The 72,089-nt window shown below is 32.4% G+C and overlaps 1 protein-coding gene and 2 long non-coding RNA genes across 3 annotated transcripts in view; 2 read left to right on the top strand and 1 right to left on the bottom strand.

Moving 5' to 3' along the window:
* LOC127708598 (uncharacterized) overlaps positions 1 to 3,695 on the top strand; it is a 14,502-nt gene extending 10,807 nt beyond the window's left edge. The window contains exons 3-4 of the mRNA XM_052213588.1: positions 87 to 340; positions 2,425 to 3,695. Coding sequence (XP_052069548.1) covers positions 87 to 340; positions 2,425 to 2,591 — 421 coding nt within the window. The 3' untranslated portion in view covers positions 2,592 to 3,695. The remainder of the gene's footprint in view (positions 1 to 86; positions 341 to 2,424) is intronic.
* Positions 3,696 to 12,339: 8,644 nt separating this feature from the next.
* LOC127707941 (uncharacterized) lies at positions 12,340 to 22,125 on the top strand. Its single transcript, XR_007985103.1, has 4 exons — positions 12,340 to 12,467; positions 16,469 to 16,610; positions 17,544 to 17,707; positions 18,274 to 22,125. It is a non-coding gene; the product is annotated as an uncharacterized LOC127707941 (long non-coding RNA).
* A 12,927-nt stretch (positions 22,126 to 35,052) lies between these two features.
* On the bottom strand, positions 35,053 to 56,868 carry LOC127708064 (uncharacterized). Its single transcript, XR_007985142.1, has 4 exons — positions 56,746 to 56,868; positions 50,074 to 50,227; positions 39,321 to 39,484; positions 35,053 to 38,199 (listed from the first exon to the last, which is right to left on the bottom strand). It is a non-coding gene; the product is annotated as an uncharacterized LOC127708064 (long non-coding RNA).
* Positions 56,869 to 72,089: the final 15,221 nt, after the last annotated feature.

Below are 72,089 nucleotides of genomic sequence, written 5' to 3'. Positions count from 1 at the left end.
ACAGGGATCCGTGGAATACTTTACACATTTTTTTTATATTTGATACTATCTGTATTTCTTGTGTTTTCTTCTTATTCTCGGCTTAGGTCAACTGGGGGAATTATTGGAGTAGCAGTGACTGGTGGTATAGTATTAATTGTCGCGATTACAATTTGCGTTTGGCGTAGATATAAGCATAAGAAAGCCGCAGCACCACAAATGATGACAAATGCTCAGCAAATGGTTCCGAACATGCAGTCATGTGCTGTTGGACCTGCTACGAATATGCAACCTATGCAAGGTAATGGGATGCACTATGTACCGAATCCACAGCCAACAGTGTCCTACGTTACACCAGCGGGTTAGTTATTAACATATCCCATTGATTAGAATGTATTTTGTATTTGTACAAAAAAATGAGTTGTGGTCTGTTTTGAATGATATATTTAATAAGAAAGTTTAGTACCCATGATATCATATTTTATGCCGTCGATAGAATTGTCTAGTCATTGAAACAAACTAAATATACGTTTTGCGTTACTGAGATGAAATATTGAGGCCAATAAGGCAGCAATACGGCTTAATCCATAGCCTTTTATAAGGGTTATAAGGTAACACGAAGTCTGAATCTATTGCATATTATTTAAGAGTTATGGTTTAGCAAGATCTCTGCATCTGTTGAATATCATAATGGTTGCGAGGCAGCAAGTCGTCTACATGATTGGAATATGATAAGGTTTTAAGGCAGCACGATCTCTTTAATAAAAGTGACAAATTTGTAAAAGCAACTTTGCTTGTATCTGAATATTAGATATTTATTTCAAATGTATTTTATCATTATGTGATGATTTATCTGAATACATATTGTTTAAATTTAAATTAATTTCTCTGCATCTATTGAACATTATAAAGGTTATAAGGCAGCAAGATTTTATCATCTATTGAATACTAAAAGTAGAGTTGTAAGGCAGCAAAATGTTTTCATCTTTTGAATGCCATAAGGGTTAAAAATCAGCAAAATGTCTCCATTTTTTGAATGTAATAAGGGTTAAAAGTCAGTAAAATGTCTCCATTTTTTTTTTAATATAATAGGGTAATAATGTAGTACGATGTCTACATTCATTACGCAGAACAAAATATTTGAAATGTCATAAAAATATATTGAAATGTATAATAGTGCAAATACTATCAATTATCACCATATATTACGAACAAAACTAGACAACGTAATGTACAGCAAATGTATTGCCTGCATAGAAACATTTTTGCCCTCATCCTATCATTTTCCTAGTGATCGGCTTGGCCTTGAAATAAAAAGCGAAGGCATCTTAAATCAAATATATTTGTACGATTAGTCTGCCATTTTTAAAAGAAAGGTAATGTTGGTATCTTATAGAACTGTTTAGAAACGGAGTAGTTTGTACGAGCATCTGGATTTTTTATCCCCTAGTCTAAGAACTCTACACCATTGAAGATTTATAGAGAAACGATTAACCAATTTAATCTTATCTGTATCACGAAACATATTTCAAAGGAGTAGGTCCGGTAAGGGCCGATTATGGCCTCAAAATTTAGGTTCATCTGATGAAAGTTTTTGGACACTTTTTAAACACTTAAGTGTTTACTTCAGTCGATTCAATTAGTTTATGTGAACGATTTGAACTTATTTAGTTATTAACGACGCTCAAATTCAAGCTTGAATATGAAAAATCTATCAAATATGCCATAATATGTCACTTTTTAGATGATTTTTGTCAAAAATGAAAGTGGCCGCATCCGTGTTCATTCTCAACCTTTACATATGTTATGTATTATCATCAAATACAACTTACATATAAATATTAAGAATGAACACAAATGCGGCAACTTCCATTTCAGACGGAAACCTCTAAAAATTAACCAAAATGCTAAAATTTCGAAGATTTCAGTAATTTAGTTAGCATGACTTAATGATGCTAGTACCCGATACATGTGCATTGTATTGTCAAAACCAGCCCATATTTATGTAACGGAAGTATTCTTCTTTACAATAAATAGCTAAAAATTTACATTTTAACAATTTTGTAAAACTGCTATATTTTGGGGGCCAAAAAGGGGTCTTACTGGGCCTACTCCTTTCTTATTTTGATCGATCTCAGTATCTAGTTGAACAATAAACACTCTTTTCTAGCACTATATATGATATCCTTGTCCAAAAAGTGCGTCATTAGTGGAGCAGAAACTGTTGTTCCTTCTGGAGCACATGATGTCACCACGGTTTTTGGTCGGGTTCGTGTTTTTCAATTTTTATTTTTTTCTATGAAGTATTTGCGTTGTTGATCAATTTCACTTTAATTTGACATGTTGTAGTCTGTGTTACTCAACTGATGATTTTTGATTGCCTCCGTAGTCTCTTCTCCCTCTTACTGTATTTGTCATAATTATGTTATATTCGTAACATTTCAGGATTTCAAGGAAACCCACCACCTTATGGAGGACTACAAGGAAACCCACCACCTTGTGGGCCTGTTGTGTACTATCCAGGCCCTGCACCAATAGTCACGGCACCAGCGGCTCAAAAGAAAAAGAAAAATACAACAAAGAATGCTCTTAGATTACTTTCTTTGATGTAACATTTTATTAGCTAAAAACAGACACGTTGAATGCGTGTTTAAATCAAACATACATATATATGTGAAAAATAATATGCCAAATTTGGTAAAATTCGATAAATTCAAGGGTTACATGATTTTTCCAACTTCAGGTACCAAACATCAAGTATCTTTTTTGTATTAGTTTTGTATTTAAAATTTTGGAAAGTAACGATGTATTCAACATTAACTTGATTACAATTGCTTCACTCTTTCTATCGAAGATAATAAAAAGCTAAACATCTATTTGTATTATCGATAAATATATTTAGTTGAAATTTATCCAAACATAAATCCACGATTACCCCAGTGTAAAGTAAACCAAAAAGAAAAATTGAAGTTCCTATTCAAAATAAAATTTGCGGAGTATATATTTCTTTAAACACAATAATTACGTTTAATTAAAAGTCCAGTTTCAGAAAGAAAAAAAAAATGAAGTTTGTTTGAAATGCCATGAAATGTCAAGGTTAAATTTAAATGGTCACAGCAAAATAGAATAGCAACAGAAAAAAAGTAAACAATGGCGTTACAGGTAGTCATATGTTATACATATTGAAATTTAAAAACCATGTGATCATAGATTATAACTGACAAATAATCTCAATTAAAAAACTACTTAGTAGTATCTTAATAAATATATAGTATAAATCATAACAAAATAAAAATTCTATGAGTTACAAATGAAATGTAAATTTTATACCCTCCAAACCGAATGTCCACCAAACAAACAAATCTCAGAAACTGCAAATTGTAACTTTTATAATATTTCTATAATAACTTAAAGAGTAAGTCTACATCATCTTCTATAATCCAAGTCGAGGACGCGCACCTCGATTCCCCATCACAATGACAGGTGTACTAACCATTGTACTAACAAGGATGTATGATAGAGTCAACAGTGTAAACCTTCTACAATAATAATAATATTATTAATAAGGGTAATGCAATGGGCTGATATAAGAAGAGTAGAATAGTCAAGACAATGTAAGGAAAAAAACCCCACTTACTATAAACATGTAAATATATATAACTAAAATAAATACATATTTGTCATTTTCATTAATAAATCATTTATAAATATACAAATATGTTTATATTTTTTTTGGGGGAATTATTTTCTTAAACACCCTTGCCTAAACTTTTACCTCGAGTTTGACTCAATCAGTTATCTCAATAGAACAATCACTGATAAATGGGACGAATTCAGTTTTGAAATTATAAATTTTCCTCATCTTAGCAGCAATATAATAGCTCCAGCAGCGTATTCGGTATACATTTCCAAATGTATGCAATATTCAATAGCAAACTACTGCTACGCAGATTTTGCAAATCGTAATCGGTGTATGAACAAAAAGTTTATGAACCAGGGTCAAAGAACGTCTTATTATTTTCTCTCAAAGTTCATCGGAAGGTACCATGACCTAATATTTAGTAAATAAATATACAGTGTTAACCTCACAAGTAATACACGATGTTTTCTTGGGTGATACATTTTATTTTGCAGTTTCCTTTTATTTATATTTAAAGGTTGTGTACTGTCGTACAAAAATGTTTCTTTTGTTCTTTATCGAGCGAGTGCGTGTATGTAGATAATATATTACTATAAGTCTTTATTATAATTTAATATCAATTACAAAAAACGTGTTCGTTGGTGTCATTTTCACATTGATATGCAGTCTTCTTCTTCCTCCTAAATACTGCCATTATTTGACATGTTGAATATTCTGGGACATGTTTACTATATACAGACTTCACTAAGAATGGTGTGCTCCTGACGCAAAAACTGCTCCAACAGAGTGATGAAGAAGAACGACTGAAGTCGACACTACATACGTTTAAGATCAACGTTACGAATTGGTAAACCGATAGGATTCGTAGGTGTCTCAACTCACTAGCGATATGTTTCCGCGGTCTTAAATCTTAATGATCTGTTATTCTACAGATTGTGTCCTATATTCGATTTTGACATTTTAACTGAGTGTGAAATGACATGGCGTGTGATGCGTGTATAGCAGGAGACACTTGCCCTGTCGGCGTACACTGTCCTTTTGGATTTCTTATGATGCCCTCAGTTTCTGTTTGATACCTTGATGTTCTCTTCCAGATCAATCTGCGGTATTCGAACATCGGCAAATTACTCTCGTCTTAATTTAATTTGAGTATTCGGAAGATAAACTCAACATCGTACAATTACAATCCAATTATAGAAGTAGGCGGTCCCAGTAAAGTGATTATCATCCATCACAAAAAATAAAAAAGGAAACAAATCAAAGAAAAGTAGCACAACGCAATAAAGATGTTATTGAAACGAGGTAGAACAGACTAAATCGTCATCATCGACCCAAGAAAATAAAAACAATAGTCTAAATCATAACACAGAGACCTAAAGATCGAACAACTCAATCTTCAGGGAAACGGGGGAAAGGGAAAAGGGGGAAAAGGGGGGGGGGAATCACAGAATAAGTAAATAAATATATAAAAATGACACCACAGGGCCGTTTAAAGGATAAGTTATTCCAAAAAAGCTCCACTTCGAAAATCCTAGTCGAAGGAAAAATTTCAACGTCATCGGAAATACAAAAGACAACGAAAAACGAAAAAGTCCAAAACACACTATGAATAATCAAATAATGGGCAACGAGTACCTTATCAAAAACTGGGTAATTACCGTTGCTCATAAGGATAAGCATATCATGTGGCATAGTGGCATGTTTCACATGGAAAATAAAAAAATGTCGAAATGTCACATTCCCGAAGTAAAAGAATTCACTCTATCAACTTTGGCTTTGGTTCTTTATCAATTTAGACTTGAGGCAAAAATAAAAAAAAACGTTTTATACATGTAATAATACTATCTTAATATTCCATGAATGTAATACATTGAGTTAAGAACATGGTAGGTACCGAATAACTATTCACGCCAGTAGTTTCGCTTCAGGTAGTTTTGTACCTTATCTTACATACATAATTTGTGTATTAAAAGACAATGGCATCGCTAACATCCAAAGTAACCACAAAAGCCTTAGAAAATATATTGAGAAAAACCGTATATGTATAAACGATTCTCAAGTTAACGACCGACATCTAAATTATACCAGTATCATTGCGTAAAATTGTAGACGTGTTTATATATACAGAGTAACAAAACAAAAATGATTGCTGACTTTATACAGGAGATTCTTGGGAAGAAGGAAAAAAGCCAGCGTTATCCTTTAACTTCACCTTCCGCTATATAGATGATGTTCTCTCACTAAATAATTCAAAGATTGCTGAAAAAATTGAACGCATCTATCCCATCGAACTTGAAATAAAGGATACAATATATACAGTTTATTCTGCCTCATATCTTGACTTACATCTAGAAATTGACAATGAGGGTCGGTTGAGAACAAACTTTACGACAAAAGATATAACTTCAGCTTCCCAATTGTAAACTTTCCATATCTATGTAGCAATATTCCAGCAGCGCCGGTATATTGTGTATAAATCTCCCAGTTGATACGACATTCCAAGATTTGCGTTTACTATCATGATTTACTTGACAGAGGATTGCTGCTCACAAGGAATCTATGAAACCAAGACTTCTAAGAGGTGAAGTTGAAAGCATCCCTTCTGAAATTTTACGGACGCCATCACGAGTTGGTTAACCGTTTCGGAATATCTGTTTAACAATCCTGCCCTCCATTTCTCCGAATGTGATCTATCAAATTAGACTGATCATCTGGTTTGTACTTACAAGAGCAACATGACAGGTGCCACATGTGGAGCAGAATCTGCTTTTCTTTCCGGGGCACCCCGGTTTTTAGTAGGTTTCTTGTTGCTCAGTCTTTAGTTTTCTATGTTGTATTTTGTATACTGTTGTTTGTATACTGTTGTTTGTATTTTGGTTTTTTCTTTTTTTCTGCCATGACGATGTGAGTTTATTTTTGACTTATTTGTTCGAATGTCCATTTGGTATCTATCGCCTCTCTTTTATAAAACAATTATCTAAAATTCGGTTAGGTATTTTTACAAGTTCTGTCACTAGTTGCATGACAGATTAACGATTTTCATGGCAAACATTGACCTAATTTAATCACAGGACATTTTCAAAATAATTGACTGAGTAATATCATCTATTCTGTAAATAAAATATCTCAAATTCCTTCATTTCATTCACCCGTTTACAAAAGTTAAAATGTAGAATATAATTGACTAGTCTCACAAAGATTGAAATAAACAAACAGTTTTGTAGGTGCAAGATATTCATTTCAAAATTTTGAACAATGGAACTGGTCATATGACAACATTTCAAATATATCGTTAAGCTTCAGTTTTATAAGGAAGAATTTACAGCCAACTGAATACTAACAATTACTCAGTAACATTTTGAAATTCAATGCATATGTATTTTTGTTTCATAATATTGATAAAATTACAAACATTTGATAAAGAGAACATGATGTGTTTATTTTTCTTTAATTTTTGATTTTTTGGTACACAGGTAACATATTGTTTTGTAGAACAAAATCTTGCATGTAGATGTATTAATTTTAACTGTAACTAAGTCTACAATGAATCATGTGTAAAGTAACGTTTAAATGTATCTACCGATTTTTATTGAACGACTTTTTAAAAAACATTATTCCCCCTTTGATATTTTTTGCCTCTTTTTTATTCTTATGAAAAATATTGAAACCTTTTCATGGAATATAAGATATAGCTATACTGTCAGATTGGAATATAAAGTAGGATATGTTTTTTTCTAATTTCCTTTTTAGTCAAAGAGTTAAGGTTTAAATGATTTAATACACACGTGTTCACCTATATTATAAGATAATTTATAACATCTCGTCTACTCTTTTTTTCTGTTTTAACGAATCGTGAATTCTAAATCTTTAATAAAATTTACGTGTACTGTTTATAAAAACAAATTCAACTGTGTTAAGCATTGCTTGTGTGCAAGCTCCATACTTGCATGGATTAAAGTACAAAGATAAGGAAGCTTACATATTTGGCTATACTTTTTATTCAGTAACGTCTTAAACACTAAAGGAAAAGTACAATAAACGATAATGTCTCGGTTAGAACACACGTCATAGATAACAGGCATAATTCTTTTTGGCTTTTAACTAGCTGTCAGTAACTGCGAGTACACTCAAATCGTACTTTCTTGTTTATGACCTGTTGATACTAATTGTAATGCTTTTTTGTTATTCAATGTTATTCAGGGTTATATCTGGTCTATATACCAGCTTTGATACGTGTTTGGTATTACTTTAAATTTTCACTTCTTCGTACTATGAATATCAAAATTATTTTTTTGTAAAAATATTTCCTTTCTCTATTTGAACTGTACACGTATACCTAACAACAAATTTTTTTTAATTTTTTCCTGTGTTTAAAGTAATTGCAAATGGCTGATATTTTTGTTCAAGTATATTGTTTTTCTTAAATTGTTTAACATATCATAGCGGTATAACTTGTTACTTTAATTATTCTTCCCTTAGTTTATTTATGTTGTATTTGCATTGTATCATAGATCAAATTTATTTGTTCAGTGTATGTTCACTGGTGTTAATATGTCTTTTGATTGAGTTAAGTCATTTCAATTGATATTTGATAGTGTGTTTTTCTATGTTGTGATGTTACACTATTGTTTCAGATAAGGGTGAAGTTTTTGTACCATTAAAACGTTTAAATCCCGCTGCAATTGTTTGCACCTGTCCTAAGTCAGGAATCTGATGTTCAGTAGTTGTCGTTTGGTGATGTGGTTCATAAGTGTTTCTCGTTTCTCGTTTGTTATATAGATTAGACCGTTGATTTTCCCGTTTGAATGGTTTTACACTAGTAATTTTTGGGGCCCTTTATAGCTTGTTGTTCGGTGTGAGCAAAGGCTCCGTGTTGAAGACCGTACTTTGACCTATAATGGTTTACTTTTATAAATTTTGACTTGGATGGAGAGTTGTCTCATTGGCACTCATACCACATCTTCTTATACCTATTATGAAACGGTACACCAGACTACATGATATTCATCAATGGCACTCACATATAGATTTTGAAGGTCAAATCAAATACAAAAATGAAGAGCATTTAAACACCGAAAACTGCTGAAGTCACTAGTCTTATAGGTTAGTATAGATTATCACGACAGTTCATAGGTAGAAATCGAATCAAAACAGTGTGAAGGTAGAATCTGTTACGAAGTTGATGAGGATTCGAACCAACTAAAAAAAAAAGACCAACTGTATTGAACGATTAAAAAATATGAGCAGTACATTACAGGCAATTACTGCATCTAATATGTCCTTGCCAGTGTATGAGTCTTCACAACATGGCTGGTTATACATCTGGCAAACTGTAAATTAGACACTGTGCTAATTTCAGTATAAATAGTACTAAATTGAATTATAATATCTGGGTCTAAATGCCAACAAAGTTCACTTTTTAACAAGATCAACATGGCGTCCTTAAAACACAAGGAGGAATAACCCCAAAAAGTGAGGCGAAAGATACCAAAGGAACATTCAAACTTATAATTTGAACATAAACTGACAACACCATGGCTAAAAAAGAAAAGACCATCAGAAAAACAGAAAAAAACAGTACGGAAAAAACAACATATAAAAACTAAAGACTTAGCAACACGAACCCTACCAAAAACTGGGGGTGATCTCAGGTGCTCTAGAAGGGTGAACAGATCCTGTTCCGCATGTGGCACCCGTCGTGTTGCTCATATAAGTACAAACCCGCTGATAAGTCTGAATCGGTAGGTCACATTCGAGGGGAGGGGATTGTAGTTACGAAAATTGGAACATATCCGTTGTCAACTGTGAAACAGATATTCCGAAACGGTCATGCAACTCGTGATGGAGTCTTTAAAATTTACGAAGGGATGATTTCAACTTCAACACATGGAATAACATAAACGGTACCAATTTTTCTGCACCAGATGCGCATTTCGACAATCAATATCTTTTCAGTTTTGCTCGAGGCCAAAATATTCGAAATCTAAACTGGAAGCTTAAGATATATACTCCGTATGCAGGCGCTGCTGGAAGGTTGCTACATAGAAATGGAATGTTCAAAGCTGAAATCATCTTTTTTGTCGTAAAGTTTTGTTTCAGCCGACCGTCATTGAAAAATTCTAGAGGTAAGTAAAGATATGAGGTAGACTAAACTGTATCTGTTGTATCCTTTATATCAAGTTCGATGGTATAGATGCGTTTATCATAATCACCAAATTATGAATTATATAGTGAGAGAACATCATCTATATAGCGGAAAGTGAAGTTAAAGGATACTTCCTGCACGAAGCCAGCCTCATATGAATAAAGGAACAAATCGGCAAGAAGAGCAGCACGGTTGGGTCCCATTGGAATACCGATTGTTCAAGTGGTGTTTGCTATGGTTTGTATGAAGTTAGGCTATAAAGTGTGTTCGGTTATTGAAAATGAATAACGCTTCAATTAATGATTTATCAACAAACCATAACCATTGAATCTATTAGGAAAACTTCTTTTCGATAAAATTGTTTTATAATAGGCGTAAGTGCACTAATACGACAAAAGTACATGTGTATCATTGAATATTCACAGAGAGAAGATACGTGCGAAATGGAGAAGGTTTCATATACATAAAAATACCAATGCATAGTAAGAACTTTGAGATGATCGGTATCGTGTGTAAGAAAATCGACATATGTGAATTGAAAATTTTACTGAGAGCACATACATTATATATATATAAATATATATATATATATATGTATGTATTTTAGGACACCAATACAGAGACGGAATTTGAGGCTGTACACCTCAAACTATGAAATATATAAAAAATGAGATAATTCGTTCGTGCTACTCTAGAAATCAAAGTTTTTGTATATTAACGAAAAAAATGCGAACATTTTCATTGTAGTTCGAGTAATTCATGTTATTGAAAGAGATTGAAAATATCCGATTTTTTTTTCGGGAAATTTTTAATTGAATTGATAATACTTCTCTTCAATGCTTTATTTATCGTATAATTTAGTTACAATGAAAACGCATTTTATTTGTGATATTGTTTATTACTCATATGTAGATATAAGAAGATGTGGTATGAGTGCAAATGAGACAACCCTCCATCCAAGTCAAAATTTATAAAAGTAAACCATTATAGGTCAAAGTACGGTCTTCAACACGGAACCTTGGCTCATACCGAACAGCAAGCTATAAAGGGCCCTAAAAATTACTCGTGTAAAACCATTCAAACAGGAAAACCAACGGTCTAATCTATATAAAAACCGAGAAACGAGAAACACTTATGAACGACATCAACAAACGACAACTACTGAACATCAGATTCCTGACTTAGGACATATCTGTAAAGACTGAACTTGATAATTAGATATAAGAAGATGTGGTATGAGTGCCAATTAACCTGGATGATGTTTGACGGCATTCTATAATACTCTAAACCTAAAAACGTACAAGATCTGCATCTTCAGAAAAATACGGGTTTTGTGTAGTGATTTAGCTCAATACAGTCTTTCTTCTATAAGAATCTTTACGTTTCTTTAAATGTACATATCCTTTGAAAATTCATCTGCAAAGTACATCGAAAAAATGTCATAAACAAGACTATGAAATACCACTCAAATCAATCGTATGATAGGTAAGGGATACCTGTATATACGTGATCTTATAAAAATGAAAATTAATGCGGGAATCTTGAGAATCACATCCGTATTGAAAATTAGATTTCTATCATTTTCCATCACCTAAAAACTATATGATCATGACGAAAATCCCACTGTATGGTTTTAAAAGTCTTGGGATACTTATTTTACACTTGAGCTACATGATAAGTTGACAATAATCTGTTCCATTACGTCCGTGTGTCGACTTACGTATATGTGTCATTATATTGGCAATATCTTTTAAGAGATGAACGGTTCCCTTAAAACAAATTGGAGTGTAGAACAATTCAAAAATTCAAAATCTAAACCTTACGGTCTGATATAAATGATAACATAAAACGAAAATAAAATGTTATCAGAAGCAAACGAACGACCTCCCCTGGACTATAGGTTGCTACGATCGAACATGTACATGCAGAATGTGATGGTGTACAACATTTTTGTGACCTCCTAACTACCCCCAACCTTGAAGTGGTGTTATATCATAAAGATTTCATATTATTACTCAGTAGGACAAAATATAATGTAAAATGAAAATGTACACGTATCGTATAAATATCATATAAGTAGTACCAATCTAAAAGCAGTCCAAGTTATTGAATTATCCATTTTTTGCCTGAAGGTTTTTTCTATTTAAGTTCGAAACAGGTAATTTATTCATAACAAAAATACTTGCACTATGTACACATAAAACTCAGTCGTCGAGAGCACTAATGGTTTAAAAAAAAGATTTCATTTAATCTACTTTTGACATTTCTGTAATCACCAAAGTTAGACAAAAACGTTAACACGATAAATCTTATGTGCTTTTCATCTTAAAAAATGCTTAACCGACTAGCTTTTATACGCACAAGTGTACTTTATTTTTCTTCTACAAAGCAAGTCTGATATCCTGATTACATTAAAATAGTATGTTTTGTTTACGGGTGAATGATTGTCAGCTTCATTTTAAACACATATAAGTATAAGTTGTATTCGGATTAAATCTCCAAAAACTCATTTGATATTGTACAATACAAAAAACAGTGTCACGTGATGGTATTATATGTTCACTGTCCAATTAACCTAAACATTGTAATACAATCTTAAATTTCACTTATAAATTTCTATCTACAACAAAATTTAGATAAAACAGGAAGAAGAAGAGGAAAACAAAATGTTTGGCTTTTTCCAGATATTTCATATATTTTTAGGTATGTACTCGTATGTCAACTTGCATTTATACTTTGCAAATAAAAAAAAAGTTCAATATTTCATTATTAATTCATCAATTTATATAAATGATTTATAAAAAAGGCATCAATAACTGTTGTGCATTTTTGTGCAGTGTCATTGTTTAAGAAGAGGGGTGGAAGGAGGGGTTTCATCCCGAATTCCTGAAAAAATAAAGTAATCTTTCCCAGATCCCGAAAAATTAATTATTAATTTCCAAATCTCGATAGGTGTTAATCCCGAATTCATGCAAAAATAAAGGCCCAATCCCGAATTCCCGCGCAAATAAAGGCCCAATTCCGACGTCCCGAAAAAGTTCCTTCCGCTCCTCTCACAACTAATATATAAACAGGCTTAGATCTGTTTAGAAATATTTTCTTTGTTTTCCGCCTTGTAATAATGTGACGCTATGTTCTTTGCTCAGTGTTTTGCACAGGATAATGTCTTCTTGTATTGTTTATGAGATTCATTTGCCTATGTTTGGGTAAAGAATTTGACCGGAAGGCATGCTTTCATATCAGATGATTCCAACCTTGCTTTCAGTATCTGCGAGAATTTTTGTTTTATTATTTTACTTACACTTGTATTATTGTTATGTCTTATACCGTAGTCGTGGTCCTTATCCTATTATTATTTTCATTTCATTATATTTTATGCACCATTTATCATTATACCGATCGAGATGAAAGGGGTATATTTTTTATATATTTGCATTCATTGTTTTTATTTCATTTTGGGGAAAATAGGGTGATGAATACTCTTTGATAATGTCTTTAAAATTTTCACATTATTTGTGGACACGATTCGCTTTAGAGCTTGAACAGACACCTTTTTATCATAAAGGACCGTGAACCGTTTATTGACGTATTATGCTGCTCTATCGTTGACGTTTACACCACACCGCCTTTTATTCGTATGCGTATTGCACAACAATTCAAAACATAAACTAGTGTAATTAAGTATAATATTTTGCTTCCATCTTCTGTGATATCCTTTTTTCAGTTTAAAACTAAAAACCTATTTCACTTTTCAATAACGTTGGTATTGAAAGAACCAAAGCGAATAACATAAAAATCGTTGATATATTAGAAGCGTTTGTCTGAGTAAAAAGGTAAAAGATAACAAAGTTGAAATAGAAAAAAAGCACATAAGTCGAAGTAAAATGGACAATGACATAGTGCAAAAATATCCCAACATGCTCAAGTTCATCAAAAGAGAAACAACATGTCAATGTAAAAAGATACTAACAAACCTTTGTGTGCACGCAAGTGCTCCAAAACAGTAATCAGTTAAGATAAAACACCAGGTAAACTCAAACATAAATTGTTTTAAAATCTTGAAAAAGTTAAAAAAAAAAAAGATAAAATAATGAATAGGAAAAATATAATTCTAAAGAATCAGCATATAACTAAATTAATAAAATTGATATAATATAAACGAAATGTAGCAGCGTAGTTCATAAAAGAATTCATCGAACCATTTAAAAGCCTTGAAAGGGAGAGGACTGGAATATCGTATCAAAAAAGCAATACAACTTAACATCCAGTAGGGTGAAAACCCACATAAAAAGTCTACCAAATCGTATTATAATTATTACCAACGATACTTTTCAGTTTAAGCCTAAATAGTCTTTATGTAAAAAAGAGAAAAGAAAGGAACATTTAATCTCTCCAAAATATGAGCTGATAAACAAAACAACGTCAGCCAATCAGAAGACGCGTTACATCCAAAATTTAATTATTAAATTGTACAAAATATAATAATTTATATGTGTTATTGGTCCTTTCTACATGTTCTGTCACTCGTACACGACAGTCGAATTATCTCCATCGTTACCATTGAATTACTATAATCGAAGGCTATTACAATAAAAAAAGCTCATCAAAGATACTTGGCTTATAATTGTTACACAAGACGTAAAGTTTCATCTACAAAAGATTCAACTCAGTCATACTGGAATTATATTTGTTAAAGAACGAACTTGAATATCAACACATCAGTATCTATTCTATATATTTTTAGCAATCAGATGAATTTATTTTACTCACCCTCAACTCAACTCGATTATGATTTGACATAAAGTAACTACCATCCCACGGATTTTAATTTAACCGAAACATTAAATGTGAAATAAGTTTATTTCAAATTGTGAAAAGTGTTACTGGTCATGTGAATATTTGTTATTAAATTGATAGTCAAATTGCAAATTGATCATAAGGTCTTCACAGCCAGTTAAATACTAACAAAAATAGCTCTGTAAAATTCTGTAATTCGATGTCTTTCTTTTTATCTAATGATAGTTAGACATTTGAAATCATTTGATACAGGGAAATTGATGTGTTCAAGTTTCTTAAAATTTGATTTATTTTCGTTTGTAAACATTTGTGTTTGATAAATTTAAGTAGATGGTATTATAGGAAACTGTGTTCACTGTTATTGTTATAAAGACTTCCATGATTTTAAAAGCCTTTCCTCCATAAAATAATAAATCGAAGATATTTCCTGAATTCCAGGACCAGTGTGAATCCTAGACTGTATAATTGACAAGTATATTCTGTACAACCTTTCGTGTATTCTTTTCTCTTAACTCGTGACGAAACTCGCATAAGAAACTCTATTGTACTGGCAACTACAACTTGATTAAACGGTTCAAAGTGTTATACATGGTATATTATGCAAGTTCTACATATCACGAAGTATAGTACACCAAAAATGGTGCTGAGTAGTAATTTGGTTAATATTGAATACCACCCAAACATAAACGTGTCCCAAATCTAAGACATATGACAAAACACATTATATCCATTTCTATATAAAATATTCAATAAATCTCAAGCAAGATTGCCATGACACTAATGAACATAACATCAAGTACTTCCCCGTCAATGTATAAACTTTGAATTGTCCTTATGTAATGGGTAACAGGAACGTACGTTGTACTATTACTGAAGTTGTTTTTTCCTGTTCCGTGTATTGTTTATACTGCTACTTACAAGCAGATGGTGTGACCTTAACATGAGTTCAAATAATCAAACATTTCATTACTTGTAATCACAATATATATTTTTACACTATTTGAAAAAGTTTCAGACAATATCTTCTATCCTGTTACTTTACCTATAGTAACAGGATTGACAGTTACAGGGTAGACAAGTTTTCGTATGCCGCTGATGATAGTAACTAACCCTCAATTTGCGGTAATATTGTTTTATTTTATGTTCTTGTTTTTCTAAACATTATTGCACTTTTTACATGACCAGTATAAATGTATCACTGGTAAATTTTATTTGTTGGTAGCATCATAGACATGATAGAAAGGTACGCAATTAATTTCTCTAAATATCTTGAATTTTCTTTCCCTATGTAAAAATAAAGAGATGTGGTATGCTTACCACTGAGACAACTAACCACCAGTGTTTAAATGACGTGATATTAGCAATTAAAAGACAAACAACATAAGACAAAATACAACATAGAAAACTGAGCACAATCAGCTCTCACCAGTGAGTCTTTCAAGTATTTTGGGTCTACTGGAAGCCAGTACGAGTGGTTCTAAAGAGATCATGGTTATTTGTTCTATTCTCTTCCAATTTTGGTGGAAATGATCTGAAAGTAGGTTAACACATACATAAGCCTTTTGTTGACCTTTTCTCTATACATTGTAAAGGTTTATGTCGTCTAATTTTGTTTGCACGACAAAAACTTCTATTTATGTGCTTTTTTCTGTTACAGCAGTAGATTATATGGTTGCGAAGTTGCTGAAATTGCCTTGTTTCCGTTACATTTATAAAAAAAATATTCTGAAGAGGCTGACCGTAAGGGGATGCCTTTAGTACAATGTTTTCGATATAAATATAAATATGTACAAGTTTCATGAGGTTTTGTGAATGGAGCTATAAATTTAATGTGAAGCTCTTTACGTTTTTAATTGTATGTGTCATTCAAACAATTATTACTAATTTAAAATATATCTATTTTTCAGGATTGGGTTTGGCAAGTGCCAAACAATGTTATTACTATGTATATTTGTACAAATTGGGGTCAAAGTACTGTTCCAACGGCTGCTGTTCTATATACAAATCTAATCCATGCTGCGTTTATTATTATTACTCTGGTACTACATTGTAAGTTATTTTATCATTACATTTTTAAAGTAATTGTTATAATTATTATTCCAATATTATAAAAGAAAAACACTTGTATTCTTTAAATAATACTAAAAAGTCGCCGCCATATCTGAGTGTCAGGATGCTTATCAAATAACAGGTCATGATTTTCAGTATTTAGTATATGGATGATGAGGGCTAAATCGCTCAATTTGCAGAAATATATTATATGGGTAATTACTTAAAACACTAAAAGAAAAAAATGAACATTATCAAGTGACTATAATGGCTAGAACATTGAATAAGATTTTACATCACCAATGAAAAAAACGTCTATGTTAAAGAGAAGTAAAACATATTACCTGAAGATTTATTTTGGGTTTGATCTTGAAATAATGATTGGAAATATTGAACATTGTCGAAATTAAAAACAAGAGGCCGATGACACAAAGGTTGAATCAACACGCATGAGTAGAAGAGAGAAAAATAATCCCCCCCCTAATTAACGAAAAAAAAAACGTACAATAGGCTACAAAACTCTACATAAAAAACTAAAGACCGAGTGACATAAACCCCTCTAGAATGGTAAGCATATGTTGCTCCACATGTGGTAGTTGAAATAAGGGTTCCACGGATACAGTTAATTTTGTTTCTTATCTTGACTTAGGTCTTAACCATTCGGGTCGATTGAGAACCAAGTTTTACGACAAAAGAAATAAAACAGCTACCTTGTCAAAATATATTTGTATTTATTAATACATTTTTGGTATAATAATGAATAAAAAAAGACTATTTGTAAACTAACTGTTATTTGCTGACCTTGCTATTCCTGGTGAAAATGAAAATATATTTCTGAAGCCGAATCGGGATGTCAAAATGACTTTCCTTGACTGTCCCGTTTAGATATACATCGTTTGTGTATACTTTAGTCCATATTTTGTTTCTCTTTAGATCTAATGGAGCTTATTATGGCATGGGAGGAGGCGGTCTTGTATTTATTTTATTGGTTGTAGGCTGCTGTTGGTATTGTTGTAGGTCAAAACAATCATATGGGGGACAAACAGTGGCAACAGTTCAACAAGCCGTGCCTTACGCGCCTTATACTGTAGCACCTGGTAAGCAAAAAACACATTAAATTAATTGAGTCATGGCACTGGTTATAGATCTTTGTTTTTGTTAGAAAAAAGGACAAAGAGTAACTTGTCACTATGTCTTTGTGAAGTCATGCACCTCATTTTTATTACAAAAGGGGATGTGGTATGATTGCAAATTAGATAATTGTCCACCAGATATCAAAGGGCGAGGATTAAACAATTTAGATCATCGTAAGGCATTACAAATGGGCAAACACCAATATTGTATAGTAATCTTTAGTTATTTTTATTTCTTTACGGAACTTGGTGTTGATTGTTAATTTATTAAGGTGTTAAATTTGTAGACAACTTATCATGAATAGCTGCTATATGCAATTTCCATCTAAAAAAACGTACGTTGACTCCATGATATCTTGTTGGAGCTTGTTTTGTGTCTTATAATGTCTGTTGATTTCAATGTTTAACCTATGTCATCCTTTCATTCAGATACTATAAATATCTTATGGATCCTCACTACATCCGAATAAAATAATATTCATTGTAATTTACAAATTTACATTTTCACAAATTGTTGCATTTAATTTAAGGAGCGCATCCCTTTGGAATGACAAACAACTGTGTTCCAGGAGGATACAATGTGCCTATGTCCATGGCGCCAATTATCAAAAGTAAGAAGAGCTCATCATTATCATCATCGATAGGCAGCGGGTTTTCAAACATGTTGGAAATGGGAGGAAATTCGAGTGAAATTGGCGAAAGTTTGAATGAAATGGGTGAAAGCTTTAGTGAAATGGCTGAGGAAATCATGTAACTATAAGCTTCAGATTACATGATTATAAATTAAAGTATCCTAATTTATGTGTGCATAGTGTGCAGATATGCTGCCTTCTTATTTAAAAAAATAACATCCTTTTTTGTGGGGAACTTTGTATAAATGTAAAAGTAGTACAAAATGATATAGTTTGCTTTATATATCAGAATAATAAGATGTTTAACATTCTTATCCTTTTTGTGACGCTTTACATACAAGTCAGAACTCCCTTCAGAAATCTTTTTATAAGATACGTTTCTTACATTGAAATAAGTTCCATAAATAACAAATCAATGAATCAACATCATTCAGCTAAGTTTTGTTTTTCAAGAAGTGTAAGTGCAGGTTTATAATTAAATATATTTAAAAGAACTTTTACTTCCTCGACTTTCAAATATTCGGCTTTGAGCATTCCTGATGAAGGTAAATCCAGGAAAGCGCTTTGGACGCAAGAAATTAAAAACGTGTTGTTTTTATTTCTTTACTGCACTGGGTCGATACCTCTGCTGGTGGACTATTAGTCCCCGGGGGTATCATCAGCTCAGTAGTCTGTACTGACATGGTTAATAACAACCCTTTCTAAAATTGTCCGTTTATAAATTTTAGAATTATAAAGAAACTAAAGTTTCAACACAGGTTTCAACTCAGGCAAAGTTGCCCTCAGAAGGATTTGGCTATTTTTTAAGTACTTTTTGGTTAGAAAGCTCTTCAACTGTTTCTGTTCTTATACATCCTCGGCTTTCAAATATTTAGCTTTGAACGTTCCTTAATAAGGTTAATCCAGAAAATCACTTCGGACGCATCAAATTAATAACGTTTTTATTTTTAACAGCACTGGGTAGATACCTCTGTTGGTGGACTATCAGTACCCGAGGGTATCATCAGCTCAGTAGGCAGTACTTCGGGACTACGGTACTGACATGATCAATAACAAACCTTTCTAAAATTGTCCGTTTATAAATTTTAGAATTATAAAAAAAATAATGCAAAGTTGACCTTAGATGAATTTGCCTATTTTTTAAATACTTTTTGGTTATAAAGCTCTTCAAAAGTTTCGGTCCTTATAAATCATCGGCTTTCAAATATTCGGCTTTTAGCGGTCCTGATGAAGGTCAATCCAGAAAAGCGCTTCGGAGGCATGAAATTAATAACGTGTTGTTTTCATTTTTATGTTCATATGTACATTGTACATTCTATGTTTTATTCAGGTTTAACATAAATGAAAAATAGGTATATGTTTTTATATCCCTTTACATTAAACAATGTTGTATTTTTGTGTTAGTTATAGAACAATGTATCCAATTATAGCATGAATACAATTGTTTTGATTTTATGTATAACACTTTTTCAAAGAAAAAAACACTACAAAGAACCAATAATTTTCTTAATATTTGCGAAGAAGGTCTCATAGTGATTCCTGTTTATCTATAACTCATATTTTTGGATTATTTCATCGGTATTGTCTAGGTTATACTCTAAATACACTAAGATCTAGATAAAGATAGAAGACTGTTGATGTGTACATTTAATAAGATAATCCGAATTCTAATAATCATCAAAATACAACACTTTAAGTTTGAGATAATTGTTCACTCCAATCCGATTGATCTTAAAATTACATTGCATTGCATCAAAGATGTGTGTGAAGCTGGAGGCGAAATTCTGAGAAGACTCATGATGAAGATGCAAGAGACGAAATATTTAGAAATTAATGAACTCCACATACATTTTATACCTCAGTTTTATAGAACTAAATAAACAGAGTATTACTTATGCATTATTGTTAAGTAAACTTTTTTGTTTTTGTTTTTGTTTTTGGCTATTCATACACAGTTCACAAATTTGGGGTATAGTATTCAACTTAAATTCATCACTAAAGAATGTTCTAGTCGATTCAAAATTGACGCGTTGTACGTTTGATGAGTTGTTTAAGACATATTGCCTTTAACTAATGAGTTCTATTCTTTGACTGATTATTGGCCTCCGGCTTATTGAAATTATTTTGCCTTCACATTAATATACTTTTCATCATTTTTATGTTTGAATTGTGCACATCAGTCAACATCATATTTTTCTTTCAGTTTTTATCTGTAATGATATTGTTATTTAAAATCTTTTTTTATAAGTAAAGATGATGGTTTGACAATGTGGGGTGATATTGCCTAATATATTCTATAACAAAATTGAACATCTTTGGTATGGTTTATATCATTCATGGTAATAGTTTTGGTTAACCGTGTCGTTTTCCTCAGGCATATATGCTATTCAATCGGGGCAGTGTCTTCTTTAATGTATGTGTTTTAATACATGCAGCTGCTATGATAAATCGCTCAGTAACTAGTTTCTGAGAAGGAGCTACGTGATAACAAAACTAGGCATGTGCCTTCTGCAAGTCCAGAGTAAAATAAAAGTAAGAATATGGTCAGTTGTCATGAATTCTTTAGGATTTTCCTTTTCACGAATTTGGTGTTTGGCCTTCAGTGCTCTTTAACTTCATACTGTATTTCATATTTTTAAACCCCAAGGGTGACTGGGGAATAGAAGTATGGTCACCATTGGTCTTCCTCCGACCGGCAGTAAAACCCGTGCTAAAGTGGGGCGTCCGTTTGGCTGTGCGGGATGTACAAATTTGCAGCCACGTCCGGTCAGAATGGGGACGTTAAATCCGATGCCTCGTGTAAAGAGAGTGCCACGCTCTTTGCACGTTAAGAACCCTTGCAACAACTCTTAGAGGGGTCCGTAGGTGACCTGTTGCAAGGCTAAAGTTCTGTCCCTATCCAATATACCCTCATTTCCCGTGGCAGTCTAAATTTCTCCGACCTCAATCCCAGACGCCTATATTACAGAACCTACCTATTGTATTTATTGTTAATTTGTTCTCGTCCTGAATATGCATGAAATATTTGCCACTGGACGTTAAGCAACCAACAATCAATCAATCAATCATATTTTTAACGTCTTTTGTAGAAGAAACACGTTTCTGGCGTACAAAACTTTAAGCTTGGTATCTATGATGAGTACATGCACTCATAGTTTTTCAAGGCAAGGGTTATATGATTATAGTCTTATTTGATTATTGAATGCAGCTAATTATATCGTCAAGATAAATTTTCATTGGATTCGTGTTATTCCATTAGCATTTATTCAACATCTTTTTTGTTTAAGATATTCTTACATTTTCGAGTTTTTATAATGTACGTAATGTAATTGTAGTCCGAGATAGTTAAAGGTCACACCATCTTTTTTTCCTTTATATATAACATACTAATTGTGTTTTATACGGTAAATATACAATTTGAGGCCCTGTAAGCTCAAACAGTATTGAAAATCATGTGTTAAATCGTTTCTAAATATCACGTGATTACATGCCATATATGCAATCTAATTCAATTTCAATCGATAATAAAAATACACGAAAGTGTCCCAGTTGCGTTTTACAAAGATTTTTTGAAATGATAGGATTTATGTTAATTTTTCAGTCTCTTCATGGTATGTATTAATAAATAAGAATGTTAAGAATGACAAGGTATGTCATCAGAGGTAAAAGTATTTCTGGCTTCTTATCAATTTCAGTATATATATTTTAATATAATGTATTGGACCTGGCTAAAAAAAGGCAACAATAATATATCGCTGTTCAATAGTCATAAATAGGGGCCTCGGTGGCCGAGTGGTCTAAGTAGTTACTACTGTAATCACTAGCCAGTCAACACTGAGGTTGTGAGTTCGAACCCCGCTCGTGCGGGTGCACGCGACTCCAATCCTAATTGACTAGGATTGTTAGTTTTCCTATCGAAGGTCGGTGGTTTTCTCCGGGCACTCCGGCTTTCTCCACCAATAAAAACTGGCCGCCACGAAATAGCCCAAAAGCTGTGCTTAAAAGTGGCGTTAAAACACCAAAAATCAAAATCAAATAAAATAGTCATCAATCGATTAAGCAAAAACAAATCCGGGTCACAAACCAAAACCGAGGGAAATACATAAACTATAAGAGGAAAACAACGGAATAACAGAAACACTGACCTGCTACAAAAACAAACGCCAACATAAATAGAAATGGACTATTTGATAACAACTCCGATATTCCTGACTTGGTACAGGACATTTTAAGAAAATATGATGGGTTGAACCTGGTTTTATGGCAAGCCAAACCTCCCGCTTATATGGCAATGTTAAAAACACCGCTAAATGACAACATTACGTGACAGGAATACAGTACAGATAAACGAAAAAACACTCAGGACAGAGAAATACATTAATGAATAATATAATAGCACATTACAACATGTAAACCACAGAATAACAACTGACACCTTTCAACCACAGTACACCACAATAAAATTATGAACTGTGCGTCACACGAAAGCACTAGTTCGCAATAGAAATAATAAGATAAGATTAGGAATTTCGCAGGCAATTTGTATAATTGGTGAATTCAAAAACTAAAAAAATAAAAAGTCTTTGAATTAACTGTATCTATTTATCTTTTGGCGAATATATAGATGAACATTAATTTAATGTGTCTTCTTCTGGTATGCGGTAGACGTGTTCCAACGTTTGATGTGCATCATTCGACGTTACTTAATTTTAAAACTTGAGTCAGATCCGTTTGTCATTTAGAATAATACGAAATGATTAAACTATTATTCGAATTATTTTCTTTGTCATTCATGAGAAATACATGTAATTCCTTGAAGCAATTGATCCCAGTTTTGCATCGCAAAAAACCGTCCCTTCAATTCAACGTACCAGATTTGAACAGTGTCAATCAAAGTGACGGCCCATATGTTTTGATCGGTCAACTTTGCAGTAATTACATGTATAATAATTTATTTTTCTGTTCTCGTTAAGGATATGTATTAAATATTAGCTAGCGGTAAATTAAACCAAACAACAGTCAATCATGCAATTGAGGCCTAGTTTTTCTTTATAACCCCAGTTTTTAAATTAGCGAAATTCGTGTTCATTTCCTCATCAAAATCCATGTTTTATTCTCATTTTTTTCTGACAAATATTTTAATAATTTTATAAATTTTGATGTCTGCCATATGTTTGTTTTTACGATTTAAACGTTCATTGTCGTGCAGCAATGACACCCTTTATATACCCTGGTTTAGCTAGCTATAAAACCAGGGTTATTCTACCATTTGCATCGGAAAATATCAAAAAAGGAATAAGGTAGTTGTTTTTCACTTTTTCCGTTGATTGATAAATTATGAAATTTATGTGTCATTTTGGTGTATTACCAGATTACTGCTGAGAAATGGGAAATTGATAATTGGGAAGTTCATGGTAATTCAAAATCATTTAAACGTTATTCAAACCAAGGATATGTATAGTTTCTCTATACAAACTTTTGTTGGACTGAATTGCTGTAATTGAGATTAAGATATCATGAAAATCGGATAGAAAGTACGTTTAAAAATTTATGGATTTTTATAACATTGATAAAATAAAAACTAATTTTAATAAGAATATATAATAGTAAAACAAAGGATATTCGGTATCCATTCATGACACAACTCAGTACATACTCAGCACAAAAACACACAAAATGCAATATTTATCTATAATTATCGCAAATAGTTCACTTGGAAAAGTAAATGTTTATCAAGTGCACGTACAGGCTAATACTGACCAAACTGACACAAAATAAACACGCGTTTACTGTAGCAGACATTAGAAATTTCCATTTTGACCACGTTAACGTAACGCAGCAATTAGAGTAAACATACGAAATATGTGCTCATGACATTAACGTGCGTTTACTTTAGGTTTTATTTGGTCTGCACACTACTGGAGCAACCGAACAGGCACACGTTACACGTTTGCTTAAGCGGTAAGTATATCAGTAGCGAAAATAATTAATGATGCCAATCAGATTGCCTAGAATTCAAAAATATGGTATCTGAAGAAAACAAGGACAAACAAAGGAATTTCACACACAGGAGCTAATGATGTACTAAATAAAGAAAAGCATATAAGATTATTTTCACTCAATTTGCACTAAGAATGGTATGTGTAATTAAATTACATACTCGATTACATTTCTTCTTCCATTTTATCACGTTCATCAAACAGATAATTCTTTATATGCAAATCCTTAACTATTCACGATAATGTCATGGTAAAGATGTTCAATAAATTAAAAAAGGGAAATTGACTTTTTTTATACTGCACCCAGCGAGTTATGAGGAAGATCTCATCTGATTAGCGACATGCTTTCTCGGTCTTAGATCTTTTATCACCAGTATTTTCGTTTCGACGCACCAGGTTTCAAACGCTTTTGAGGTCATGCAATTTCTTCAGTTTTTGTTGTTGCCTTGCTTTGTTTCTTTTAAATCGATTTATGAGATTTTTACATCGGTAAACTTCTATCGGCTTTATTGACTTTGATAACACAAGTAGTAATTCAAACAAATATTTTGATTGCGGTAATTTGAAATGAGCAGACAGTTCTGATAATTAGCTGTTCGTTCAATATTTTCTGTCTGAATAAGGTAAACATATAGTTATCCATATGGAATATTAATTCACATTGTACATGTATATTCATGAATGCCATGGTAACAAAAAAGGAAAGATCTTTTATTTGTTTCATTATTGTTTAAGAGAGTTGTTACATTCAATTTAAATGTCTGCCATGTTTATTTTTCGTTTATTGTTTTGAGTATGAATCAGGATGTTGGTTTTCTCTTTCGAATTGTTTCATGTCCGGTCCTTTTACACCTTACTATATGGTATGTGTTAAGTTCGTTTTTGAAGGCAGTTCAATGACCTATGATTGTTTATATCCGTTTATGTTAAAGAAGTCCAAAATGTTTCACCATTAAAAAGCATACAGAATTGGCAAGCATGAAATTGTCTATTGAATAACAAATATGTTTTTGTCGTTGTCTGGGAACAAGGATGACTGAATTCCATTTGTACAGTCACCTTTCAGTGTACATACATTTGTTTTTTTGTCATACTCTGCTGCAGTACAGGCTGTTTTAATGATGCACTTTGTTGTACACTGAATGTTACTTTGTGCGACAGAGGTCTCTATGACAGGACCTAAATATCTGTACCCGATATGTCCACATGCATATGCGATATTAGAACTACTTTCCGAACCTAAAAAAGTAACAATAAATAATAACTTATCCTTTAAAGAAAGAAATATAACTATTATGAGTGTCAAGGAATAATACTGTTGTCTTTTAGAGCCTTTGTTTTGCCTTTCTTTTATTAGATGAAATAGCAGTTTTCTGTCACGTTTTTTTGTTAGATTAAGGTTATAATGTGAATTTGAGACAACATATATATTTGTTATAAAACAACCGGAGATGATAATTATTCGTTGATCAAATATGTGACACTTCATCAAATTTTGAATTTGAAAAAATGAAGAAGAGACATCAGCTGGCAAATATCTTGACTTGAGACAAAAGCCTGTTGCATAGTAAAGCATTTAATGCAGTCAACTTTACTTCTTAATCTTTGCACAAGGTTATTGGGCAGACATATTTCAGTTGCAATTAGGTAATGCATTGTATTTCTAACTTCAACTCATTTCGTTTTCACCTCTGATCAATGAAATAATAAATATTTAAGTTGACAAAGTTAAGACATGTTGAGATACCTACGACGTGCTATTTTTATAGTCCATATTGCAAATAGTTTTGTCGTCAGGAGGGATCCACCAGATTATATGTTCAGAACCCGATGAAATAGGACTTGTTATTGTTCCCTGAATGGAAGGTTAACAACTTTGTAAAATTAAACCAAAAACCTTTGATTTATCTTCACTTTAAACAAGTATTTCTCATTCAACTTAAATACAGATTGAAATGATTAGTTTAGCTACATTCATTTAGGTAAATTGTCAGCGTAAATGCAGATATCATGTTCAAATGTAGACGGAAACTTAATAATAAGCCTGGTATCTTTGGTGAGCTTTTTGATTTACAATCGAGTAAAGATGAGGAAATTGTGTATACAACGATAGGAAATTATCCGTGGTCATCTGTGATACAGTTATCTCATAACGGTAAACCAACAACTATCAAATGGATAAACTCAATGTTACCACTGGAATACTTGATTCAATATCTTCCTAGTGATTAGCAAACCCCTAACAAGACAATTAGTCGATAAAACGTTAGATCTGAAATATCGTAAAATAATGAGATCAATATTTTGCAGCCGCTGCTTGAATGTTTGCGTATTTTATACGTAATTGTGAATACTCACGGCGATATTTGCTCATTTACACGTTAGAGTGTTCATAATGATTTATTGAGTATTGTTTGCTTAACGTTCAATGGCATATATTTCATGCATATTCAGTCCGAAAACATAATGGGGATAGGGATGTTTTGACTGCCACTGTAGATTGACGGTATATTTGATAACAACAGAAACTGATCCTTGCAATACATCACTTACGGACTTCTTTTATATATCCAGCATAGGAAAACGAGCATCCTAATTTTGGAAGGCTGTTACTGTCGATCGGAAAAACCCTTAGAATAGTATTATGCTTGAGTACCCTGATTTAAAATTATCTACTTTATTGACCGCCGTATTTGTCACAGCTCATATCCCCAGTCAAATTTCATGATTGTATATTTTATTCCAGAAATGGTATATCGTTATTTGCATCCAAAACTGATTTTGTTCGTACCTTTTTCTGCAGCAATAACAACTATCAGTTTCTGACATGTTATTATGCGTTACTAAAACATTATTATAAAAGCTATTGATTTCCATATTAATTTATCAATTCATTAATACTAGTACGTATTTCCCCCAGGAATATATTACTTTAGTGGTATTGACAAAACCTTTAGGAATTTTTGGCTCTCAATGCTTGAACAGTTGTTATATATTCGACTTTGAGTGTTCCCGATAAAGGTGAATCCAGAAGAGCGATTCGGACGCATAAATTTAAAAATTAAAGTGTTGATTTAATTTTTGATTTTTTTTTTTGTGCCTTTTTACTGTACTTGACTAAAGCGTCACAAAAGAGAAACGGGCGTCTAGCGAACAAAACCATAGCCTGGCATATATGTTTCTTTGATGAGGTTTTATTATCAATAAAGAAATGTTTTCGAAACATTTGCTTCTACTTTCTCAAGCTGAAGTTGACCTTCGGTGTATTTGATTAATCGATTGTTTGTGTTTAACGCTTCAATTTAAACTTCTCATTGGCAATCATTCCACATCTGCCTTTTTTATACCACACATTTGGCATAAGCGGTAATGTCAGTACCAGAATCTTGTCTTTTATTTATTCTTATGTACTTCGTCTATAGAGTGTCTATATGCCATTTTGTACCTTTCCAGTTGCAATAGTTTTTTGTTTTATGGTGATTAAGATTATAAGAAGATGTTAACTGCTTCTACTTCTACCATTTCTACCATTTTGCGGCCACCATCAATAAACTGATTATTTTGCCACTTTTGGATGCGCATGTAAATGTTTTATATAAAAATGATGTGAAAATTTGTACTATACATTCTATATACAGTAACAGTCAGGTTAAAAACATCTTGGACGGCGATCTAAATCATCTCATGTAGGTGAGTCTTGATATATTCAAGACTACCTGCACTGGTGGTGGTGAGTGGTGGTGCGTTCCAGTCCCTTATTGTTCCTTGATAAAACGATGTTTTCCTCACTACTGTTCTACATGTTGGAAATTGGAAACCGTTTTCCATTCGAGTACGGTAAGCATGTCACTAACAGATGAGGTGTTGTGATATCTGTTAGTGACATATCTTGCTGCTTTTCTTTGTACCATTTCCAGCCGGTGTTTGTTGTTCTGATGGAAAGGGTCCCATACTGTGCATGCATACTCCAAGGTTGGTCTGACTAGGGATTTGTATGCAGTTTCCTTTATATTGGTGTTGTTGATGATGAGATTTCGTTTCAGAAATCCAATGGTCTTGTTTGCTTTGTTACAGATGTTTCTGATGTATTCTTTCCATTTCAAGTCTGAGCTAATGGTACAACCTAGATATTTAGCAGATTTTACAGGTTCCAGGATGTGGCCATGCAGTGTGTACTCTCTAACAATAGGTTTTCATTTTCTTGTAATTGTTAGTACATTGCATTTATCGGGATGAAAGACCATTATCCATTTTGTTTCCCAGATTGCTAGTTTGTTGAGGTCCTCTTGTACGTTCTCACTGTCTGCGTCTGATGCAATGGTCATCTGCAAAGAGTCTTACCCTTGCGCGAATACCTTCTGGCATGTCGTTTATGTAGAAAATGAACAAATTGGGTCCGAGTACTGAACCTTGTGGGACGCCTGATTCTACATTGATTGTATCAGATTTTCCCCCTTCTAGAACTACCACTTGTTTCCTGTCAGAAAGGAAATTTTGTATCCATTTGTTGGTTTTACCTCTGATGCCATAGTGATCCAGTTTGTGTAAATGCTGTACTCCAATTGTTGACATTTTTACCTATTATGTCGGTTTTTTTTTGCTCACTCATTGTTGTCAATATAACGGACTTCGATGCGACAGTCATACAAGTGAGGGGTTTAGCTAGCCATAAAACAAGGTTTAATCAACCATTTTCTACATAAGAAAATACCTGTGCCAGGTCTAGAATATGACAGTTGTTTTCCATTCGTTTGATGCGTTGAGTTGAGCTTTTGATTTTGACATTTGATAAAGGACTTTCCGTTTAGAATTTTCCTTAGAGGTCGGTATTTTCGTTACTTTACTTTTTTCAACACTATTTCTTTCTTTTTTCTGGCATTTGTTTGGTAGGAAGCAACCAACAATCTTCGACAGGAAAACACACTGGCATTCCTAGTCAACTAAGATCGAAGTCGAACGGAAGTTGGGACGTGCGGGGTGCGAGTGACACAATCAGTGTTGTCAGGCTATCGACTTTTGTAGAATTTACCATTCTATCTAAGTCTCTTTTAGTCAATTACTCCTCAATATTAAAGTTTTTATTGATTCTGGCCATATAATTCTTTAATTTGAGCCTTCATAAGATTTAACCAGTAATGAGCCTCAAACCAACCAAACTTAATAAAGTGTTATTTGTAATCAAGGCTAGTCCCGTTTTTTTTTTTATAATTCTGCATTGCCAAAGTAGAAGCCATCTGTCCACTCACTTGCAAATATAACAGACATAAATTGTTCAGACATTCAGTATAAGTACCTGACTCCAACGGGCCATTGGTTAGAATCCCATATATTTCTACTTCACAAATTACCAAGGAATCCAAATCACGTCGTTTTATCCTGACAAAGCTACCTCTTGTGTCTGGGGGACAAGTTATTGTGATTTGCTGAACTCCTGTGGCCTCATAATGACAGTGAAATATCTTTCCCTCTGCTAAGATATTCTAGCGATTACATGAACATGTTGGCAAAATAACTTCAACATCAAAGTTTGCTAGATCATTAGCTGAAAAATAAATAATTATGAGATAACATTATGATTAAATATGAATGATTTTTAAGTAACCAGAGCAATACCCAACTTTTGGTTACCTTCATATGCCATACGAATATTTCAAATTAGACTTTGTTTCAAATAATACTAAAGAAGAAATATGAATATATGATGGAACCTGGTAGTCTTTTTGTAGGCCAACGTTAAAATTTATTAATTAAGAAAGAATGATTTTCTTGTAATGGTAGTCGCATGAATGTACGACATTTTCTAAATTCTAATAATTTAAAGGTGAAACAATTAAGATAGACATGTCTTAGCGTATTCAATATGCGTGTACATAACTTTACCAAGTTCGTTTTCTGTAAGAATCTGTATTTTATTTCATTTCCTGGATAAATATTTCGAATGATTATTACGAGTTTGATCACGTAAATAAAATTAGGAAATAAAACAATTTAAGTTGGATTAAACATTTTATACTTGCAATACGATGGTCAGACCAAAAAGCGCTTAGGACGCATGTTATTTTCAACGGATAGTTTTAATTTTGTTTATGCAAGATTAATATTCCAATTACCAATTATATAGTTATTTACATTGTTGTTTGTAGATGAAGCAAGTACAAGAGAAAATAAATTTGAAAATTCTTGCAATAATGTGCAAAGATAAACCTTTTGTTTAGGACATGAAATTTCTGCCTTTTTTATGAAGGCAAATTAATTAAATTTAAACGTTGATGACACATTTTACGCCTGTTGCTGTTTTTTTTTTTTTTTTTTGTGTGTTGGGGAAAAATTCTTTCTGAAATTCAAACGTTCAATTTAACAATGACTGAACCGAGGATGACGAGTTTTTAAAAATGGAAAGCTTATTGCGATACTGTAAGTCCTATCAAATAAAACGGGTTGTCCAGTGGTTGACATTTTTTAAATATATAAACTCTATATGAACACTTAACTTAAGGAGTAGGAACATTAATTTCAATTATCTATAAATTTTTAAACGGAAAATTTAAGAAATTTAATGCTGTAAATCTTGTCAGTTCCGGATACCCAACGTTCATAACCTTAATATTTGATCTGGATAATGAGGTTGTATACAACAAAGAATCACTTGGTAACGCAATGCGGAGTTTTATGTTGTAATATAAAGATGAGAAACTGAATTAGAAAAATTAAATATTCTGTAAAACGTAACACTCACTACAACAATCTGTCCGTCCATAAATATTTATATACTCAATAGTATAAACGTTTTGTAGGTCGACTACCCACCATGCCTGTTGATTACCGATACGGTCCGTATGTGCACAAACAAAATCGTTAATCATCCAATCCTGCGTATATCCATCAACAGCATAGTCAGAATTACAACATACAAATCCTTCTGGCGGCTCATAAATTGAAGAAAAATTTGTAGGTTTCTTTAATGCAATATTTATATCTGAAAAGACTAAAAACAAACAAATACTCTTTAATATGAAAACGTATATACAATACATGATGCAAAATTTATCGACGACTAGTTTCAAAATTGAAAATCCCCAATAAATTGTTTTCGGTTTAAAGATCACCAACACAAAGCAATATTTTAGGTATTACTTGAACAAATCTTAAACAATATAAAACCTGAATATGGACAATTATCCTAGACGTTTCAATATAAGCTATAAAAACATTGCACAACCGATTTGCAAATTTTACAAAAGTTGATGGATATGTTTCATTTTAGACAGCTCATAAAAAGCCCTACACGCGTACCACCATCATCTAGTCCTATCATTGACCATTTAATCTGTAACAATGAAGAAAACATCTACAAATCGGGAGTTATTTCAGCAGACATAAGTGACTACTTCATCATATATAACGTCAAATATATGACAAAAATGGTGAGATTGTTAGTGATGAAAAAGTTGTTTACACAAATGGAAAACAGATTTTCAAAATATATATAATATGGATAATTCAGCGGACGATTTCGATGGTAATTTTCAAAGATATGCCTCTAATCATAAAGTCTTATTAGAAGAAAGAATGCTCGATCCTTTGTTTATTGAAAATGAAGATATGAATTCTGCTATAACTATAGATTAAATAAGACGACTTATCTCAATAACAAAAAACGGTAAATCGTGTGGAATTGACAATATCCCGTATGAAGTATTGAAGACAGAAAACGTTATCACCGTCCTACATTCTATGTTGCAACTAGTTTTTGACACAAGCATTGTACCATTATTATGGCATCAGGCCATAATCTGTCCGATAGTTAAAGACAAATCATCAGTTAAACGCATTCCACTACATTATCGAGGAATAAGTTTGTTGTCGTGTATTTCAAAGTTGTATTGTGGATTTGTAAACAATAGATTGTCTTCATATCTGGAGGATAATGATTTACTTCAGAGGAACAAAGCGGCTTTTGTAAAAATCGTTCGTGTGAAGATCATATATTCACCCTCAACAGCATAATAAAAAACAATCCAAATGTTATTGCCACATTCGTTGATCTAAAATAGGCTTTTGATTTTGTAGATCTAGATATGTTGCTGTACAAACTTTTGCTGAACAATATTGATGGGAAAATATGCAACTCTATTAAAAGTTTATATGTGCAAACAACCGCAAGTATTCGCTTAAACAATAAAATGTCCGATTGGTTTTCATGTAACTCTGGTAAAAAAACAAGGTGATAATTTAACTCCGACATTATTTTCTGCTTTAATTAATGATCTTGTAGATGAAATCAATGAACTTGGACTTGATATAAATATTGAAGAATCAAAATTGTCTTTACTTCTATATGCGGACGATATTGTTTTGATGACCGAGAATGAATGTGATATGCAAAAGATGCTTGATAAATGACACGATTGGTGCAAACAATGGAGAGTCTTAATAAATAAAGACATGTCAAAAGCTGTACATTTCAGACCTTCTCGTAAAAAAAGGAGTGAATTTCAGTTCAGAATCGGAGGAAACATTTGCAAATTACAGACAAATATAAATACCTTGGAGTTATTTTCAATGAGAAAAAAGACTATACGTCAAACGCTGAAAATCTTTCTACCGCTGGTGCAAGAGCACTCGGAGCTATTATATCGAAGATACACAGTTTAAAGGAATTTGGCAAAAAGACTTATGAAAAACTGTATGGTTCTTGTGTTGTGCCTATAATCGACTACTGTTCTTCAGTGTGGGGTTATAAAGACTTTAATTGTGTCGACACTGTTTAAAACAAGGCCATTAGATACTTTTTAGGAGTTCACAAGTTTGCTCCAAAGTTAGCTATCAACGGAGATGTTGGATGGTTATCGTCAAAAGAACGTCGCTGGTGTAATATGGTACGGTACTGGAACCGATTGATGGATATGGACAATACTAGACTTTGTAAAAAGGTGTTCCTATTGGACTACGAACTATGAAAGAACAATTGGTCATCTAGCGTAAGAACAATAATGTCTTTAGTTGGTATGGATGATAACTTTCAACAAATGGTAAAAAATGCTAACAGTGTCAGAAACAATCTTACGGATATCGATATATGTGCAACAAAATGGCATACAAATTTATCTAGCTTTCCGAAACTGCGTACATATAGAACCTTTAAATCTACATATTCAACAGAATCATATATTAAACTCAATCTAATATGTAGTGAAAGATCGGTACTGGCACAATTTAGATGTGGTATTCTTCCACTAACATTGGAAACAGGACGTTTTGTTGTTGAGCCAGAATAACAACGAGTTTGCAGAATGTGCAACTCCGGACACGTTGAAAATGAACTACACTTTATGGTTGAATGCCAATTTTACAATGGACTACGCAATCAAGTATTCTCTGGACTGAAACCGTATTGAACTTGAATAACAGTGAAAAGTTAAATTTATTATTGTCTGAATATCCTCGAAAAACGGCTCGATACTTAGAACAGTCATTAACAAAACGCAGACAACACTTATATTTAACAATTAACATGTAACTAATTAAATTCCTGATGTCAATCTGAATTAATACTAGTATCTATTTAAAGTGACTTATGGGTCCATTGGGCCGGGTGTAATTTAATTGAAATATTTCAATATTGTACATATTTTTGTTATACACAACGTCACTATAATAAACATATTTGTATTGTATTGTATCATCACCTTTTGTACTAGAAAGGCACACAAAGAGAAAACAAAGAAAGAAACAATAGTTAAAATTCTGCCAGCTAAATTATATTATAGTAAAGATATATTCAACGCTAAACTCAAAACAGTTGATTGGTCATCCTTCTATCTGTGTCGATAGTTTGAGAAGGACGGATGGGATCCATCTTTCAATTCATTTTTGATGATATTGCACCATACAGAGACATTAAGATGAGACAACAAACGGAACGATGGATAACTTCAGAAGGAGAGAAAAAAATCGTGAAATTTAAAAAGGCCAAAAGTAAACATCAGTACAAACTGAACAGTAGAATAAAAAAAGGAGGAGTTTATATTCGGTAAGGTCGAAGACAACAGCAAATCCCCTAAAATACTCTGGCAACAGCTAAATCTCTTGGATATTCTTACAAGCAGAGGAATGGATCAAGTATAGACCAGTTAGTATTATCTGTAATTCTTGAAAAGGCTATATATAAACATTTGGAGACACACTTGCTTGAAACATCATACGTTTATAGACACACTTGCTTGAAACATCATACGAACTACACAAGATCCAGCCATTTAAACTTTGTTGTTCCAAAAATCAAAGGGAAATATTTCTCATCATTCTTTTTCATGCAATAAAAATACAAATATAACATAACGCGTCTGTCTTTAAATTATCAGGCATCTGAATGTCATCCGTAATTTACAAAATAAGACATATTCGAACTTATTTCTAAGTACATATAATAAGAATGCTCCCTAAAATTCGACCAAGAAGCCTAATTCTAGACACATCACGATTTACACACATAGGGATTTGTGAATAGACATTTTTAAAGATATGTAGTTAAAGTGATGAAAGCATATTTTCTCGCTGTGTTAAAGACCCATTGGTGGCCTTGGGCTGTTTTCTGCTCTTTGATCGGGTTGTTGTCTCTTTGACACATTCCCCATTCCATTCTCAATTTTATATTTATAAAACAAAAATGGACAAATTGAATGTAATCATTTATTTCAATTATGAAAAATAGCAAATAATTATCCAAAAATAAACGGGAAAACCCCATATTTTTACAAAAATATCTACAGTAGCATACAAAATAAGAAAAACAGGAAAACTAAAGAGTAGGTACAACGAAGAGAATACAGGGATTCGAAACCTAAACCAACTTATACTATACGGTTGTCTATTATCTATACATAAAGGTGCAAGCCCTGTGTGTCCGTTGTATCGATGTGTATCATATGTTCATTTATATAAATAAACTAGACATTTAATATGCAACCCATTGGTAGCCGAGAGGTTTCGTCGATGTGTTGATGTCAGTCACACATAACAGATTTCAAGGAAGGGGTTCGATTCCCGGTGAAGGCATATACAAATTATAATATTTAAAGCTAAGTTTTTAAATTATTTTCATTAGTGAACAGAAATCAGTAAATTGACCAATTCAAACTTAAATAAATTATGCACGCAAAGGAAACAATTGAATACAATTTGGTGAGTCCATTTAAGCGACATATTTAGGAAGCGTTGATTCTAGAAAAAGAATCCACGGTAAATGTATAGGCTGACGTCGCGATAATGGTTTAATCGTTATTCGTTTTTACCATGGGATTGTGATTGTTTCTTCGACATATGAGTTTAAAATGTCCCGTTGGTATCTGATGAGTTTTTATTGTCCCGTTGTTATCTTATGAATTTTAAATGTCCCGTTTGGATCTTATGAGTTTTAAATATCCCGTTGGTATCTTATGAGTTTTAAATGTCCTGTTGGTATCTAATGAGTTTTAAATTTCCCGTTGGTATCTAATGAGTTTTAAATGTCCCGTTGGTATAGTTTGCCTTCTTTTTAATATACGTTATGCTGCAAAGGATGTTTAAATTAAAAGAGCTTAATTTAGTATCCCTAAACAATATATATGCGTTAAGAAAATAATACATTACCACAAGTAGTAAGTAAATATAAAACTCCTAACACATCTTTGTACAACATGATCACCTAGTGTTTTTCACTATAAAGTTTTAAAAGAATATCTCTTGAGAAATGAATTCAAAACAATCAATATTTTACTTTATTATACGGTGTTTTTATATTGATAGGTTTCTCGTTGACGTTTGGGCTCTGAATGTCCCTTTTGTAAACTCCGCCTCTTTTGTTTGCATATTAATTTGATAATGAAGTAGTCTTTCTTATTGATTACTCATTTTGTTCGAAACAATATATTTTGCTTTTCAATAGCCTTATACATTTTACATGCAGTCCATGACACAGACTGATTCATGGAGAAGAATATAGATTTCAAAAGATAAAGTGTTACATTTTTCAAAACAGCGTATTCTGTTTGATGATTTAATATGTTTTGTAAGTTTATTGTTTCATATAATATACCGCATCACAACAAATAGCTTCATTTTTGAAATAAAGCCTTGGTGAATATCACATCTCCGAGGTTGCTATGTCCTTTTCTTTGTATCTAGTTATACTTTCCCGACCTGTTGATATGACAGTTGTTTTCCATTCGTTTGATGTGTTTGAGCTTTTTATTTTTCCATTTAATAAAGGACTTTCAGTTTTGAATTTTCCTTGGAGTTCGGTATTTTTGTTATTTAAAGTTTTTATAACCAACGTTTGGATCGTTTCATTTGTCGAAGCCTTATTATGACGTCAGCATTTCTTGCTTTCTTCTGATTTTGTTATTGTAACGTAACGAAAAAAGCGACCATGTCTGAAGACGTCATATAGAAAAAGGACACCTTTTTTTATATCATTGCAAAAGGAAGATAAAGTTTGCTTACATATCGTCTTGAAATCGTCTTTAAAAGTTTAAAATGTTGGGCAAGCCTCGCGTTTTAAATTTGAAAATTTAACAGTCTTGAGTGAAAAAAAATCGAATAACATTAAAGGCAGTGGTAGAATCTATATCTCCTTAATTGTAATCTTTTTCTTGAACTATTATTATTTTTTTAATCAACGTGTGGTTTTTTTGATTTTCTTTCTTTCCTTTGAATTTTCTATTGCGAAGTCACGGCAAAATGACGACGTTATATTGAAATATCACAACTTTTTCAAGGTTATTGAAAAAGAAAGATTACGTTTGTCTACATATCGTCTCAAAATCATTAGAGAATCCAATGCCACCACTAAATCTCGGAAAGCTCGCGTTTTAAATGTGAAAATTTCTCGAGTAGAGAAACATCATATCACACTCGATATAGGGGTAAAATCTTTATTAATAAATCTCCTCACAATCGCATACTATACTGGATTTATACTAATTTAAAATGGCGTGGCAAGATGAAGTTGAAGCATTGCTATATTCGTCTGTAGTTATAGTAACTGTTGGTTTTGTCAATCTGCTACATTTAAAGTACTACAACTGGTTAATCTTAATAACAATATTTGATTTTTGTGGAAGTTGAAAATACATGTTTATATCAATGTCACCATATACATTGGTTTGTCTCGTTTGAATTCCTAATCAACATCTTGTCATGTTGTATTTTTTACGCTACATATACGGTATGGGTTTTGCTTATTGCTGTTGGTCAATCGGTGATCTAAAGCCTATATCCATGTCATTTGGACTCTGCTGGATAGTTGTCTCACTGGTAATCATACCATATCTTATTTTTACATGTAATTTTGTTTTACTATAAAAAACAAATGATCTTAAAAAATTTCTTAGAAGGTCAAGATTGGAAAAATCTGCCTTCTTTGCCATACGCCCCAAAAAGATTGCTTATAGTACACTTTACAATAAAAACTATTGACTCTAATAGTATGCATTACATTAACATGAGTATAGCATTGCAACAAAACAGTTGGTTGATAGTTTGTTAGTACACATTAGAGTAGTCAGTTTATATGCAAAACTTTGCATACACAAGCACACATGTATCTTTATAATCCTGTAATCTAAAGCCTAAATTTACATAAAGGCTTCAGATATTTCACTCACGCTTCCACCAATTTCTCCTAAATTTCCTGCCATTTCAAACGCATTTGACGCTAGCTTTAAACTACTGCTTAGCGATGACAGTGATGAGCTCCGTTTACCATTTGTAACTGGCGCCGAGGCAATTGGTGGATTGTGTCCTCCCGAAAAACCATTGTTTGTCATTCCAAATGGATGAGCTCCTTGAATAAAATATCTCAACTAGTAAATGCCTTTTAGACACTTTAAGTAGAAAAATAATTAACAAGACAAGATCTGCAAAAAGTCAAATGTTGCCGCAAATGTTAGTATTTACTCTTTCTTGGAGTATTTGCCCTTAAAAACGATTTATTTTTACCTTTTTTGTGTTTTGGACAAAAACTAAGAAGATAGAGAGAAACTGTAAACAACAAAAGTGATCAGAAATACAAAATAAACAAAAAGATAGGTTTTTGTCATAAATTCTATTTTTTCACTATGTTGGAGAATGTCCGTTGTTGAAGATGTACAAATACATAGGTGAGCGACACATGCTCTTTAGAACCTCTAGTTCATGATTAAGTACGAGTGTTAGTGTATGTTAACAATTTAATCGAAGATCTCTGTGCTGAACCTTAAACGTGCAGATGACACCTGTTAATCAAATCTAACGTGACACATTTAACCCCTTACCTAGGATTTGTTAGCTCACCTTGCCAAAAGCGCCATGTGACTCTTTCCATCACGTTGAGTCCGTCGTTCGTTATAACTTTTTAAAAATCTTCTCTGAAACTGTTTGGCGAATTGGAACTAAACTTAACGGGAATCGTCCTAGGGGTTTCTACTTATGCAAATGTCTCTAATTATTCGATTTGTTTATTCGTCCCTCTGTTGTTTGAAACCATGACACAATGTGTTCTTTCATTTATTGCATATTTATCATTGTAATATACATGTAAGAAACAATATTATCTTAAGATTGGGTTTTTTATTTTGCGTTATCGGTCTAATTCTTCAAACTTAAACTGAGAAATATGAGGTGCTAAATTTTGTTTCTAAAAATCATTCATACATAACACTCGGTAATCTAAGCTTTGAAATGTGATTTTCTTTACCCTTACTAACTTGCAATTATCTCATAAATTTGACGATCGTATCACGGCTCTTCCTTTTTAAATTTCTACAATTTAAAAATTTGTGGGGTTTGTTTAGTAGATATCTTAAAAATAAATATGCTTTCCTTAATGTTTTCATTACATTTTTTTTAATTTCTTCTTTTTTTCTAACAAGTTACAAAGATTTACACCTAGTCATGCATAAATTAAATGACAGCGTTTATGCTTACCAGGTGAAATGCAGTAAGGAGCGTAAGGCACTGTTGGCTGAAAAGTTGATATCACCTGTCCTCCACTCGGCCTTCTCGACCTACACCCATAACAACAGCAAGCTACAACCAGCACAATAAACACAATACCACCTCCAGTCATGCCATAATAAGCTCCATTGGACCTAAAGAGACAGGAATTATTGATTCTTATTTAAGGCTATTCTTTCGCTTTGTAAACAATGTCATTATCTAATTCCAAGAAGTACCTTACTGGTCCGCTTCGAAGTACAAGAGTTCTTAATTTTCTAATTTGAATGTCAACGCATTGACGAATGTAATGACTACCAATGTTGAATGGACATAGAGGATGACATGAAATAAAGTTGTTTGTTTTCTTTGACAAATCAGCTGTCATTAAAAAACGGAATTAGACAATTTAGACATGCAAAAGTGGGCAATTAACTAAGGTACAAGATAGGCTTCCAAAGCCACACACACGATAAACTTCCTTCACGAGCTCTTTGGAATTGAATATTTTAACATTTTGACATGTTAATATAGATCTTCAGATGAATTTCATCTCGTTGACAGTTTTCTGGTTCATTACAGGAATAAGTTCGATTCTTTACTTATTACTTGCGACCCAGAGACACTGTCGTCATGGACAATTGTGGCTTTCACCAAGTTGAACGTACTAGATTCGCCGAAAATACCATTTCTCGCTAACTGCTTGAACTTATTCAGGAAGAAACGGGTTAATATCATATTCTCTAACATATATTTAATTAAAAAAAAATTGACTTTATAGTTTTTAAAGACTGAAAAAACCGAACTCGGTTTTGAGATTTTTTTTCAATATCATACATGATCGGTTAGTAATTTAATGGATTGCCCCTATAAAAAAAGGTGCATGTAGGACCCTGTATTTGTTTCTTTCTAAGTGTCAAATTCTAAAAATTTAAAATCTTACTGAAATTAAATATTAAAGTCTGTTTTATATACTTAACACGTTTTCAACATATGTCCATACAGGTATCGTTAATGTGTTATTCAACAGATCATGGTGCTATTGCAAGCATTGTATTAAAAATATCATTGTACATGTTCTTTTCTTAAATTATTGAATTATTTAATTATGAATCGAATGTCATCGCTAAACATGAGTAATTGTATCCGACTTATGCAAAAACTTGGATGGAGAGTTGTCTCATTGTCACTCGTAACCACATCTTCCTATATCTATTTATAATATCTGGCCTTACTTCCATCAAAAATTTCGGTTGGGTGAAGGATATCCGTTTTTATACATTTGATTTATAAAAACTTAACGTTGGCCAAAGTCTGTCAAAATTGCGGATTTAGGCTATGTAGAGGCGTTTATAATATTGAGATACGAAACAATAGTGGGAGATATTATGCAAATAATTGTGCAAATCGTAATAGAAGCATAAAATTTGGTATAGAGGTTTACTAAATGATAATAAAAAAATAACAGCTGCTTGCCATAAAAAAAATCATTTTTTCGAGATGGCCACCGCTCATTTTGCAAATGGCGTCATTTCAAATTGGCTACATTTCGTGAATCCTTTGAAAGCTGTGTTGTAAATAAAATCCAATGTAAGTTTTGATAAAAAATAACTTACAGTTCCTAAATTACGATAAGACAATGCATTAACGAAGATAAAAGTTACTTACGGTTCTAAAATGTCGGCCAAAACGGCAAAAATGTCAATTTTTTTCCATTTTCATCAATTTAACAAGACATATCACTTACTTTGTTCAGTTCAAATGCCTAGTTTGGTTAAAAAAACAGGTTGCTTTATCTAATAATTATCTAACTGACAATTGCATGTACACAAATCCGAACAAGGAAGGCCAAAAACGGTAGCATTTACAGTTACCCACACAGCTGGATTTCTTGCATCCGCATTTCAAAAGTTTCTGACACGAGGATGCGACGACAGGCAAGGAAGCCCATTTTGGTTTCCAACTGTCATTGTCTTTTTCTTTCATCCAAACCCAGTGTTCAGGACTTGGTACCTGTTGATTGCTTATATCCGTTTGAGCCCAAACATATCCGCCTTGAGCACCCCTGGTAGGCGGAATAGCATCATAAGGCCGCTGCTTCCTGGCAAACAATTCAAATCGTGCCTTGTTGAAAGCAAATGTTGTTGTTGTTCTGTCATATGATGCAACAAATGCTTCTATGTTGTCCATGTCTGTCTCTTCAATAGAGTTTGGTCTCAAACTCAAGCGGACAAAAAACGTCCGTTACGTCTGGAAATACTTCCCATGTCTTCCAAGCTGAGTTCTTCCCTTTCCCACGAAATGCCGACACAGTGTCACATCAACTGAATGCATGGAAGAAAGGAAGAAAAGCTACACAAGGACCTAACGCATATAATATGTCATGTACAGGTAGCCACAGAAAGTCTTCATTCCTTCCAAAACGTATCCACAATTTGTCCACACCTCATTTTTTGATTGCTGCAATTACTAATACTACTACATTCGTGTCAGTACTTAAAATTACTTCTTTACAACCATTCACAGCAGCATGCTTAACATGGACAAACATTCAAGATTTCAAGAAAATAGCTGGGAAGTATCCGTATTGAAATTCCAAAGAACATTTTCACCTTGAGTAACATAAACATAATTATCAGTTTCTAAAGAAGGAATTTCTATCGGCCAGAAACTTGAACAATTCCGTTTTGTTGTCATCTTTACGGGGAAAGCAAATCCAAACCCTTGGCGTTCTACCAGAACCGACAACTTTCCGTCTAGCACCAGCACCGCGCTTTTTTTCTCATCACAGCCTTTAAACTATTCTTTAAGTAAACGTCAAATATAACGTCTACTCTTGAATACCTATCGGTACAAGATTTTATGTAAGGCAGTATGAAATCATTTGCATAATCATCATATGCTTTTGCCCCACGTGGTGACCTGGAATTTACCATTGCTGCCCCATCAACAACAAAGGCGTCAGACTGTTGATCAGTTGATAGCAAATCGCAGAATGATTCACGTATATCCATTAGCTGCGATTTAATACCCCTGTTTAAAGTGCCAACCTGAGACAAGGACGGTGGAGAAGTTTTTGGTTTTCATGGCTAAAGAAATCTTCCAAGTCACACTGTCTACTTTGACATGAAATGAAAAGTCTAGAAAAGAGATCGCAATCGCTTTACAGGTTCCTTAGCTTTGTTTTTGACAAAGACGTTTCCAGTTTCGTTTTACGCCTAAATAGTGTGAAATTGTTCTTTTTTATCGGGTCATAAAAAGCAGATTATCCTGCGTTTTGCATTTGTTTCAAAAGATCTTCGTATTTTTTGGACTCAATATCTTGAAGTCTACATATCTTACCTGCTTCCGAATCAACAATTTCCTTAGAGTCAATTTTGAACAAATCAGATGACTCCTCTAGAAATGGATTTTCCAAACTCTTTCATCACCTTAGAAACCTTTTGAACCTTTTCGAAGAAATCCTTTTGTGTTTTCATGGTGTCGTTCATCTGTTGTAGAATGACTCAAACCACTAGATTTTTCAAATTCATCTACCAGTCTACTAATTTCTGTTCCATCGTCTCAAAGCTGAGGGATCGTCGATTAAACCTACCATCGCCCTTCACAATTTCATTATTCTATTCATGTGCCTGATCTTTTGCGATATTAGAAAAAAACTTTCTGGTCTTACGTGCAGTGAAAATACCATTTGCAAATTCCACTGCAACCTGTGGGTGATGTTCGTGAAGGGAAGCCATATCTCGGAGATGGATCGGTAACCATCGAGCATAATTTACACCATCAACACCAAAAAAATACGGTATCATGTTTGATATTGACTGTTTGTAAAGAACGAAATCTGACTCACGAAATGAGCGTACTATCGAAAGAAGTTCTAAATTAAAAATTGAACGCCAGAAATTAAACTGTGGTCAGGATGACTCTCTTTCCTTATACCAGTCTATCAAATTGTCGAACGTCACAGAGTCATCAGCTATATTTTCTGCGTTTATGCTTTCATAAGCCGACATTACCAATTCAAACAAAACACAGGCAGTTATCTGATTCGCGTGTCTAGTCCTAAGTACATTTGAACATACAAGAAAAGAATCTGCCGTTCCAGATGTTGCAATATCAGCCAATCAACTATCACGCAAAATGTCACCCAGAATAAAACAAGCCATTAACTTCAATGTGCAATCCACCAAACATGACGATAAACTAATCTTCTCCGTAAACATCTGGCCATTTCCACTGAATTTGCTTTGCCAAAACAAAAAGTGGCTAATCTGCAGTTATATTTGGTGTTTGTCCGGGATTAAGAAAATTAACTACTTCTTTCACCTTATTCATCGACTAATTGATCATTGCAACTGAAAAGGTTTGTTTCTCAAACAGTGGCATCAAAGAAGTCAAACTTACTTGAACAGAAGGGCCTCGCTTTTCAGAGGAATGAAATGACGACCAAGATATGTTTTCGAAATCCAAATCCTCGTCTGTTATATAAACTACGTTTATCCATTCATATTCACATTGGAGGCTTTCTTCAAGATAATCATGATCTGGCAATTTACGTATGGTATTAGGAGTATTTGAAGGTGTAGGTTTAGTTTTTAAGTAGGCAGGTCTAATATTGACGTATGAAGAGAAGATACTTGCCTTGAAGTTGGTCTATTTCCAAGAATTAAGTCTCCAAGTTCAATCCCACCATTGTCTTCTGACGGGTGCTGAAAATAGAACTAACAGTCCCATGAAAGGATGATTTTGCAGTTGTTGATATACGGTTTTGATCAATAGTGTCAACAGCCGCTGTAGTGAAAACCCCTTTTTTAAAGAGGTGGACATACTAAACCTTCCGACAAAAAGCGATCAACCACAGCCTCTCCTAGTTGAGTTGATATTTCTAATACCCGGTGATATGAAATACATAAACCATACTGAAATAAGGTATCGATCAATTGACGCTTCCTGGTCCTGGCAAAAATTAGAAGGCCGATATAGATACAAAAAATGAGGTTCACGATCTACTGTATGCCGCTGTTGTTCTGATACTTTCGGTGTTTTTGCATGATAGTTGTACATTATCAGCTGAGCAATGACTAGATCTGACTTGCATTCACTGTTCTCTGACGGGGATTGAATATCAGGGCCATGTTCAATCATGCACACTAGTTCAAGCAGTGATGGGGGGACGCTTGATTGGATTTTTTCGGCAAAAACTGAACCAGAAAATTTTGTTTTGTATTCCTTAATTTGTGCCCGAATAATTTCTGCGATTTTTCCGATATGTATGGTGTTGTTGTAACTACATGCCAATGCTATTGCTGGACCCACATCTTTTTCAAAAACCAATAACACATCCCTACCTTTAGTGTATGCTTGAAGATCTGGTAATTTTGCAAGTAGCATTTCTTCGAGTCGTGTTCTGTGAATTGGAATTGAACCCTCACTCAACTGCTGAACTCTTCTTCATACAAATGTGCAAGATCTGCAAGCCTAAATGCATTGGCCCAATCACTATTTCTTTGCGTCTCGAATATATAATTAACTAATTCGGCCAAGGCAACAAATCCTGCTTTATTTCCTGTATCGATATCAATTTCTGTTTGTTCTTCTGTCTTTATCTTAACGGCTGTTTATTATATAGAGCTACAAGACAAGCGGGATGGTATTTTAAAGTCTTGCACTATCACATCGTCAGTACTTAATTTGGCAAATAAGTGTTTGTCCTGGAGAGTTTCAGCACAACTTTTTCAATCTATCATTCAGCTTCATGGTCATTGCTTTCCTGAGTGACGAAAGGGGAGCCTCTTTGTCACACAAAAACATATGACAATATCTTGTTTAATTTTGTATCCAAACGATCAACTGACAGCGAAAGAACTTAGGTGAACAACCAGTTTCACTTTTTGTTGATTATGTTGACTCGTATCGTTGTTCGGCACGTTTCAGTTTGGTGTTGTTAAATTTAATTCTGCAATTTGGATGATATTTTGCCTCATTCATTATTAAAGTGCTTTCAATTCCGAAACCGTTGTTTAACCTTCAAACGTCTAGCGGTAGAGGTAAGCTATTCATATCGTGAAACTTAAGGAATGTTTGTAGCCAACATTTTATACCGATCGGCAGTTGATTTTAATGTTTCAATTGTGTCTTCCTGACACAATCAACACTTTGACCAGTCAGTTTCCTATGAGTTTGACTGTCCTTCTGGTATCTTTTGTCCCTCTTTCCTAACTATCTGTTGAGACTAATGAAAGACGAATTCTTTTCGCCATTGTAAAACAAATCAAATATAAACTCTGACAAAAACAACAATATTTGCGAAATAGAAATCAAAACTAAATCTTTTTCTAAAAGTCACTATCGAAATATTTGGACATATACTGTTAACAGGCCGAGGGATTATCCTTTTACCAGCTGAAACTACACTTTATTGTATGGGATTCGATTGGGTTCGTTGATGTTGTACCTACACCCTGCATGTTCGTTCATCCGCTGCTATTTAACTCCCGTGCGATCTATACACCATTCGGAGGATTAATGCCCTTTCCTCCTATGCTCGGCTATTCCGCGTTGGAACATTCTGTTGATTCAGGTACGACTTTATGGCTTAAACTAAGGGGCAAACCATAAAGTATTTGGGAGACTTAAAAATGAAAGCTGACAATGGACCCCATGCCGTGTTTCTAATCGGCTGCGATTTACACCAGTATGCCCTGGTAGTGCGTGCAAACGCTGTTTATATATGAAAATAGTTTGCGCATGCGCAAAATTGGTAAACGCATGTGTATCATTACTTTAAAAAATGCTATAAAACCAATTCATAAAATCATTTAAAATTCAAAAACACTAAGTATACAGTGAATAGTCTAATGGTGTTTGTGTGACTTTTGTAAAATTTTCGCGCATGCGTAAACCCTGAACATATCTACTATTTATTTTTAGTGTATACGTCATATGTAAGGAAGGTAGCTACCAAACCTGATAATTTTTTTTAAGAAAAATAAGTATTTACGAACTAGTAACAACAGCCATTTTAGAAATAGGCCGTGGCCATCTTGAAAATATGATTGATTTTTTATGAATTTAGGAATTATGATACTAATATTTTACATATAGATTTCATTGAAGACCTTTTGAGATAAATCCAAGCACTAAGTCTACGAATAATCAGAAATCAAATTGTGATGTAGTTATATACACTTTTTAAAAAATGTTGGGCGTACTTAGTTTGACAGAAACACAAAGAAACGACCAAAATTGTATCCAATATACAATATCTGGCCTTACTTCCATCAGAAGTTTCGGTTTGGTATAAAAAGATATCCTATTTATACATTTTATTTAAAAAATGACCAAAATCTGTCAGAATTGAGGATTTTGGTTATGTTCGAGCGTTTATATTTTTGTGATAGGAAACTAAGTACACACATGGAACTATGATACTAAGAATTTACATATAGATTAAAAGAAATACATTCAAGGAAAATAGGCACTCAGTCTACGAGTAATCGGAAATAAAATCGTGACGGAGTTATATATATTTCTAAAAACAAATTGGGCGTACGTGCGTTTGACAGAAATACAAAGAAACGAATATAAAAAAGACAGCTAGGGGTCAATATATACAGGGGTCAGCATTATGCACATGATATAAGTGTCTACATGGAATATCATGCTCGATTTCCGCAACGAGTAGAGTCAGTTTTCAAAAAAGGTTAAAAGCCACTTTTTGGCACTCTGAATTAGGAAATCAAAATGTATTAAGTAGTTGCTGAATAACATTCAACATGTGTTCACAAGACAGCAGACTATAAGACATCATTATTTATATTTTTTTAATTTGTTTTACATATTTTCACTCATGCTTCAAACTTCTTGCAATTAGTGCAAAACTGCAAAACACGAATGCCCAATTAGCCACATTTTGAAATATTGTAATATCTGTTTGAGGAAAACCTTGGCTTTTAACTAATTTGACAAAAAAATGTAAACAAAGTCATTTCCAGTCAGCTTTGTTAATTTTGACACGTCATGCATGTAGCGACAGCACTAGTAACATTTCTAAACTACAGTTTGTTATCGAATTTGCATGTCTGCTCAATTGCATGTGTAATTTAATTTTACATGGCTTGAAAAATTTAACTCTATTTGCAGTTCCAGGTGCCAAATGATAGCTCTTTCGTCTTGAGTTGTCTATGTTTTGTGTACTAATGTTTGTCTGTTTGTCTGTTGGTCTTTTTGTTTTTCGCCATTGCATTGTCTCCTTTTTTTCGACTAATGATTGTGAATGTCCCTTTGGTATCTTTCGCCTCTCTTTTACCATACCTTCTCCTTAAACAGATGTGAACAAAAGGGAGAAATCCCTTAAAAGTAATTGTAAAGGAAGCAACACAAAGAACAAAAACACGAGCGACTCAATTTCAAATCTGCTATCAAAACAAATTCACTAAAGAAAAAAGATCTGACAAGGTTACTGACTTGGAATGGGGAAGACATATGACCATTTGCCTGTTAAAACGTTTAAACCCGCTGCATTTGTTTGCACCTGTCCTAAGTCAAGAACCTGTTGTTCAGTGGTTGTCGTTTGTTGATGTGGTTCATAAGTGTTTCTCGTTTCTCGTTTTCATAAAGATTAGACCGTTGGTTTTCTTGTCTGAATGGTTTTACACTAGTCATTTGTGGGGCCCTTTATAGCTCGCTGCTCGGTGTGACCCAAGATTCCGTGTTGAAAACCGTACTTTGACCTATACATGCTAAAATGGTTTACTTTTACAAATTGTGAATTGGATGGAGAGTTGTTTCATTGCCATTCATACCACATCTACTTATAGCTATTTGGAATAAAATACGTTAAGGCACTCAAATCAACTTTTCCCTTTTTATCTATAATCTTAAAGGGGCATAAGCTACAAATGAGACAAGAAATTAAGTTATCATCTGCTGTAACTAAAATCAGGCTGTTCATAGAATGTTATCCTGAAAATCGTTTCACTTTTCGTTAGCAGTTTGCAGAACGGTCACTGGAAATCCATTTGAAGGGAAAAGTGGGGGTCTTCTAATATTTTACATTATACGTTAGTTTCAATGTGACTTTTTTTTATAAATGAACGAACCATAGTTTTTGTTAGTTAAGTCATAACTCTAAAGGACCAGGGTCCTGGTTTTTCGAATCTTTCCTAAGATTTGTCCTAAAATATAATATGATATGTCATCGAATGTAGAATTTAATCTGAATTTATTTGTTTACATTTAGTTTCTTTATAAGTATATATAATAAAATTCTTGAAGTTCTCGTTCATGTATTAAAATCATGAAGCGTTATTTAATTGTGAATACTTTTAAGATTTGGTAAATCGAGTCCTGCTAAACGAAATGCCCGTGCAAATACATTAACAAATTGCTATATAAGGAAAGAAATAATAAATATATATGCATTATACATAATCATGTTTAAAGAAAAAAGGAGTCCATATTTTATTTCGCAAAAGATTTAAGTTTTAAGATATCACTACTTTTTAGCTAACTGAGCAAGACAACAAAAAACAGTACACAAACAAAATTAAATGGCAGCGTATTATGGCTGCATGTGCAAAGAATAATGCAGTAATTGACACTTATCAGTCAAAGTAATGTAATAACTTTTATGATAATCATAGGACCATCATAAATCATGTCTCAACGTGTCTTAAGTTTACTATAAAAGTTAGGACACTTCCAAAAACATATCTTACGTGTATGATATGTCCTAAGGCCATGGTAACACGCGTCTTAATCATAAGATACTTTCGAAAACCAGGCCCCTTTCCAAAATTTAGATTTAAATTTCAAATTTATCACAAAATATCAAAATGCAATAATTTGGTTCTTAAATGAACTTATTTCAATAATCTTAATCTAAGAAAAACAAATCTCTTTATAGTACATTTTATGCTTCGAAAGTCAGTTAGTTTGTCATAAATTTTTTATCTCGTGTAAATTTTTTCCAAAAATATTCAGAAATACCTAGGTCCTTAAAATATATTAATTACAAATGGTTCCAATCTTTTTATCTAATTCATAATATATCTATGAACAAAACTGTTATACATTATGCAAAATTGGAGCAACGCTGACGTTGCAACATCAACAATGCATGATTTTGTGTTCAAAACTGGGTAATTTGTAATGTGATATGTCAAAAAGATATTATGTTGTATTACTAGTTACTGTAAATTCAGAAATTATTGCGAGGTTTTTATAAATGCGAATAATGCGACTGGGTGAGTATCGCAATAATAAGAACTCGCACTCTGATAACTGAAACATAGACCTGTATGCAGATTTTATCGAAATAGCAAAAATCGCAATAATTAAACTCGCATTTTTGTCCATCCTTGAAAAATCGCAATAATAAATGCACGCCATTATTTCTGAATTTACAGTATATAAGAACTGTCTGTATGGAACATTTGTGGAAATTCTGTCAAAGTAAAAAAAAAAGTCGCAATATAAGGGCCAATTTAATATCTTTGGGAACCAATCTCTCTTGAAATCTTAAAGAAATGCATTCTGTTAAACTATAAAGAAAAGACCATGAATTAAAGACAACAGAAACATTGGTTAATAAAAATGAACACTGAAAACCAATACTTCTAATCAAATAGTTATCTAGACCCTCAAATATACTCAGGTAACATTATTGAAAATAACAAAAATTGCCCTTTTAAAAATATAATGATTATAATTACTTACGTATCGTTAAGAGCATAATACATACAATTTAGTTCCGGAAGTAGTATAAGTAGTTTTATAATAGCAGCATGGGTCATCGTACAAGATATTACAGCAGTCTCCGGAACAGTACACCCAATTATATGAATCGTAAACAATATTGTGGGTTTTACAGTCTTTGGCACTGGTCAATCTTACTCCTGGAAAAAAGAATTGTCTAAAATAAACAACAAATTCAAACATACAACCTGAATAGCAACAAATCACTTATGAAAACCTCGCCAATCTTGACAAGATTGCAAATAAAAAATAATGTCCTAAAAGACAAAACAGTATTTTAAAGTGTAAAATGTATTATACGTCATTTAATCAAGAAAGATAATCAGAACCAATTTTATTTAATAAAATCTATCAGATGCACATACCTTTAATTTATGTATTCTCAAAATTAGACTAACATATCTAGTTGAATTTCATAATAACACATTCAAATCGAAAATATCAAAATATTTCATCCCAACTTATTAACATCTCGATGTTAGAGAATTTAGCATGGTGGATACAACTAATTATTTCTTATGCAGCAAAAATACTGCAATCTGATTGGTTAATTACCCCGGTGTAAATAACACCCCACCCTTGTTCACCCCGGGATAAATAAAATTTTGCCAAAAAATGAAAAAATAAAAAATTGCCAAAATAAAGAAAAAAAATTAAATGTCAAAAATAAAAATAATAAATAATTAAAATGTAAAAAAAAATTGTTTTTATAAAAAACAAAAAATAAATAAATTTGAGAGAAAAAAAAATATAAAAAATAAAAAATAAATAAATTTGAGGAAAAAATAAATTTTAAAAAAAATTTTGTTTTCCCGAAAATTCAAAAGAACAAAATTTTTTTTCTGAATTTCCCAAAAATAAAGAAAAAAAGTATTTGACAATACGCAGCAACATCAACGTTGAAAAAATGTTACACTGGAAATTTTTCATTAGCATTTTTCAATTTTACATCCCGGTTTAAAAATGAGTAAAGGAATTGTTCATAAGAAATAAATTCGTTATCTTGGTGTAATCAGGGGTGTACGGAATTTTACACCGTTGTTGAAAATTCATACACCCATTCGGCTGCGCCTCAGGGTGTATGAATTTTCAACAACGGTGTAATATTCTGTACACCCCTGATTACACCAAGATAACTAATAATATATCTTTTTCGAGAAACTGACACTGTGCCCAAAATAAGCAATCAGAATTGGGCTACCGAACTGAAGATATACATGCAGATATCGACATGATTGTTTTACATAGATCAACTTAATAGTGAGTTTCCAGTTCTTAAATCGTAGAAATAGAGTTAGTTTGTTGGGTTTTTAAACAATAGGGGTAAAAAAAGACCTACTTTCAATTTACATCAAAACTGGCAGACGACTTACATGAATTACATGTATTACCCTTAAATGACGAATTTTGCATATTTTTCCAGGTTTTCCTGGTATCTTAAAAACTAGTACTTTACTAGATGACGAGAACCAAAACTCTCAACAAGACACGATCTATAAATAAGTAGTGGCCGAAATCGTCAGTCAATATAAGAATTAAAAAAAAAATTGTAAAATTAATAAAAGATGAAGACCAAATGACATAAGAGGTTAGCAACTATAGGTCACCGTACGACGCCGTATTGGAGCAATTGCCCTCTATACCGATATTTACCATTATCTTGAAACCTATAATGGATAGATAGAAATGTTAAAAGGTAAAAATTATCAGCAAGACAAGATTTACAAGTAAGGCAAACAAGAATGAAATCGTCACTTGACTACTTATAGGAGTTATTGGCCCAACATGACGATGTTCATCATGTTTAGCGTTATTGCCAATATATATTCGAAATCAATAATAGATAGAGAGAAACGTTTAATGGCGAAAATGATCTACAAGACATGATATACTTATTAGTTTTACGAAATCGTTGGTCGACTTTTTAAAGGAGTTATTGCCCTTGCTGATAAAATTTACCAATATTTTGCATGTTTTTATGTTTGAATCTTGAAAATAGAGAGAAACTAAAAAACAAACAAAAAAACAAACAAAAAATCTACAAATTGGCGAACATAGTAGCAATTGTTAGTCGAGTCCTTATAGGAGTAACTGGCATAACATGACGATGTTTACTCATTTTGTTTGTGTTTTTGGCAATAAATATAGTAGATAGGGGAACATTGTAAACATTACAAATGATCAGAAAGACATGATTAACAAAAAATAGATCGTTTAATCATGAATTGTATTCTGTTTGAAGAGTGGCATATATCTTGGTGAGTGACACAGACTTTTAAACATTAATTCTAATGCAATTATTTTGTATCAATGGTTCTGATTGGATGACAGTAAGCGTAAAATTCTCTATCTCCCTGTCTGTAACTGAGGAAGCCGACATTTTGAATTCCAGAATGTATTGACATGTAATTTCTTCAATAATAAGCAAACAACTTACATTTTGCACCTACAAGTTTTCTTTTTATCAAATTTTATTCCATTCTGAAGCGGACAAGAAGCCAGAAAACGCCCGGTGTTTACGTTTGATGCCGGAAGCTTACCTATGACGTCACATAGTTTTGGGCGCCAAAGAAGATAACATCATTTCGCGGAATTTTTGTTAAACGATAATTTTACACTGAAATAATGACTAAAATTCAACGATTTGTTTATTTTGCATTAGAATAGAGATAACTGTATTGTATTTGAAGCTTTGCGGATGTCCATCGGTAGTTTTAATGTCGCAAATTGAGTTTGCCTGGCGACGCGTAGCGTCACCATGAAAACTCAATTTGCGACTTTAAGAGATAACTGTATTGTATTTGTTCAAATATAATACAGTTATCTCTTAAGTTTACTCATTAACTAATAGTTGCTTTTATTAAAATAAGGAGATATGATATGATACTAGATAAAATAACAATCCAACATACCCTTAGAGGCGATGATGTAACTAACGACTATAGGACACTGTAGGACTTAAACGACTCCCATGTAATTTCGAGTTCCTGACTAGGGACAGGTGCATTAGGAATGCATCGGGGTTATACAATGTTTTTAGTGGTGAACCCTCCCCTAACCTATGACAGTGATTTAAAATCACAACATAAAAACGAAATATCAAAACCAGTTGGAAAAGATTTGACTCATCACCAACTTAGCAAAACCGTAACAAAATGACAATGAATACAACGTTATTAGAGTTGCAAATAAAAAGACGATGAAAATGTTACTGATATATTATATATATCAGTGACCACTGTGGATAGTAAACTTGGAAACAAAGTAAATAGCAAATACAAGTTATTTCTAGTATAATGTTTTTGTTTATATAATACAGAAAAAAAAACGCCAAAAATAATTGAAATAAATAGAAAACCAAAAAATAACAGATTTGTGAAAAAAGGGGAACGGCTTATAAAAATAGTCGTGTCCCAAAGTATCTTAGATTAAATTGCAAGATTTTTGCTTCACAAGAAATAATTTTATTTATCATTAGTGCAGTATTTGTATCAATATCCTAACACGCCTATTTAGGACTCCAGATGATTTCTGCAAAATGTCGATGGTCTATGTTATAAACATGAATATAAATGAGACAATATCTGAAAATGTCTAAATTCCTTGTTCCATCGTTCATCGGCAATTATTTTTTAATTCAATTATCTGTTTGGAAAATTTTAAGTTTCCGTATTACCTAGAGTATATAATGCACCAACTGTTGCCAATTTAACACACCTCCTTATATTTTTTCCAATAAAATATTATAATTTAAATGTTCAACCCCCCAAAAATCATGTTGTCCACTGTTGTTTTCTGATAATCAAATCATTCAAAGAATATCCAAATCAAATAAATAAGTTTCCAATTGTCACAAATATGATACATTTTATAAGAAAGTTGTCCCCTATTGATCTGTTTTTTTTATAACTAAACCATATCTTAAAAATTTGCACTTTATTATAGTTTAAATAAAATTTTGTCCCTTGGGGTACTTTCCTTGCTGTTAACACTGTTTTTTTCACCTATGGAAACGTTTGAAAGACCAAGATTTGATTTCCTATAATTCAATGAGAAGAGCATCATTTCCTTAATGTATGACTACACATATATAGTTTGAATGGCGGCCAGTTTGAAAAATCCGAACTCATCCAAGATAAGAATTTATAGAAGAATACTTATGTTGTTCTGTCCTGTTACAGCCTTTATGTGTACCTTCTGAGAATATTTTAATGTCAGCACTATAACATTAAGTATGCTTTTATATCATCTTATTGAATTGATATGTAGATGGAGGTACACTTCCATTTAATTCAAATAAAAGGACAAAAAGTACTGCGTAATTCCTTTCTGTTACGTTCTGTCATGTTACCTGATAAAAAGTAACAGCATAGCCATAATTAGTAACAGGAAGAATGATAAAGACAATTTTACTGATGAAACACAAAGTTAACCTACTATATGCCAAAACAGTTTATGATATATAAGTTATTATGATCGTATTAAATAATCCTTATTATAATATACTGTCTATTGAATGTCAAGACAGGGTTTTTTTTTTACTTTTGATAACAGCAGAGAACATTGTGCAATTTTAGTATAGTAGATGGTAACAGAAAGGAATTTATTTTTATAATTTTTTATTATAGGCAGATTTTTCATCACCATGATCAACCAAATGAAAGTTTAAAAAAAAAAATGACTTTGTATGCTGTTATCTTCTAATTTTGACCAATTTGTAATGATGTATTTTTCTTAAACTATGAAAACAAAGGAATTGTTTTGAAATAAAGTTCTTTTCTGTTACCAATTCTGTCTTGTTACTGAAGATTATTTCATGTTACCTACAAATCGGACTATAATTTCCTGTATTTCTTAACATTATGTGTTGTCTTGCTACAAAAATTAATTGGCATTTGATAAAATATTGCAGGATGTACTAGTAAACCACAAATAGTATCTTTAATTTAATGCTCATTCACATTAGAAACTTTTTTAAAATTGATTCACTTTAGTAACAGGAAAGATATGGAATTTTTACCACATTTATCAATTGTTTGAATTACAGACAACTGTTCCTGAATCCTCAATGTTTGTTCTTTGTTTTGTGCTATTAAAATACAGGTTCCAAAGAATTTTTTTTGTTTTTCCCTCTGCCCCAAAATATACTTTTTTGGATATTGTCTCAAATATAACTACAAACCATACAATGACGAGAGGATACACATAGAAATACATCTAACAAAAATACAGAGTGTACGGGTACTTATACATTAAAAAGTATGCATCTTAGACTAAAATATCAATCAGTACACATTCAACATGCACTGGATTTAGTGTAAAGACTTCATCAACAGTCAGAGAAAAACATGACCTTGTGCAATGCAAAGATACAGGTATCGATAGATTGTAGAGTCATGAAACCCTCCCCCTGTACTTTTAGCCGATGTAGAATAAACAAACACACATCAATACACACAGTAAAATTCAGCTTAAGAGAAATCCGAGACCGATGTCAGGATAGGTAACTGAAGAAACTAAGAAAGTGACAATGATACATAAATTAATAAAGGACTTCAAGCAGTGTCTTTTTTTTTTTTGGAGAGAGAAAATCGCCAAAGTTGTTAATCTTAAACCTTGTGAAATCGAGGTAACTAATTTATGGTTGCATAATGTGAAAATGGTACTATATTGTATTTCATCATAAGAAATTACCGTCTGTGTGGGGTCAGTCAATGGGGATGTTCATTGTTACTGTAATGATACAGTTTTTTTCATTCATGAAATTAAATGTTTTGCATATAAATTTTAGGAATTTATTTATATATAGTTTAGGTAATCACATCAAAAAGTTTCATTTGCAAGAATGATACATGTTTATTGAAAATATCAGCAAAAAAAAAACGAAAGCGAGAAGGAGAAAAATGGATCAACATCTTTGATTTTTTTCTTGCAGGGAGAAATAAGTTATGTTGATCATTTGAAAAATCCTTCGCGAGAAATAGTCTTAAGGTTTGCATTTTTAAGATTAATGTACGATAATTTTTTTTTTCATCTGTAGACTTTATTGTGAGAAAACTCCGGACATTAAAATTTTGTAAAAATCTATCCTTTCCTCTGGAAACATTTTTGCATGAAACTAATTTATCGAGATCTCATTCAACCCTACCCTTTTAAATCTCAATCGTTTGAACGACAGACAAATAATCATAAAAGTTCAGAATCATTATTGAACCAGTACAGGAAGCGCACTAAACATTATGATAACGATATGATATATGATAAAAATGCAAACAAACAAATATTAACAATATCGTTTTAAAGATTGCTCGCCGACACTAAAACATGTAAAAGCAGGCAAAAAGGGCTTGCTTAGCCTGTTAATATTAAACCTTATCATCCTTCACTCTTATATCGAAGATTGTACTTTACAAGCAGTACAGAAACATACACAAGAGTGTGCAATGCACAATTTCAATGCGGTAAAACCAAATGAAAAAATTTAGTCTTGCTTCAAGCTGTAGATCATAAGCTAATTGATATGCTTTCCAATGAAACATTGTACATATAACAATCTGTTCAGTTTGTTAAATATAAATTATTTGAAAAAGTTTTTTAGGACTACACTTCTGCGAATACTTATGAATGCAAAATTAAGTGATGACATATGAGTACATACCAACAAATATCAGAAATATCTGAAAAAATCCAAACATTTTGTAGGATGTCTTTCTATCTATCTGTTTCATTTGAAGCAGACCGTATTAAAAAAAAAAACAAATTAAACTTGATGTATTAATTTTATAGGTTAATGTGAACGAAAAAGAGATCATGTCTCATATCACGCGATTTTGCTTTTGTGTTGTACAATATCGGGTAGATTTTTTTCGAAATTCAATCGGAAAACAACTTAGATGTATATATGACTAAAATAAAGCTGGTAATCGTTCATCCATTTACTAAACAAACATATTTTAATGTAACCTTTATATATGTTGTGTACAAGTTATCATTTTGTACAAATTATAATTTGTACAAAAAAAGTGTACAAATTATAATTGTACAAAAAAAGTGTACAAATTATAATTTGTATTTTAACTTTGTACAAATTGTAACTTGCACAAAAAGTGCTTGTACAAATTACAATTTGTATAAAATTGGACTTAAATTCACTTATAACTTGTACAATAATTTATAGTATGGATTTTGTTATATAAAAAAAGCATTGATACACACTATAGAATTTTAATTAAATGACAACACAATAAACCTTATATTTACAATATACAAAAATACCCAATTGGAAAGAGGAAATGTGATTAATAGATGCATGCCAGTTAATTCTAATAGTACAATAGAAATTGGCCCTAGTGACAGTTCTGATGGAAAAATAAAATGTGCCCCCGTGACAATTCTGATAGTAAAATAGAATAGGCCCCAGTGGCAATTCTGATAGTATAACAGAAATTGGGCCCAGTGACAATTCTGATAGTATAATAGAAGTTGACCCCCGTGACACTTCTGATAGTATAACAGAAATTGGCCCCAGTGTTAATTCTGATAGTATAACAGAAATTGGCACCAGTGACAATTCTGATAGTATAATAGAACTTGACCCCAGTGACAATTCTGATAGTATGATAGAAATTTGCCCCAGTAACAATTCTGAAAGTATAATAGAAATTAGCCCTACTGACAATTCTGATAGTATGATAGAAATCGGCCCCAGTGACAATTCTGATAGTATAATAGAAGTTGACCCCCGTGACAATTCTGATAGTATAACAGAAATTACAATTTGTACAAAGTCAAAATACAAATTATAATTTGTACAATTTTTTTTATACAAATTATAATTTGTACAAAATGATAACTGGTACACAACATATACACATTTCACCGTAGAAGGCAAATTCTAACATTGTCTTTAACAGACGAAAAGTACGAGACTATTATCGCACTCGAATCAAAACAGGTTTTAAACCTAATTAACTAGGAAGTTGAGGAACATTATCAACATTATCAACCAAAAATTCCAAAAAGTTTTGCCCAGTCTGGCTAAAGCCTAAATGTTTAAAACTATTGTAAAGTTTAAAAAACAGTTAAACGCATCATGAATCCAATCACGTAGGGTACTACAAGTTTATAACTAGTTATTTTTGAAGGCAATGACTAGTGTAATGTCATTTGAAATTTTAAACTGATTTATGACCTAGAAATTCATGCAAGATTCAAAATGATTTTACTATACAGTAAATAAGAAATGCTATTTCAGAAAGCTAATTCGTCCCCTTTTATCGTAGCACATGTTTCATATTATTAAAGTTTGCAGCTTTCTTTTACATGTGCATATTCGAAAGTCAGTTTATGTGTCCTTGTTTAATATTATATGCGAGTCCATATATATTTTATTGTTATAATAATAACACGGTACGCTAAGCAAAAATGTGACATATTATATTTCAAAGATAAATGTAATTATTTATAAATTAAAAGTTTTAACGAGCGAAATCTTTATTTCAAAATATATGACGAACAACATGTCTTCTTTTTAACTACCAACTGTACCAGTTAAAAGTAAATCTAGGTTAAAATAAATTGAACTTATCCATAAAGGTTAACAATTTACATTTTGATACGATCGTTTAAAAAAATGAAAACAACACTTTATGAATTTCATGCGTCCGATAAGCTTATCATATCATTGACGGTTTTCAATATTTTTATTATTTATGATATCACTTTTCAAATGCGTTCTATTGCAAAACAACTACCAACGGTCAATAACGCAGCAAAAGTATAATTCTTCAAAATTGTCAAGTAAAAGAAATTTAAAAGATTGAAAACATGTGAATTAAAATATTATAAACTATGCAACTAGTCACGCTAATTTTCTGATTTCATGTATTTAAATCTACAATAATGTATCCTGTATTTAGTTTAGTAACGACCATTGAGACCGATATGCTAGTGGTGTGTACTCAGTCTTTATTGTCAAATGTTAAGAGTATGAATATTTGTATTACAATATAACCTAAAGTGGTTTTGTACTGTAACGCTATTATGTATAGAATTTTTACCTTATTGTAAACGATAAAATTGTACAAAAGCATCCACATGCGGCCTCTTAATGGGTATCATATACGTTTATATAAACTCAAAAGGTAAATTTAGTAACTAAAGTGCAAGTCGTTTTAATTACACTTTATGTGCCGCGTTTCTTTCAAACAAAGATATGAACGGACGATGACCTTTTCCCAGCTGATTTAAGATTTAATGTGTGTTAGAAGCATCTCCGCGCTATTAATCAAACCTGGTATGTAAACAGACCCAGAACGACTGATGAAGTATAATTTAAATTAAGATAATAATAATAATAATAATAATAATAATAATAATAATAATAATAATAATTATAATCCAATGGAAAAAATAAAAATAAATAAAAAATAAAAAATATTTAATATATTTACATAACAATTCAAAACAAAATAAATAAAATACAAATGTAAAAAATATAAAAAAAATGGCGTTACGGGCAACATGCTTATGATTGATATGCAATTTAAAAAAATACATATCTCAATAAAGAAATTAAATTCACATTGTTCGAGCATCTATCGCTGCAACTGAAATAGACGATAGAGTGTAGATGTATTACTGTGACTTCAAATAACTTAGACCATAAGAAGAAAGATATGAGCCGCTTGAGTATACATCTAACAGAAACTTAACTCGTAGAGTATTAAATGAAACCTCAAACAATGTGAACTTAATAGCAAAGAGAGCCTTTGATAGAGAGTATTGACAAGAGCTTGAAGCATAATTCGAAGAACACATGTTACTTCAAAATATTATACCTCTCTACGCGTGATATGTTGAGCGCTGGCCCATCCCATGCCAAACATAGGTAACTCAAGTATATTTAATACCTACTCTAAAATATATACCTGCTTGTTGAGCTCTGGCCCAGTCCATGCTTAAAGGGTATGGGCTCACTTTGCAACCTGAGACGGATAACCTCGAATGAAAAAAACCATTTGCACACTAAAACATGTATCCAAAAGAACTGTCAAATGGACAAACAAATGATTCGTTCACCCGACGATAGGGCTGCCTAGTTACCCGTTTTATTCAGGGCTGCCTGAGAACTCAAGTAATAATTGTGTGACAAGTAAAGAATGGGTAACATCCATTATTACATTGCCCAAACGAAATGTGTTACACATGCTGCCCTTGTAACGCATTGAGTATCCCCAAAATTATTCCGAGATAGTGATTGTGCCATATTGGTTATGTGTACTGTAACAAACCTTCTTTCTAAAAAATAATTAGAGCTTAGTGATACAAATAAAATTTAAATAAAGATAGAAATGGTTTATATAAGAAAATACTTAACATAGTAATTAATTATAAATAGCCATCTACTAACTTAGTAAAGAAATAATGAAAATAACAGATCTATCTGCTGCGAAACTTATGAATAGTAATTTTTAAACATTTTCAAAAGATCTTGATCATATTAATGCCTTTTAACTTCAATTTTTTAATATAGCGGGTGTATCCGTCAGATGTCGATGCATCCCAGTTTGAATTATGTGATTGGATACCATTAGTTGTATTTTGGAATTAAATATAAATAGCGCTCTTGTCTTCGGAATAACGAAGGTATCCGAAAAACTCCCATTATAACAGTGACTGTAGTTTAATTATCAATGCGGATCGAAAATATCTCTCTGTAAAAGTTTATTCCTCTATCGTAGCACACTTAAGTTGGTTAACGCATGTCATACTATTTTACTAGATAAATAAACAGATTTCACTAGGATATAATGCATGTCATACTGTGTTGATTAGGTAATAGAAAACAACGAACAACTGGTTATGCTACCAATTTCGTGAAGCAACAACCTTTCAACATTGTTATTTTAAGCAGATAAACTATGATGTATAAAATGTATTATCAGGAAATATGTCCGTTTCCAGCGATCTGTTTCTTTAATAGTGTATTTGCCTTTAAACCTTGTTCAATGATTTGTGGTAGTTCTTTGCATTCAAGTATACTCATCATTAGTATCGCAGATCTGGTAGGTTGTATTAGCACCCAACGTTTTTTCTCCGTATTCGAAATATGAAAATAAATAAAATAATGCTCAAAACCATGTTAAAATTACATATATCAATAAATCTGTAAAACATGATCATCGTTATCAAGCTATTATATATATTGTATGACTGAGACAATTATTATAAATTTGCATTGTGATACCATACTATCCATAACACCTTCTTTTCTATATACTCATTGTTCTAATTGCAGACAACATAAAGAGACGATATAGATGATTTGCATAAGCTAGAAATATCCTCATTTATTTAACGCATTTATTCGTCGTAGATCTGTACTCCTTAACCTTTCCTTATCTGTAATGCATATCTAATTGTCCGAGACAAAATTAAATTAATAGGGTCAATTGCATGTGTTGGTAAATAATTCTAGGTATATAACGATGTTGGGACGGAGTGACCTCAATGTTGACACGCCTGATTTACCAGATAAAGTAAACTATCAAAACACTACGATTAAACAATTTGCAGAGATCAATAAATAAGTCAAGATTAAGAGATAAAGTAACAAATGGCAGCTGCAAGGAAATAAACACTTACATAAACTTTAATTAATGAACATTAATACACAAGAATTTTCAAAGAAAAATATAATATTAAATTGTATCATGCCAACATACATACTATTTTTATTAATATTCAAGGTATTGCAGTTGTTTGTGGCAAATTAACAAGCATTGTTATCATAGTCATCTACTTGATACGAAGCTAAAATTTTAGTTTTGTTAGTAAATGAAATATAACTGAAATGACTGTTTTTCGAACATGGCTTACTTATACAACTCAATTTATGTTTGTGGACATTAGGTCTAGATTATATGATATATTTGGTATTTATCGCACGTTACAGCGTTTATCTAACCACATTTTCTAATTCAAAATCTCCATTACTTATCGGACCTAATAAGTAGATACACCTGTTACTCCTAATCATGTATGCATTAATTTTATATCGCATGTCATGTTTATAGGCCATCATGTTTTGCAGTTTATGATTTTTGTTGTATATATCTGTAACTACAGAAATCAAGAACAATTATTGTGTTCTGCATATATTTTTCTCTTTGTAATTGTTGTAACGTTAGAGATTATCGTTGAAGAGCACCCCGAGGTTACATAATGTCAACTAGGGAAAAAGTTACAAATATAAATGAAATAACACTCTATTAAATTTTAAAGCGCTTCTTAGATTTATCTTCATCAGGAATGTTAAAACCTTAACATTTGAAAGCCAAGTATGTATAAGACTTAAACATGTGTAAAGCTCTACTACCAAAAAGGACATACAAAAGCCAACTTCCCTAAAGATCAACTTTACTTGAGGGAGTTGATACCTCAGTTTCTTAATAAATGCTTGATGTATCAACAGAAAGACAATTTGTTTTTTTTAAATCATATCTGTACCGATGCATTGACTACTGAGTTGATGATACCTTTGAAGACTAACAGTCCACCAGCTGTGGTATCGACCCACTACAAATAAATGAAAATACCAATTAAATGTTAGCCAATAATGAGCGAGAACATGAATTTTACGAAAAGACTACATTCCCGTGCTCTTTGCCTTGATAGTGACATCACCAAATTATTGTATTTCGGTATATAACAGTCCTTCATATGTTCCTGAAATAACATGATTGTAATGTAACTACGGAAGCCCATTTAGGACCTTCCAAAAATATAGTTTGAATTCGAAATCAAGAATTTAAATCGTTATCACGAATTGTATAATTCCAAAAATATAAGTTGAATTCGAAATCACGAATTTGAATTCGAAATCACAAATTTAAAACGTTATCACGAATTGTATAATTCGTTATATCAGATTAAATTTGTGATAACGAATTGGTGAAAAACGTTATAACAGATTTTGTAATTCGTAATTACGAATTAAATTCGTTATCACAATTTTTTGTTATTTGTTATAACGAATTAAAGTCGTTATAACGAATTGTATAATTGGTTATAACGGATTATATTCGTGATAACGAATTTGTGGAATTAGTTATCACAGTTTTTTTTTTGTAATTTGTGATTTCAGATTTAAATTCGTTATCACAGATTTTTTAGCTCACCTGACCCACAGGGTAAAGTGAGCTTTTCTTCTCACTTTGTGTCTGTCGCTGTTCATTTACTTTCATAACTTTAACAAAAATCTTCTTCACTGAAACCTTTTGGCCAAATTGGAAAAAAAACGTGGCCACAATCAAGTTAGTTTTAACGCATTTTATTTGCAAAATTTGCAAAAGGGATAGGACACAAACCTGTACAAATATAAACATAAAAACGTGTAAAATGCCTAGAAGTTATTGTCGTGTAAACTGGGTGGGTTAACTCACAAACAAATATATTCAGTTTGTTAGCCAGCGACCCAGTTTACACACCAATAATATCTAGAAAATAAATGGAGAATGTGTCTATGGGCCACAGATGCCCCCGCTTGTAAATATGCATGAGTCAATGTACTAATTATTGACATTTTCTTATCTTTTAAAGTTGATGACATAAATTTCTACATGTTATGAGAAACTGCTTGCAGGTTTGAGTGCTCTCATTGTTCAATAACAAATAGTAATTAGGGATGTTGTTTGATTTTTGTTTTTGTATAGGTGTATGCATAACTCAAGAACGCCAAAAGTGACGCGACCCAATGTCACATTTTGATCTGTGTTTTGTGGTAATAAACATTGTGTATAAGTTTCAAAACATTTGGTTGAGGCAAACTAAATGTAGAGAACGGAAACGACAGATTTAGCACTTTGTCTTTTTATAAAGGGCATAACGCAAGAACGGTAAAAGTGACGCCACCCAATGTCAAACTTGATCTGTGTTTTGTGTAATAAGCATTGTGTATAAGTTTTATAACATTTGGTTGAGGCAAACTAAAATTAGAGAACGGAAACCAATTTTTGGGAACGTACTATTACAAATTTGTCCTGGGTCAAGAACAAACTTGTCCTCTCGGTACAATTATGTACCCTACAAGTTAACACACTTGTCCAATACGGTACAACTTGTATCTTGGTACTATACCAGTACAGCACAACTTGTAAACTCCAACTTGTACAAGTCCGTGATTCTAACAGGCACCAACCTGTTCTTTATTACACTTACTGAAATAGTATCTAATATATAAGAGACAACCATCTCAAATATCAACATATCGTAATTTCAGGTCTTCTTAAACTTATCACAATTGGGGTGGGGGGTATAAACGACCTTGACTGGCTATAAAGCCCTTGCACGGTCGGTAATTGAGCAAAAACATCGCTCTTGTTTATATACCCCAAAGGTAGCCGTACCATTTTTGAAGGAGGGGTGTTCTTCTAAAGTGCCTTATTACTTGTATTAGAGTTTCCTTTGGGAAACCCTTTCAAATTTGACCTGACCCAATTTTTACCCGCCAAATATCTTATTCTTTTTTATGTTTTATTAAAGTTTATACAGATAGATAAGATAGGGATTCTGCCGAACTGTAACTAAGGTAAACTATTGAACCTATGATACAAAAGAACAGAATAATAGGTTGAAACAAAAGATTCCCTTCATATCCAATTGTTTTCACGGCGAGTGTCTTGCAAGAAACAAGTTCTGTTCACACTCTGACGTCGCCCCTGTTTTGTTTTCGGGATCCATATTTCTCATTTATTTTAGTTTCCAGTGTTGATTGTCTATTGTTTGTAGTTATGCATCTTATCTGTTCCCGGGTTTGTCTTTTGTTCGTTGAATGCCCTTTTTAATGACTATTGCCTTAAGTGTTGAATTTCATTTGTAAATTAGTAATTTTATTTTAAACTTGAGTTTCATTATATTTAAGGAAAGTGTTAAGACCCTAGCATAGAAAATAAAGGAATGTGGAGTAAATGTGCATGGGACAAAATGGAACACAATACATAAAAAAGTACAAATTATCAATGAATAGGGCTTTTATTCATGTTCTTCATCTTGACAGTCGCTGGAGGGTCTTCAACAATGAACGAATTATTCATACCCTACAGCAAGGTCAAGACGGCCCCTAGCGTCGAATTAAGCGGTACTTAAAGCATTGTACTGTGAATAAAAATCAAATTCACCCCAAATAAAATACACCGAAGTCTAAACATAACAATATACATATTAAAACAGCACAAAAATGTAGCAATGATGTCTAAGAACAGTTTTCTTGAGGCTTCCCTGAGGGTACCCTTTTATCCCAGTCAGGAACTACATCAAGACGTATTTGAAATGTGTTACACTAAATCTATATATTTCGCTTTCAGACCAGAATATGTCGAAAAAATAATTAAAACAAAACTTGCGTTTCTGATAAAGAAAGGGTCCGGAATTCTCAGAATGCACGATTTTGCGTCATTTTTTCCAGAGCTTCTGGGGACCTTGAGCGGCCCCCAGACATCTCGCTGAATATTCTTTGCTACACTTTTAAAAGGGGCTAGTTACGGCCCTTTGTGCGATGAGCCCGCCTGCGGAACAACATAGCCGACATGGCCATATATAGAACATTATCATAAGGGTAAAAAGGGTCAATTGCTGCTTTCAATCGTCTGGAATTATTTGTAGATCTTTGCTTTCTCGGTGATCATCTTCGCTATAATAATTGATTGAAAGATTCTCTCTATCTATTATAATTTTCAAAATAATAGACAATACACAAAAATGAAAAAAAAACGTCAATAAAGGAAAATTATTCCTATAAATAGTCATCTTACAATTTTGATTTAAATAGACAGTAGGTAAATCTTGAAATTCTTAGCAATTATCTATCTATATCGGTTTTCAAGATAAAAGAAAAAAACTTGTATTTTACACTTGTGTTCTATATTATGCCATGTCGGTCATGTTGTTACGCTGGCGGACTCATTGCACTCAATCTTAAACTAGAAACCCTCATTTATTTCTCTCACTTCACTTCACTCCAGGCTAGTCTTATATACTTGTGCACGTTATATTCTATTTTCTTCTTCTCTATATCTTGTGTTTGTTTTTGAATTACATGCACTCCTATTATGTTTTCGTCATTATCAAATAATTGTAATATTATTAGCATATCAACAAATTCTTGCATGTGATTGGTCTGGTAGATTTTCTTTCCTAGGTTCCCATGTTTTCGAAACTACTTTCTTTACCTAAGTGTAATTGTATCCATTCCAGTGGCGGATTCAAAAGGTGGGCGTGGGTTGGAACCCCCCTTTTTTGACGATCAATGCATTTGAATTGGAACATATAGTTGGAACCCGCCCTTTCTTTTATCCTGGGTTAGGAACCCCCCTTTTAAAAATTGCTGGATCCGCCCATGCATGTACGATACACACTAATGATATTCGCCTGTCCAAAAAGAGTTTAGAAAAAAACAAATAAGGAATACATATATATCGGTTAAGAAATATGAGGATTAGACACATTTTTTCTAGAGATTATTGGTGTGGGTCACGGGCTAATAAACTTAACATATCAGTTTGTGAGTTAACCCACCCGGTTTTAACGACAATAACTTCTAGGTATAGTGTTTTTATGTTTATATTTGTACATGGAGAGGACGTCACATTACTTCAGTTTGTGTCTAATCCCTTTTGCTAATTTTGCAAATAGAATGCGTTAAAGTTAAATTGATTACACATAGTCATGTGTGTTTCACTTTGGCCAAAAGGTTTCAGTGAAGAAGACTTCTTGCAAAAGTTAATGAATAGCGACGGGCGCAAAGTGAGGAGAAAAGCTTACTTAACCCTGCGGGTCAGGTGAGCTAAAAATCTATGATAATGAATTTTAATCCGAAATCACAAATTATAAAAAACCTGTGATAACTAATTCCACAAAATCGTTATCCCGAATATAATCCGTTATAACCAATTATACAATTCGTTATAACGATTTTAATACGTTATGACAAAATATAAAAGATTGTGATAACGAATTTAATTCGTAATAACGAATTACAAAATGTGTTATAACAATTTCCACCAATTCGTTATCGCAAATTTAATCTATTATAACGAATTATACAATTCGTGATAACGATTTAAATTCGTGATTTCGAATTCAAATTAAATTTTTTGGAAGGTCCTAAATGGGCTTCCGTATATAACGGCTATTTATGGAACGCCGTAACTGTGTGATAGTGTAGATATTTAGTATGTTTTGTCGCTTTGTCTTAACGTCCTGTCATTTATTTTTTATGTTATGTGTAAATGCAATTATTTCCTGACATTGCATCTCTGTGTTACGTCAAATTAATTATTTGTTTTGTCGAAAAATTGTATGATGTGTCATTGCTATTCTTTGTTATGTGCAATATACATTACATTATGTTGTAACTACTGTATATTATGTGAATACCTCTAATCATTATCATGAACCACCTTTACGTTCTTTCACATTTGCACTATGTTGTGTCTATTCTTCCCATGATTAAGTCAGTTAATAATTGAGTCCTGTCTCAAATGTGATTGTTATGTTAAATGTGCTTAACGTTTTGGTTTGGTACATCTTTGTACTATGTACACCTCATGATATTGTATTTTAACGGCTTTATGTTGTGTTAATACATATGTATCTTTTGTGAAAAATATAATATATCTTGGCATAGCTTATATGCGATTGGCCAAACTATTGATACTTTCTGTTAACATTCAAGATATCATTTGAATCTACTAGTACATTATGTGCAAACACGTATTCCATTATGTGCAAACACCTATTACGTAATGTGCAAATGCCTACGACATTATATGCAAACACCTCTTACGTTATAGGCAAATATATATGACATTATGTAGAAACACTTATTACATTATGTACAAACACCTATTACATTATGTGCAAACACCTATTACATCAAGTACAAATACCTTTTACATTAGGTGCAAACACCTATTACGTTATGTGCAAACAACTATTACATAATGTGCAAACACTTATTACGCTACGTGCAAACACCTATAACGTTAATGGCAAACACCTATTCCGTTATGTGCAAACACCTATTACGTTATTGTAAACGCCTTTTCAACAAAGATTAAAACAAAAAGCATTAATGATGTATACATTTTCAGTAGTCGAAAATTAGGGAAATCATAAGAATGTTATATGTTAGTCATAAACATATGCTTAAAATCAAGTAAAAATTAAAAAAAATGAATATGTGATATCTGAGGAATATACGAATGGGTACTGATTTTCCATGAAATATTTTCATGGATCGTGATTTCATAAGACTTCAAATTTACTAGTATATGACTTTTTTGTCAATAAATGCGGTTTGATTTTGTTTTTAACATATTACATTCTTTTGATTTCCTTAATTTGCACCTAACGAAGACGTTGTTTGCACATAATGTCATAAGCATTTGCAAACTCCGTACAGTGATCGTTTCCATTCCGGAACTATTTTCCTTTACTCCATCAATCACTGCCACCGGCTGTCGAAATTCGTTTCAAAATTTGGAACGAATATCTACGCAAAAAAATTTCCACAGAAACATTGGTTACCAGCTTGAAAAACGTTATTTTTATCTTGTCCTTCAATAATTTATACAACTGTTCATAGTCCCCTCAAATGAGCCTATACTAAACGTACAATGACAGGAATTTTTTTTTGTGTGTCTATCTTTTTCAGCGATTTCTGCCCCAATCCCACCAATTGATAGAAATAATGGACCGAAAGGAGATAGATAGCAAAGTAAAATGTATTTTTGGTGTGAGCCCATAAGAAAAACAAGGGGAAGCAATACAGCATTTGCTGCATGAAGGAACAGAAGATTTACTTTTAAATTTGCCGGTTGGCTATAGAAAAGCTTGGTGAACCAAGCCTTCCCATTTCTTCAAGCTGCATCATGCTCATTGGTCATTGCACCTTTGAATATAATCCAAAATGAACAGCTCTCAAACTCGGTAACAGTGTCCTTCATGGTTATATATCAGTTACATTATTCTCATTACGTGGTATTAGAGGGAAAAGGGTATCTTGACATATATTTTGGGTATAGTCTATATAGACGTCTGTTTGGGGTTAAAAAAAAACTCGTACATGAAAATTCCTACATATTTATATTTTCATTGAAATACTGGTAAAGCTCATTCAGTTCATCCATTTTCAGCCATATTGGCTTCAGTAGCAACAAAAGGTCAATCCGGGTCAAAAGCTTACGAGATACGAAAAAAGCCGAAGGCAGTGATTAGTGTAGAGTAGTATGCGGATCGGAGCTGGATCTGCCGAGAGTTTGAGCCATTTGCACATAACGTAATAGGTGTTTGCACATAATGGAATACGTGTATGGACATAACGTACTATGATTCAAATGACATCTTGAATGTTAACAGAAAGTATCAATTGTTTGGCCTAACGCATATAAGCTATATCATGATATATTATATTTTTCACAGAAGATACATATGTATTAACAAAACATAAAGCCATTCAAATACAATATCATGAGGTTTTCATAGAACAAAGATGTATCAAAACTAAACGTTAAGAACAGTCAACATAACAATCACATTTGAGACCGGACGCAATTATTAACTGACTTACTTAAAGGAAGAATAGACACATTATAGAGGAAATGTGAAAGAACGTAAAGGTGGTTCATGATAAAGTTTAGAGATATTCACAGATTATACAGTAGTTACAACATAATGTAATGCATATTGTACATAACAAAGAATAGCAATAACATATCATACAATTGTTTGACAAAACAATTAAATAATTTGACATAACACAGAGATGCAGTGTCAGGAAATAAAGGCAATTATACATAACACCAAGAAGAAATAACAGAACGTAAAGACAAAGCGACAAAACATATTAAATATTTACACTATAAGACAGTTATGGCGTTCCATAGCTATTTATTAAAATTATTTGTTTAATGTCGCCTTAAGTCAATGCTCTGCGCCGTCCTGACTTTGCTGTCATATGTGTTTTTCACTTCATTGCTGAAAAACTTTGTGGTAACCTTGTTGAAAATGAAGAAAAACAATAAAACACTGGTCTTTTGATTTTCACATAGTCTTTCATTGTCGTTTTATCTATAGTTATAATATGTTGTTTGTAGTTAATTTTCTTAATTCAACGTGTGTAAAGTTGTAAATTGTGTAAGATCTTAACATTTAAGCTGAGTAGATTCGTCTTATTCAAGTATAGAGATTTTATCACATCTGCACCGGGGGTTGTTTGAAAAGGTGCACTTGGTTGAACTGAAATGTAATTTACCGATCAAACTTCCAGTGAATATGAAATAAAATATCAGAACAAGAACAAATGTAATGAGCTTCTAAAAACAATTCCAATTCTGAAAAGTATTTAAATACAAGATTATGAAAAAAATAACTTTTTAGCTTTTTAAATACATAAATGTTTATCAACAGGACAATTCATGGTTTTTCTGTGAACATTTTGGAATCCAATTATTGCTGTCTATATACAGCAGTATTGTATTTCGGAGAGGGAACAGCATATTTATTTCTTGGCGAGGGAGCTCTTCTTGTGTTGCCGATCCCCGAAGTTACCAATATAAATCCACTGTCATCATTGAATCTGTATGGTTGTGTGTTTCTCTGGACGCCTGCAACAAAAACAATGCAAAACCGGGTAGGGACTGTAGCTATAACACTGAAATGAATATTTTCTTCTGATTAATTTTTCGACTCATGTGTTATGATGTAGGTACCTATTTGAGTTATGACACATCAATTTTCATGATGTTCTGTAAATTATAAACCATGGCACTTAAGTTATAAACCCTGACACTGTGAATTATACACCATTGCTTATGTTAATGAATAAAATGCTTTCTCTGAATTGATTTTTATTGTGCAATTTTACGTTTTTCTTGGAATCTGTTGTTATTCAAACGAAAGACATAAAAGGGCGGTTAATATATTCAATCAATACTTATTTATGTGTCTCTAGCAATACTAGGATCTCTATGGCTTTTTTGTTTCTATTGTTCTTTAATAAATTGCCCAGCAGAATAAAAGGATCATCTGTTAGATGTATATACAACTTGTTAAGTTGAACAGTTTCATTAAAACATCAGAAATGAAAAGATAATGCAAAACCAAATCGAATGTTTGTTACAAGTTATCTGAATGACAATGAAGCACGATTGATTGATCATGTTGATTGTTGGCGTTTAAATCATAATGGGTTATAATGTTGTCTTATATATTTTATGTTAATGATAAATAAGGCAGATAATTTTTACTAGAAATCATATGTGACTATGTGTGTTATAATGTATTTACCTATCTTCATTTTGTCTTTCGTAACATATAACAACATAGCAGACGGTTGTCAAACACCATAGTTTTCATTTTCATCGAGTATGAATAATATAGGAATGTAAATTCAAGTACAGTATTAACTAAAATGCTCGTTCGTATTCCCCATGAAATATGGAAAGCACTTACTAGCTTCGTTGGTAGTTGGGACGTAATAAACCGTTGGCTTTGGGTTTGTTCCACTTGTGGCTGGTGAAGATCTACAGTATGCACAACACAAGCACACAGAAATTCCTACTATTAACCCGACGCCTATTACAATTCCAACAATCCAACCAACTGATCTGCAAAAAATTTGGCAAGAATGTTTAATTGATTTTATCCCAAACTATAAGTAACAATTCCTACAATTTTTTATCATAAAGGGCTTATAGGGCTAACATAATATTTAACATTGTTCAACAAAGTACAGGATCTTTTCACTTTGTTGAATGCAATGATTAGTCTATACATGTATCTTGATATCATTGCAGCATACAATTACCACAACTATTTGTGTTTGTTAATTGCAGTTTTCTACGTTCATAGAAACATAGGAATATGACAGTTGTTATCCATTCGTTTGATGTGTTTAAGCTTTTGATTTTGCCATTTGATTAAGGACTTTCCTTTTTGAAT

This window comes from Mytilus californianus, unplaced genomic scaffold, assembly GCF_021869535.1.
Source record: "Mytilus californianus isolate M0D057914Y unplaced genomic scaffold, xbMytCali1.0.p SCAF_7, whole genome shotgun sequence".
NCBI lineage: Eukaryota > Metazoa > Mollusca > Bivalvia > Mytilida > Mytilidae > Mytilus > Mytilus californianus.
Note: the sequence above shows the minus strand (reverse complement) of the source record. Positions and strands in the feature narration are given on the sequence as shown.